At 47.4% G+C, this 71757-nt stretch overlaps 2 protein-coding genes and 3 long non-coding RNA genes across 6 annotated transcripts; 2 read left to right on the top strand and 3 right to left on the bottom strand.

Annotated features, from left to right (window-relative positions):
• Positions 1–24114: 24114 nt before the first annotated feature.
• Positions 24115–29811, bottom strand: LOC123143981 (uncharacterized). The gene is made up of 7 exons (XR_006471178.1): positions 29536–29811; positions 29322–29427; positions 28228–28311; positions 28093–28132; positions 27915–28009; positions 25037–25160; positions 24115–24920 (listed from the first exon to the last, which is right to left on the bottom strand). It is a non-coding gene; the product is annotated as an uncharacterized lncRNA (long non-coding RNA).
• Positions 29812–35010: 5199 nt separating this feature from the next.
• LOC123141299 (uncharacterized) lies at positions 35011–37107 on the bottom strand. 2 transcript variants are annotated; one of them, XM_044560476.1, is made up of 2 exons: positions 36606–37107; positions 35011–36490 (listed from the first exon to the last, which is right to left on the bottom strand). In XM_044560476.1, exon 2 carries the CDS (start codon positions 36487–36489, stop codon positions 35431–35433), a length of 1059 nt encoding a protein of 352 aa, XP_044416411.1. In that variant the 5' UTR covers position 36490; positions 36606–37107; the 3' UTR covers positions 35011–35430. The 2 variants fall into 2 exon arrangements, with proteins under 2 accessions (XP_044416411.1, XP_044416409.1); XM_044560474.1 differs by having other exon boundaries at positions 35011–36497; positions 36606–37106.
• Positions 37108–41945: 4838 nt separating this feature from the next.
• LOC123143980 (uncharacterized) lies at positions 41946–44527 on the top strand. The gene is made up of 2 exons (XR_006471177.1): positions 41946–43212; positions 44146–44527. It is a non-coding gene; the product is annotated as an uncharacterized lncRNA (long non-coding RNA).
• A 325-nt stretch (positions 44528–44852) lies between these two features.
• Positions 44853–46279, top strand: LOC123143979 (uncharacterized). The gene is made up of 3 exons (XR_006471176.1): positions 44853–44938; positions 45387–45907; positions 46016–46279. It is a non-coding gene; the product is annotated as an uncharacterized lncRNA (long non-coding RNA).
• A 1043-nt stretch (positions 46280–47322) lies between these two features.
• Positions 47323–51025, bottom strand: LOC123143978 (uncharacterized). The gene is made up of 10 exons (XM_044562982.1): positions 50795–51025; positions 49918–50013; positions 49736–49840; positions 49555–49656; positions 49401–49476; positions 49224–49329; positions 49067–49135; positions 48853–48918; positions 48701–48766; positions 47323–48618 (listed from the first exon to the last, which is right to left on the bottom strand). The coding sequence occupies exons 5-10, from the start codon at positions 49462–49464 to the stop codon at positions 47682–47684; spliced, it is 1308 nt and encodes a 435-aa protein (XP_044418917.1). The 5' UTR covers positions 49465–49476; positions 49555–49656; positions 49736–49840; positions 49918–50013; positions 50795–51025; the 3' UTR covers positions 47323–47681.
• Between the last annotated feature and the right edge of the window lie 20732 nt (positions 51026–71757).

The raw sequence follows: 71757 nt of genomic DNA, 5'->3' as shown, positions 1-71757 counted from the left end.
TCCTCCACACCAATAAATCATACATATTTAGAGAGCAATTTTTATTGCTTGCACCGATGACAACTTACTTGAAGGATCTTACTCAATCCATAGGTAGATATGGTGGACTCTCATGGCAAAACTGGGTTTAAGGGTTTTTGGAAGCACAAGTAGTATCTCTACTTGGTGCAAAGAATTTGGCTAGCATGAGGGGGAAAGGCAAGCTCAACATGTTGGATGATCCATTACAATATACTTTATCTCAGATATAAGAAAACATAACCCATTACGTTGTCTTCCTTGTCCAACATCAACTCCTTAGCATGTCATATTTTAATGAGTGCTCCCAATCATAAAAGATGTCCAAGATAGTGTATTTATATGTGAAACCTCTCTTTCTTTATTACTTCCTATTAAATGCAATGATGACCAAAACTGTGTTTGTCAACTCTCAACAACTTTTAATCACCATACTCTTTCTATGTGAAGTCATTACTCTCAATAAGATCAATATGATCTCTTTGTTTCTTTTTATTCTTTTCTCTTTTCTTTTATTCACTCAAGATCATAGCAAGATAATCAAGCCCTTGACTCAACACTAATCTTTATTATATAGCTCATGGACTCGATTACAAAGAGGGATCATAAAGCAAAACTCAAAACTAGATCATGCCATAAACTTTATTCTACTAGATCAAGATACTACTAATATGATCGAACTAAGAAAAAGGTAAAGAAAGGAGTGTGATGATGATACGATACCGGGGCACCTCCCCCAAGCTTGGCAGTTGCCAAGGGGAGTGCCCATACCCATGTGATTATGTCTCCTTTGCTGGTGAAGGGATTGTTGATGATGTAGGCTTGTCGTCCATCTTCCAAGGCATAGGCTCACCATCATAGAAGGATGATCGAGTCTCCGGGATCCTTAAATCTGCAGCCAAACTCATCCTCTTGAATCTATATTCATACTCACAGTTTTGGTTTTGCAGGTCATAGATTTGGGCTTGGAGGTGCTCGATTTTCTCGTGGAGCTTGAAGATGGCCTCCCCTATGTCCTTGGCATCCAGCTTGTGGTTGTTGGTGAACTCCATGATCATTATGTGATTGGAGTCAAGTCCACGCTCCACCATCTCCTGGCACTTGAAAACTTGTTGCTCCATTGCTTCAAGCCTTGTCTCCACGCTTCCGGTCCTCCGTGGTCCCTCAACATCGCGGATTTGCAGCAACCCATCATGCATTTCAATGGTTTGAGGGTGTTGCAGCACCTCCGCGAGGTAGGGGTTGATGACCTTCTCAAAGAACTTGTCCTTGGGGGCGCTTGGAGACGTCATGATGATCTAGATCTGTCAGAAAAATAGCTCGAAACAAGAACAGAGGATATTTGCGTGATAGGGGAGTCAAAACCTTCGAGAGATTATATAATGAATTTTTACCGACTAAAATACGTATCGTGCAAGAAAACGGAGTCCGGAGAGCGCACGAGGTGCCCACGAGGCAGGTGGGCGCGCCAAGGGGGTAGGGCGTGCCCTCCACCCTCGTGGAGCCCTCGTGTCCTTCCCGGACTGCTTCTTATTTTTCTATTTTTCTAAATATTCCAAAACGGAGAAAAATTGCCTTTAGAACTGTTTTGGAGTCGGTTTACTTACCGTACCACATACCTATTCCTTTTCAGAGTCTGAAACGTTCCGGAAAGTGTCCCTTATGTATTCCTCCGGGGTCACGGTTTCAATAACATTGGTTTCAACATTTATGGGATTACCTGGGATATAATGTTTGATTCTTTGACCGTTCACCACCTTCGGATTTGTGCCTTCGAAGTTGTTGATTTTTATGGCACCGGAATGATAGACCTCCTCGATAATGTAAGGACCTTCCCATTTAGAGAGGAGTTTTCCTGCAAAAAATCTTAAATGAGAGTTGTATAGCAATACATAATCACCTACATTAAACTCACGCTTTTGTATCGTTTTGTCATGCCATCTTTTAACTTTTTCTTTAAACAACTTGGCATTCTCATAAGCTTGGGTTCTCCATTCATCAAGTGAGCTAATGTCAAATAACCTCTTCTCACCGGCAAGTTTGAAATCATAATTGAGCTCTTTAATAGCCCAATAAGCCTTATGTTCTAGTTCAAGAGGTAAGTGACACTTTACCATAAACCATTTTATAAGGAAACATACCCATAGGATTTTTATATGCAGTTATATAGGCCCATAATGCATCATCAAGTTTCTTGGACCAATTCTTTCTAGATCTATTAACAGTCTTTTGCAAAGTTAATTTGAGCTCTCTGTTGCTCAATTCTACTTGACCACTAGACTGCGGGTGATAAGGAGATGCAATTCTATGATTAACATCATACTTAGCAAGCATTTTACGGAAAGCACCATGAATAAAATGTGAACCACCATCAGTCATTAAATACCTAGGGACTCCAAACCTCGGAAAAATAACTTCTTTGAGCATTTTAATAGAAGTGTTATGATCAGCACTACTAGTTGGGATAGCTTCTACCCACTTAGTAACGTAATCAACAGCAACTAAAATATGTGTGTATCCATTAGAGGCAGGAAAAGGTCCCAGATAATCAAAGCCCCAAACATCAAATGGTTCAATAACAAGTGAATAATTCATAGGCATTTCTTGACGTCTACTAATATTACCAATTCTTTGACATTCATCACAAGATAAAACAAACTTACGGGCATCCTTGAAGAGAGTAGGCCAATAAAAACCGGATTGTAATACCTTATGTGCAGTTCTATCTCCAGCGTGGTGTCCTCCATAAGCCTCGGAGTGACACTTGCGTAGGATCTGTTCCTGTTCATGCTCAGGTACACAACGTCTAATAACACCATCTACTCCTTTATAAAGATGCGGGTCATCCCAAAAGTAATATCTCAAATCATAGAAAAACTTTTTCTTTTGCTGGTAAGTGAAACTAGGTGGTACAAATTTAGCAACAATGTAATTAGCATAATCAGCATACCATGGAGCAGTACGAGAAGCATTTATGACATTTAATTGTTCATCAGGAAAGCTATCATCAATCGGTAGTGGGTCATCAAGAACATTTTCTAACCTATACAAGTTGTCTGCAACGGGGTTCTCAGCTCCCTTTCTATCAATAATATGCAAATCAAATTCTTGTAACAAGAGAACCCATCTAATAAGTCTGGGTTTAGCATCTTTCTTTTCTATAAGATATTTAATAGCAGCATGATCAGTGTGAATAGTTACTTTAGAATCAACAATATAAGGTCTACACTTATCACAAGCAAATACAACTGCTAAGAATTCTTTTTTAGTAGTAGCATAATTTCTCTGAGCATTGTCTAGAGTTTTACTAGCATATTGAATAACATTTAATTTCTTATCAACTCTTTGCCCTAGAACAGCACCTACAGCATAATCACTAGCATCACACATAATTTCAAAGGGTAAATTCCAATCAGGTGGCTGAACAATAGGTGCATAGATCAATGCTTTCTTAAGTATTTCGAATGCTTCTACACAATCATCATCAATGACAAATGGTATATCCTTTTGTAATAAATTAGTCAGAGGCCAAGAAATTTTGAGAAGTCCTTATTGAACCTCTTATAAAACCCGGCATGACCAAGGAAACTTCTTATACCTTTGATGTCCTTGGGACATGGCATCTTTTCAATAGCATCAACCTTGGCTTATCAACCTCAATACCTCTTTCAGAAACTTTAGGCCCCAAGACAATACCTTCATTAACCATAAAGTGGAACTTTTCCCAATTCAAGACAAGATTAGTTTCTTCACATCTCTGCAAAACTCGATCAAGGTTGCTCAAGCAATCATCAAAAGAGGATCCATAAACGGAGAAATCATCCATGAAAACCTCACAAATCTTTTCACAAAAGTCAGAGAATATAGCCATCATGCATCTTTGAAAGGTAGTGGGTGCATTACATAAACCAAAACATCTATAAGCAAAAGTGTCGAAAGGGCAAGTAAAAGTGGTCTTTGATTGATCATTGGCTGACACAGGTATTTGAGAGAAACCAGAATAACCATCTAGAAAGCAAAAATGTGTATGTTTGGATAATCTTTCTAGCATTTGATCAATAAAAGGTAAGGGGTAATGATCCATTTTAGTAGCCTTATTTAATTTGCGGAAGTCAATTACCATCCTATAACCTGTAATAATTCTTTGCAGAATCAATTCATCTTTATCATTAGGAACGACAGTGATACCTCCCTTCTTAGGGACACAATGGACAGGACTTACCCACTGACTATCAACAACGGGATAAATTATACCTGCCTCAAGGAGCTTTAGTATTTCCTTTCTTACCACTTCTTTCATCTTAGGATTCAGTCGTCGTTGATGATCACGAACTGGTTTGGCATCTTTCTCCAAATTTATCTTATGTTGACATAGAGTGGGACTAATGCCTTTAAGATCATCAAGAGTATATCCAATACCAGCACGGTGCTTCTTCAGAGTTTTCAATAATCTCTCTTCTTCATGCTCTGAAAGGTTAGCACTAATATAACAGGATATATCTTTTTCTCATCAAGATAAGCATATTTAAGAGTATCAGGTAACGGTTTAAGCTCAAACACGGGATCACCCTTGGGTGGAGGAGGATCCCCTAGGATTTCAACAGGAAAATTGTGTTTCAGGATAGGTTCCTGTTTAAAGAATACTTCATCAATTTCCCTTGTTTCATTCATAAACATATCATTTTCATGGTCTAGCAAATATTGTTCTAAAGGATCACTAGGAGGTACGGCAATAGAAGCAAGACCAATAATTTCATCCTTACTAGGCAATTCCTCTTCACGGTGTTGTCTACTAAATTTAGAGAAATTAAACTCATGAGACATATCACCCAAGCCAATAGTAACGACATCCTTTTCGCAGTCTATCCTAGCATGAACTGTGTTCAAGAAGGGTCTACCAAAAATAATGGGACAAAAGCTATCTTGTGGGGAACCAAGAACAAGAAAATCAGCAGGATATTTAGTTTTCCCACACAAGACTTCAACATCTCTAACAATTCCCATTGGTGAAGTAGTATCTCTATTGGCAAGTTTAATTGTGACATCAATATCTTCTAACTCAATAGGTGCAATATCGTGCATAATTTCTTTGTATAAGTCAATAGGTATTGCACTAGCACTGGCACCCATATCACATAAGCCATGATAACAATGATCTCCTATTTTAATAGAAATAACAGGCATGCCTACCACAGGTCTATGTTTATCTTTAGCACAAGGTTTGGCAATTCTAGCAGTTTCATCTCGGAAATGAATAACATGCCCATCAATATTATCAGACAAGAGATCTTTAACAATAGCAATATTAGGTTCAACTTTAACTTGCTCAGGAGGTGTATAAGTTCTAATATTGCTTTTGCGAACCACAGTTGAAGCTTTAGCATGATCTTTTATCCTAACAGGAAAAGGTGGTTTCTCAACATAAATAGTAGGAACAATAGGATCATTATAAGTGATAGTCTTTTCTTCAACTTTAATAGGTGCAGCTACTTTTACTTCTATGGGAGGATGATATTTAAACCACTTCTCCTTAGGGAGATCAACATGAGTAGCAAAGGATTCACAGAAAGAAGCTACTATCTCAGAGTCAAGTCCATATTTAGTGCTAAACTTACGGAAAACATCGGTATCCATAAAAGATTTAACACAATCAAACTTAGGTGTCATACCTGACTCCTTACCTTCATCGAGATCCCAATCTTCAGAGTTGTGTTTAATTCTTTCTAATAGGTTGCATTTGAATTCAATAGTCTTCATCATAAAAGAGCCAGCACAAGAAGTATCGAGCATGGTGTGATTGTTATCAGAAAGCCGAGCATAAAAACTTTGAATAATTATTTCTCTCGGGAGCTCATGATTGGGGCATGAATATAACATTGATTTAAGCCTCCCCCAAGCTTGAGCGATGCTTTCTCCTTCACGAGGCCAAAAATTATATATATAATTGCGATCACGATGAACAAGATGCATAGGATAAAACTTCTGATGAAATTCCAATTTCAATCGTTTGTAGTTCCATGATCCCATATCATCACATAGCCTATACCATGTCAATGCGTCTCCCTTCAAAGATAAAGGGATGACCTTCTTCTTAATAACATCATCGGGCACACCTGCAAGCTTAAATAATCCACAAACTTCATCCACATATATTAGGTGCTCATCATGATGCTTTGTTCTGTCTCCTGCAAAAGGATTAGCTAGCAGTTTTTCTAACATACCCGAAGGAATTTCAAAGTAGACATTTTCATTTTCAGTAGGTTCAGTAGGTCGAGGAGCAACTCTTTGCTCTACTGGTCGGGGTGAAGATACCCCAAACAAGCCCCTCAGAGGATTACTTTCCATAGTAACAAGTGACAGTAAATTTCAGCACACTATATAAATTTTTCCTTACCAAATTCCACCTACCAAAGGCGCTTCACTCCCCGGCAATGGCGTCAGAAAAGAGTCTTGATGACCCACAAGTATAGGGGATCTATCGTAGTCCTTTCGATAAGTAAGAGTGTCGAACCCAACGAGGAGCAGAAGGAAATGATAAGCGGTTTTCAGCAAGGTATTCTCTGCAAGCACTGAAATTATAGGTAACAGATAGTTTTGTGATAGGATAATTTGTAACGAGCAACGAGTAACAAAAGTAAATAAAGTGCAGCAAGGTGGCCCAATCCTTTTTGTAGCAAAGGACAAGCCTGGACAAACTCTTATATAGAGAAAAGCGCTCCCGAGGACACATGGGAATTATCGTCAAACCAATTTTCATCACGTTCATATGATTCGCATTCGGTACTTTGATAATTTGATATGTGGGTGGACCGGTGCTTGGGTGCTGTCCTTACTTGGACAAGCATCCCACTTATGATTAACCCCTATTGCAAGCATCCACAACTACAAAAGAAGTATTAAGGTAAACCTAACCATAGCTGAAACATGTGGATCCAAATCAGCCCCTTACGAAGCAACGCATAAACTAGGGTTTAAGCTTCTGTCACTCTAGCAACCCATCATCTACTTATTACTTCCCAATGCCTTCCTCTAGGCCCAAATAATGGTGAAGTGTCATGTAGTCGACGTTCACATAACACCACTAGAGGAGAGACAACATACATCTCATCAAAATATCGAACGAATACCAAATTCACATGACTACTAATAGCAAGACTTCTCCTATGTCCTCAGGAACAAACGTAACTACTCACAAAGCATATTCATGTTCATAATCAGAGGAGTATTAATATGCATAAAGGATCTGAACATATGATCTTCCACCAAATAAACCAACTAGCATCAACTACAAGGAGTAATCAACACTACTAGCAACCTACAGGTACCAATCCCAGACTTAGAGACAAGAATTGGATACAAGAGATGAACTAGGGTTTGAGAGGAGATGGTGCTGGTGAAGATGTTGATGGAGATTGGCCCCCTCCCGATGAGAGGAGCGTTGGTGATGACGATGGCGATGATTTCCCCCTCCCGGAGGGAAGTGTCCCCGGCAGAACATCTCTGCCGGAGCCCTAGATTGGTTCCGCCAAGGTTCCGCCTCGTGGCGGCGGAGTCTCATCCCAAAAGCTTGCTTATGATTTTTCTTCGGACGAAATACTTCATATAGCAGAAGATGGGCACCGGAGGGCCAACAGGGGGCCCACGAGGCAGGGGGCGCGCCCAGGGGGTAGGGCGCGCCCCCCACCCTCGTGACCAGGGTGTGGGCCCCCTCAGGTATTTCTTCCGCTCAGTATTTTTTATTATTTCCAAAAATAACTTTCGTGGAGTTTCAGGACTTTTGGAGTTGTGCAGAATAGGTCTCTAATATTTGCTCCTTTTCCAGCCCAGAATTCCAGCTATCGGCATTCTCCCTCCTTATGTAAACCTTGTAAAATAAGAGAGAATAGGCATAAGTATTGTAACATAATGTGTAATAACAACCCATAATTCAATAAATATCGATATAAAAGCATGATGCAAAATGGACGTATCACCCCTTCAACCAGGTACGAGCCGTCCCCTACAGCATCATGGTGAAGTACTTAGCGTATGCAGCCTCACTAACATCCAGCATCTCCATATCCATCTCATAACTCTCCACCCAAGCCTCAGGGGGCTGATCTGCTGTGTAGTTAGGCACCTTACGAGGGCCCTTGAAATCCTTGGGCAGACGCTCGTTTCATAGAGCCGCCGTTAGACACGGTACACCGAAAGCTCTAGAAGTTACACCTGCCTCAATTGAAGCCGTCGGGTAAACTGGCGCGTGCTGATGAGCCGCCAGCTGAGTCGCCAGCTCGATCGGCCTCCCGACGCGCTCTGCCCTGGTCCACCAAATCCTGTGCATCAGCACCATTGCGCACCGGGTCATGTCCATGAGGTAGGTTACGGCGCTGCTCCGTACTCGAGAATGCTGGCGAGTCAATGTGTCTATTGTAGCTCTGGCTCGGACGAGGGGTCGAATGAATCCGGTCACGACTATAGGAATAAGCCTGCTGCTGCACCAAAGCTGTTTGAAGAAGTTCCCTGGCTCTTCGGGTTTCAACCGCCGTCGGAATCTCGCCCTCGACTGGCAGAGCCACCAATCGCGTAGCTGCAGCAATCATATTGTCTAAAGGGGTGGAGTAATGACCCGGCGGCGTCACCACATGCTGAGGCGAGGTGTTATTCATATGCGGAGAGCCTGTCACGCGTGGCTGACCCGGCGTTCCACCCCCTCGTGCTTCAGCCGTCTGGTTCACCACCGGCGGGTTACTGGCCCCCGCCCCAGGTGTGTTGAAGAGGTCCCTTGACTCATAAACCGAGGGCAGACGACTCCGGTGCTTTCTCCTCAAGACTTCATTTGAAGCGTTCTGATCCACCATAAGCTAGTATGAATCTGCTTGAATCCGCTGTGCTTGGGCGTTCAAAACGGCCTGTTCTGCAGCCATCCTGGCATTTTCCGCTGCCAAGTCTGCCTTAGCTTGCGCTATCTCATCACGCAATTTAGCCACTTCCACCTTATGTTGTTCCTGGTTGTCTGGGGTTACATCAACCTCCATCAGAGTCGCTAGAGCTTCTAACAGATCTGTCAAAACTTGAGCCGGCGGGCGAGCTGACCCGCCAGCGCCTGCCTCCGTCACCGCCGCTGCACTAGAAGTCATAGCCGCCGCGGCTGTCGAACCAAGAACCGTCTGGGTGCCAGCCATGAAGATCACCACCCTGTTCGGCGGCTCACGGGGGTCCGAAATACTGTCGCCATCGGAACAGCCCCCAAGCCATCCGTCTTGTAGCTGATACATTGAGTTGGTCTCCCCCGTGGACGATTCATCATCAGAGTAGATGGGCGTCTCACCGCCAGACACAGAGCCTTCCAACTCAGCCCCATGGGTGAACCAACGAAGACACGCTTCACGGCGGGTTGAACTCAGGCGGGTCGTGCACACTAAGCCGTCTCGATGATGTCGGTGCAGATGTCCGGCTCAGGGCCCAGTTCGCCGATCTTGCCGATGAAGACATGGATTCCACCGAAGGGGACCCGATACCCGTACTCAATTGAGCCTACCTCGGGGCCCCGGCCTGCATCGTTGATGTAGAGCTTGCCGCGACGACTCTTGGTCATCTGGCCCACAGCGTATCCCTTGATCCCCTCGAAGCTGCCCTTCAAGAACTCAAAACCACCGTGCGCATGCCCCACGGTGGGCACCAACTGTCGTGGAAGTGTCACGGCAGATGTCCTCATGGAAGGACTTAGTTGTGGAACCATTGCGATGGGGTTAGCTTAAAGGGGTTAAACGGGACAAAGGACACGAGGAGTTTATACTGGTTCGGCCCCTTGCGGTGAAGGTAAAAGCCTAATCCAGTTTGAGGTAGTATTGCTAGGGTTTCGATTACCAGGGAGCGAATACGCTTTGCCCAGCTTTCGATCTGTTGTTTCTTACCCTAAGCCGCTGCCGGGTCGTCCCCTTATATACATGGGTTTACGCCCTGCGGCCTATAGAGTCCCGGCCGGCTCATACAAACGTGTCCGGCTCGGTGACTTATCTTACATGCCTTATAATACAAGTTACATATACATGGCGGTTTATACTCATGGGCCTTAAGCCGCCTCTCGGTTTAGGCCCTTTAACAGGCCTACTTCATGAACCGCCACCTTCACATACTCATGGGCTTTGTCTAGATGAACCGCCATTGGGATAACCCGGCCCCTCCTGGGCGGGTCATATCCAATAGTCATATCCCCAACACTTTCCTCGGAACTGCACCAGCTTACCGCTCCCCCATTCAGAACATATATGTATCCAGTTTGAGACTTAGAGTCATCTAGATCGGTGTCAAAGCTTGCATCGACGTAACCCTTTACGACGAGCTCTTGATCACCTCCATAAACAGGAAACATTTCCTTAGTCTTTTTCAGGTACTTAAGGACATTCTTGACCGTTGTCCAGTGTTCCATTCCTGGATTACTTTGAAACCTTCCAGCCATACTTATGGCAAGGCTGACATCTGGTCGTGTGCACATCATCGCATACATAATAGAGCATATGGTTGAAGCATAGGGGATGACACTCATGTTTTCTCTATCCTCTGCAGTCGCTGGGCATTGAGTCTGACTCAACTTCACACCTTGCAAAATAGGCAAGAACCCCTTCTTGGACTGATCCATTTTGAACTTCTTCAAAATCTTATCAAGGTATGTGCTTTGTGAAAGTCCTATCAAGCGTCTCGATATATCTCTATAGATCTTGATGCCTAGTATGAAAGCAGCTTTTCCTAGGTCCTTCATTGAAAAACTCTTGTTCAATATTCATTCATGTTTTCCAAAATTTCTATATTATTTCTAATCAGCAATATGCCATCCACATATAACACTAGAAACTCTATAGAGCTCCCACTTACTTTCTTGTAAATACAAGCTTCTCCGTAAACTTGTATAAACCCAAACGCTTTGATCACCTCACCAAAGCGAAGATTCCAACTCCGAGATGCTTGGTTTGCATACTTCGTCAGCATTCTCTGGACCGACAAGACCTTCCAGTTGTATCATATACAACTCTTCCTTCAGGAAACCGTTAAGGAACTCTGTTTTGACATCCATCTGCCAAATTTCATAATCGAAAAATGCAGGTATTGCTAACATGATTCTGACGGACTTAAGCATCGCTATGGGTGAGAAAGTCTCATCGTAGTCAACTCCTTGAACTTGTGAAAACCCCTTTGCCACAAGTTGAGCTTTGTAGATGGTGACATTACCGTCCACGTCCGTCTCCTTCTTGAAGATCCATTTATTCTGAATGGCCTTTCGCCCTTCAGGTAATACTTCCAAAGTCCATACTTTGTTTTCATACATGGATCCCATCTCCGATTTCATGGCCTTTAACCATTTGTCAGAATCCGGGCCCACCATCGCTTCTCCATAGCTCGTAGGTTCATCGTGGTCCAACAACATGACCTCTAAGACAAGGTTACTGTACCACTCAAGAGGAGTGCATACCTTGTCGACCTACGAGGTTCGATGGTAACTTGATCCGAAGCTTCATGATCACTATCATTAGCTTCCTCTTCAACTGTCGTAGGTGCCACAGAAACATCTTTCTGCATTGTTGAAAGGATCGAGAAGAGGTGTCTAGAGGGGGGTGAATAGACTCTAATCAAGAAAAGTTGCCGTTTTTAATTTCTCTTAAGTTGATGTGGAGTTTTGGCACAAGTTTAAACATTCACAATACATATCAAGCAAGCATGCAAGGATACAAGAGTATATGAGCAGCGGAAAGTAAAGCATGCAAGTTGCAAGAATGTAAAGGGAAGGGATTGGAGTGTGCAAACGCAATTTGGAGACACGGAGATTTTTATCTGTGGTTCCGATAGGTGGTGCTATCGTACATCCACGTTGATGGAGACTTCAACCCACGAAGGGTAACGGTTGCGCGAGTCCACGGAGGCTCCACCCACGAAGGGTCCACGAAGAAGCAACCTTGTCTATCCCACCATGGCCGTCGCCCACGAAGGACTTGCCTCACTAGGGTAGATCTTCATGAAGTAGGTGATCTCCTTGCCCTTACAAACTCCTTGGTTCAACTCCACAATCTTGTCGGAGGCTCCCAAGTGACACCTAGCCAATCTAGGAGACACCACTCTCCAAGAAGTAACAAATGGTGTGTTGATGATGAACTCCTTGCTCTTGTGCTTCAAATGATAGTCTCCCCAACACTCAACTCTCTCTCATAGGATTGGATTTGGTAGAAAGAAGATTTGAGTGGAAAGCAACTTGGGGAAGGCTAGAGATCAAGATTTATGTGGTTGGAATGGAATATCTTGACCTCAACACAAGTGTAGGTGGTTCTCTCTCAGAAAATATGTATTGGAAGTGTAGGCATGTTCTGATGGCTCTCTCCACGAATGAAGAGTGGGTGGAGGGGTATATATAGCCTCCACACAAAATCTAACCGTTACACACAAATCACCAAACTCGATGGGACCGATTCAGAGAACTCGGTCAGACTAATTTGGTTCATAATGTGACCGTTAGGTGTTTCGGCAGGACCGACATGTCAACTCGGTGGGACCGATATCATTAGGGTTAGGGCATAACGTAATCTCGGTGAGACCGATTACACAAACTCGGTGGGACCGATTTTGGTAATAGTCAAACAAAGAGTTGGTCAGGCAAACTCGGTGGGACCGATTCGCTCATCTCGGTTAGACCGAAACGTTACGAAGGGGTGACAGAGAGTTTGCATTGCAATCACGGTGCGACCGATTGCAAATTTCGGTGAGACCGAAATTATTGCAATAGGCAACAGAGAGTTTGCAATCCCATCTCGGTGAGACCAAGATCCCTATCAGTGAGACCGATTTGATTAGGGTTTCTGGCAGTGGCTATGTCAAGATAACTCGGTGGCGCCGGATAGAAAGAATCGGTGGGTCCGAGTTTGACTTTTAGGTTTGGGACATATATGGATATGAGAAAGTGGTTGAGGGCTTTGGAGCATATCACTAAGCACTTTGAAGCAAGCCATTAAGCAACACCTCATCCCTTCTTAATAGTATTGGCTTTCCTATGGACTCAGTGTGATCTTGGATCACTAAAATAGAAAATGTAGAGTCCTGAGCTTTGAGCTTGAGCCAATCCTTTGTCTTTTGGCACTTGAAGGGGTTCCACATCCTCTTGTCCACGCCACTCCATTGTTGAACTTATCTGAAACATACTAGGTAGAAACATTAGTCCAACAAGAGATATGTTGACATTAATTACCAAAATCACCTAGGGAGCACTTGTGCTTTCAGTTGTGTTACTCTTAGGTTGACGTGAAGGTTTAATAACCTCATCAAGTTATATCTTCCTCCCAGTCAATTCTTTCGAGAGAAACTCTTTCTCGAGAAAGGACCCGTTCTTAGCGACAAACACTTTGCCTTCGGATATGAGATAGAAGGTATACCCAACCGTCTCTTTTGGGTATCCTATGAAGACGCATTTGTCCGCTTTGGGTTCGAGCTTTTCTGGCTGAAGCCTTTTGACATAAGCATCGCAACCCCAAACCTTAAGAAACGACAGCTTAGGTTTGTTGCCAAACCAAAGTTCATAAGGTGTCGTATCTACAGACTTAGATGGTGCCCTATTTAAAGTGAATGCAACTGTCTCTAACGCATAACCCCAAAATGATAGTGGCAAATCGGCAAGAGACATCATAGAGCACACCATATCCAATAATGTACGATTATGACGTTTGGACACACCATTACGCCGTGGTGTTCCAGGTGGCATCAATTGTGAAACAATTTCACATTGTCTTAAGTGATTGCCAAACTCATAACTTAGATACTCTCCCCCTCGACCAGATCATAGGCATTTGATCTTCTTGTTACGATGATTCTCAACTTCACTCTGAAATTGCTTGAACTTTTCAAACGTTCCATACTTATGTTTCATTAAGTAAACATACCCATATCTACTCAAATCATCGGTGAAGGTGAGAAAGTAATGGTATCCACCACGCGCGTCAACACTCATCGGACCGCACACATCAGTATGTATGATTTCCAATAAGTCATTTGCCCGTTCCATAGTTCCAAAAAATGGGGTTTTAGTCATCTTTCCCACGAGGCATGGTTCGCATGTGTCAAGTGATTCAAAATCAAGTGACTCCAAAAGTCCATCAGCATGGAGTTTCTTCATGCACTTTACACCAATATGATCTAAGCGGCAGTGCCACAAGAAAGTTGTACTATCATTATCAACTCTACATCTCTTGGCATCAATGTTATGAACATGTGTATCATCACTATCAAGATTCAATAAGAATAAACCCCCCACAATGGGTGCATGACCATAAAATCTATACCTACTAATAAAGGGGTTATTGATTCTTACCCCCGTAATTTCGTCCTTTTTCGTCTGTCCACCTCACCTTTTTTTGATATTTTCTCTACCCGAGGTGGTACTAATCTTTATACCTAGCCATACGTCAAAAACATCACGTTCGTGGAAGGGTTCCTACCGACTTGGTCCTGCGGTATGTCCTTCAGCCCAACTTTAGTGCAACTGAGAAGGAAATTCGACTTGGGCCTGCAGGCTGTCCTTCGGCCCAGCTTTAGTGCAACGCGAGAAGGAAAAAAATACACGCTTGAAGGAGACGTGAGAAGGAAAAAGAAATACACGCTTGAAGGAGGAATCGAACTCACAACATTCCATCCAGTACGGTAGACGCCAGCCAACTGAACTAGACTAAGTTGATTAGGAGCGGTTGGTTTTCTTATCAAATAGTACCACCTCGCCCTTTTAAAAGCACAAGCATCAAGCTATATACGTGTTCAAATTACCTGTCATCAATCCTTTGAACGTTGACTGGGAGAGCGGCTCGAAAGAGTTGGGACAAGCCGGCTCAGAAATTCGTGATTGGAGGATGAGGAGTGGGTGCCCAGAAAAAAAGAAACGAAGGATTGTGTACACCAGAAATATGGTGGGCAATCGAACGGGGCAAGAAAGGAATCAGTAATCCTAAGTGGCGGGCAATTAAACAGGAATCCTAAGGCCTTGTACAATGGGAGGTGCTTAGAGAGATGCTTAGTAAAATAAACCAAGTTCTTTTTAAGCACCGGTGCTTATTTCTACAGGGCAGACGCTTAATTAAGCGTCTACCCTCTACAAATAAGCACCGGTGCTTAGAGAAAAACTGGTTTATTTCTCTAAGCTCCTACCCAAGCACCTTGCATTGTACAGGGCCTAAGAGACACACTGCTGCATGCTTGCTGCATAATTAATATTAAAAAACAAGTAACTTGCTGCTATTGATTTTGTGTGCCTTTACAATTATTACCTTAATGCATGGCTTCTATTTTATGTTACTAAAACATACTCGCAATCTCTTTCTCCACACTATCAACGACCACGACAGGTATGTGCTCTCCTTTCGTTTTCAGCTCTGCTCTCGACAATTGCCACAAGCTCAAATCCCGCTTTTTATGGGTCCAAAAATTCTTTTTCAAAACAATCCATCTTTTCTGACTTATCGGTTATCCCGCCTGAGCAGACAACATACACGACGAAACATCACATTCTAATGGAAGGTTGTATTAATTAATGCGAAGAAGCTCACTGCCTGGAGTATAGGAGATGTTGATAACAGACTTGGACGAGGAGATAACAGACTTGGACGAGGAGATGAGGATGGACGGAAATAAGTCGAGGCATGAGATAGGTAACAATATCTCCTGTTGCAACGCACGGGCATTTGTGCTAGTATATTACCCATATAAATAGAACAACCATTATTCTCTGTTTTAAATGAGTAACCGTCTCGCATTAAACAAGATTCAACTATAATGTTCATGCTCAACGCAGGCACTAAATAACAATTATTCAGGTTTATCACTAATCCCGATGTAATCGAAGAGCGAGCGTGCTGACGGTGATCACATCAACCTTGGAACCATTTCCCACGCACATCGTCACTTTAGCCTTCGCCAGCCTCGTCTATTCCGTAGTTCTTATTCAGAGTTGCAAATGTGAGCAACGGCAGCGGTATCAAATACCCAGGCACTACAACGAGGGCTGGTAAGGTACACATCAATAACATGTATATCACATATACCTTTGTTGATGTTGGCCCCCTTATTGTCGGCCAGATACTTGGGGCCATTCCGCTTCTAGTGGCCAGTTTCCTTGCAATAGAAGCATTCAGTTTCCTGCTTGGGTCCAGCCTTGGGTTTCTACACGGGAGGAGCAACTGCTTTGCCACTCTTCTTGAAGTTACCCTTCTTTCCCTTGCTCTTATTGAAACAAGTGGTTTGATTGACCATCAGCACTTGATGATCCTTCTGGATGTCTGACTCTGCGACTTTCAGCATCGGGTATAGCTCGGAGACTGACTTGTTCATCCCTTGCATGTTATAGTTCAACACAAAGCTCTTGTAGCTAGGTGGTAGCGATTGAACAACCTTGTTAGTGACCGCCTCAGGCAGGAGCTCAACTCCCAACTCATCCAGATGGTTGTAATACCCAGACATTATGAGTATGTGCTCACTGACAGAGCCGTTTTCCTCCATCTTACAAGCATAGAACTTATCGGGGGTCTCATATCTCTCGATCCGGGCATTTTTCTCAAAAATAAACTTCAACTCCCGAAACATCTCATATGCTCCATGACGTTCAAAATGCATTTGAAGTCCCGGTTCTAAACCATACAACATGGCGCACTGAACTATTGAGTAGTCATCAGCACACGACTGCCAGGCGTTCACAACATCCACAGTCGCTGGAGGGGGTGGCGCACCAAGCGGTGCATCAAGGACATAAGACTTTTGGGCAGCCGTGAGGATAATCCTCAAATTACGGGCCCAGTCCACAAAGTTGCTTCCATCATCTTTCAGCTTAGCTTTCTCTAGGAACGTATTGAAATTCAAGGAAGCTACTGCGCGAGCCATTGATCTACAACATAATTTGCAAAGGTAACTTAGACTATTGTTCAACATAATGAGTTCAATTAATCATATTGCTTATGAACTCCCACTCAAATTGACATCCCTCCGGTCATTCGAGTGTAACATGATCCAAATTCACCAACCCAAGTCTGATCATCACGTGAGATGAGGTGGTTTCAATGGTGAACATCTCCATGTTGATCATATCTACTATATGGCTCATGTTCGACCTTTCGGTCTATTGTGTTCCGACGCCATGTCTGTACATGTTAGGCTCGTCAAGTTTAACTCAAATGTTCCGCATGTGCAAAACTGGCTTGCACCCATTGTATGTGAACGTAGAGTCTATCACACCCGATCATCACGTGGTGCTTCGAAATGACGAACTTCCACAATGGTGCACACTGCACATTTGGGGGGAACACAATTTTATCTTGAAATTTTAGTGAGGGATCACCTTATAATGCTACCGTCGTCCTAAGCAAAATAAGAGGCATAAAAGGATTAACATCACATGCAAATCATAAGTGACATGCTATGGCCATCATCTTGTGCTTTTGATCTCCATGCCCAAAGCACCGGCATGATCTCCATCGTCACCGGCATGACATCACGATCTCCATCATCGTGTCGCCATCGGGGTTGTCACGCCAACCATGCTTCTACTACTATTACTACCGTTTAGCGATAAAGTAAAGCATTACATAGCGCTTAATGATAGGCACGTAAGTCAAACAATAATTAAAGACAACCCTATGGCTCCTGCCAGTTGCCATATTCATCGACATGCAAGTCATGATAAACTATACAAAACATGATCATCTTATACGTCAAATATATCTCATCATGTCTTTGGACATATCATATCACAACATACCCTGCAAAAACAGGTTAGACGTCCTCTACTTTGCTGTTGCATGTTTTACATGGCTGCTAAGGGTAACTAGCAAGAACAGTTCTTACTTAACGCAAAGCCACAACAGTGATGTGCAAGTTGCTATTTAACATTCTACAAGGACCGCCTTTGTCGAATCCGATTCAACTAAGGTGGGAGAGACAGACACGCGCCAGCCATCTTTATGCAACAAGCTAGTTGCATGTCAGTCGATGGAATCGGTCTCATGTACGTGGACATGTAAAGTTCGTCCGGGCCGATTCATCCCACAATACCGCTGAATCAAGAAAAGACTACGAAAGGGAGCAATATGAATATCAACGCCCACAAACTCCTTTTTGTTCTACTCGTGATGTCATCTACGCATAGACCTAGCTCATGATGCCACTATTGGGAAATGTTGCATGGGAAACAAAAAAATTCCTATGCTCACCAAGATCAATCTAGGAGATGCACATCTACGAGAGGAGAGATTGGATCTACATACCCTTGTAGATCGCTAAGCGGAAGCGTTAAGAAATGCGTTTGATGTAGTCGAACGTCTTCGCGATCCAATCAAGATTCATCCACGAACTCCTGATCCAGTGCCGAACAGATGGCACCTCCGTGTTCAACACATGAACGGCTTGATGACGCCTTCACCTCCTCGATCCAGCGAGCGATGGTGAAGTAGTAGTTCGAGTTCCCGGCAGCACGACGGCGTGGCGGCGGTGGTGGTGGAGCAATCTCGGCAGAGCTTCGCTAAGCAACGCGGAGAAAGAGAGGAACTACGAGGGAGAGGAAGGGCAGCGTCGTGGCGTAGTTGGGTGCAGCTGCCCTCCCTCTACCCCTCTATATATAGGGGGAAGGGAGGAGGAGGGGCACCCTAGGGTTTCCCCTAGGGGGTGGCCAGCACAGATGGGGGCGTCCCTAGGGAAACACTAGGGTGGCTTGCCCCCCAAGCCAGGTGGGGCGCCTGCCCTAGGTGGGCTCCCCACCCTTGGCCGCATGGGATGGGATGAGGGGGTGCGGCCAGCCCCTTATGGGCTGGTTTGCCCCCTCCCTTGGCCCACTAGGCTCCCCCAACAGTTGCTGGGGGCCCCCGAAACTCTTTTCGGTCCTCCAGGTCATAACTTGGTACCCCCGGAACACTTCCGGACTCCGATACCCTTCGTCCTATATATCAATCTTCATCTCCGGACCATTCCTAAGTTCCTCGTCATGTCCGGGATCTCATACAGGACTCCGAACAACCTTCGGTCACCACCATAACAACTCAACTATACTTATATCGTCACCAAACGTTAAGTGTGTAGACCCTGCGGGTTCGAGAACTATGCAGAGATGACCGAGACACCTTTATGGTCAATAACCAATAGCGGCACCTGGATGTCCATATTGGTTCCTACATATTCTACGGAGATCTTTATCGATCGAACCTCGATGTCAAGGATTCAGATAATCCCGTATGCAGTTCCCTTTGTCCATCGGTATGTTAATTGCCTGAGATTTGTTCGTCGGTATCACCATACCTAGTTCAATATCGTTACCGACAAGTCTCTTTACTCATTTCATAATACAAGATCCCGTGTCTAACTCATTAGTCACATTGCTTGCAAGCTCATTGTGATGTTGTATTATTGAGTGGGCCCTGAGATACCTCTCCGTCATACGGAGCGACAAATCTCAGTCTTGATCCATGCCAACTCAACAGTCGCCCTCGGAGATACCTGTAGAGCACCTTTATAGTCACCCAGTTACGTTGTGACGTTTGATACACACAAGGTATTCCTTCGGTGTCAGTGAGTTGCATGATCTCATGGTCATAGGAACAGAGACTTGACATGCAGAAAATGATAGCAATAAACTTGATACGATAATATGCTATGCTTATAGTTTGGGTCTTGTCCATCACATCATTCTCCTAATGATGTGATCTCGTTATCAAAGGACAACTCATGTCTATGATTAGGAAACCATAGCCATCTTTGATCAACGAACTAGTCCGGTAGAGGCTTAGTAGGGACATGTTGTTGTCTACGTATCCACACATGTATTTGAGTTTCCAATCAATACAATTATATCATGGATAATAAACGATTATTTTAAACAAGGAAATATAATAATAACCACTTTATTATTGCCTTTAGGGCATATTTCTAATAGGAAGCCGATGCCGACGCCCACGACGAAGAACAGCTCATGGTCCTCGCCGCTCTGGCCGGCCTGTTCGCGGGCAATGCACAACATGATCATTGAGAGAGAGCAGGAAGAGTCAGTGTTTGACACTGAACCATATTACAGGCATGGTCCTCTTGCCCAAGTTGATCACCAGCTACCGGCAACCTAGACTACCTTCCTCAATATGCGTCAGGAGATCCGAGACCCATAGGTGCATCAAGAACTGCAGCACGATCTGATGGAGCACCTATGGAGGCTCAAGGGCAACGCCTAACTCGACGTGTGATGAAATATGAGTTTTTATTTGTGTTCAAATTATGAGTTTGACTTGTCGAACTATTTGATTTGTATTGATTTCTGCGATGAACTATGTGATAAAAAATAGTTCGTGTTGAATTTGTGCCGAAGCACACCGAAATTGGGCCATAATTGGGCCAATTTACACCGAAAGTGGGCCGAAATCAACGTCTGGGGGGCGATCTCGGGTCGGCAACTGGGAATCATACCACCCCACGCCGATTTTATCGCCGGTTGGCCCCCAGGCGGCGCTATTTCACGCCCCTGGGGGCCGAACGAGGTAGAACAAGGACACACGTTAAGCCCAGGCTTACAACATGGGCCCACACACTCGTCACAGCGCCGATCAACCAGAAGGCTCTCTTTCCACGGGCTTAGAGTTTTAGGTGACTAGTAGATAGATAGATAGATTTGCAACAAGTGATGTAGCTCGCGAGTTTGGAGCTTTGTGTGGACTAATACCGCGGTGCCCGACCATGCAAAGTGGGCACCACACCGAACAAAAGAGATGTCTCGATGGCGCTCAATAAAACAACCATTTGACAACAATGCACCACGTACCAACTGTTAGTCGATCATCACTCAGAGCAAACGCTCGAGGACGAAGGTCGCGGCTTCGTTGGCGATTCCTCAAGTTCCTTTTAATGAAGTACATGGGCTTGATCACGAGGCATTGTCATCAGTCGTACGAAAGTGCTCTCTCCTTTTTAATTATTATATTATACTATGTCATATTCTTTTTTGCTTATGTGTCATGCTACATGTAAATGATGGAACACTGGGAAGGCCTAATTAGCCTCGGTAAAGTCAGCGAATCTCAACCCCGTCCACTCGTACTACCGCGCGTAATGAGTCAAAGGGACGGACCAAGAAGTGAGTGTTTTATTTCCAACAATGTCCAAGCGCCTTAATCGCAGGGCTACAATCTTCCTCCGTTTTTTTTACTCCGCGTATTAAATTTATGTCAACTACAAAGATTGTGACAGTATAGAAAAGCAATGAGCTCGTACAACTTTGCTGCCCCCTCAAAATCGCCAAGTATAGAGAAGCAATGAGCTCGTACAACTTTGCTGCCCCCTTGAAATCGCCAAAATTAGCGTAGCAGTTAGCTAAGTATTAGATGCTACTGGCCATTAGATGCTACCGTGATACGGGCTCCTGGGCTGTTGAATCTCATCCTAGACTTTTTAAATTACGCGTAGATACAATAGCTTCTCAGTTGTCGTCGGATCTAAAATCCAACGGCTCCCAGATGCTCATATCACGATAGCATCTAAGAGTTGGCAGCACCTGATATTTTTCCATAACGCTGTAGGCCTTAGTGCAGCCAGATTCCTCGGATGTTTGCTTTGATAGCGCTAGAACCTTGTAGTACCAGCTCATTGCTTCTCTGTTCTGTCCCAACCTTTGTAGTGACGCGTCTCATAAGATAATAAATATTAAGGGAAATGAGGCATCACACTGTGATTTTGTTTACCAACAATTAAGATTAGTTTAAGCTGTCTCTAGATGAAGCACATAGCAGAAATCTGAACAAACAAACACACATGGAAAAGGCATACAAATGCTCAAAGGAGACAGGCAAATTGTAATGTTTTCCAATGTTATATAAAACCGGTTGGCCAAATTTTAGCATGGTTCCTCTTACCTTCTCTTCACATGAGAGGTAAGAGTACATAATATATTTGAGTCTTTGATTTGATTAAGTAGTGGTCTGATTAAGGGAATTCGTTTCTGAGTCTCAGCTGATCCCGAAATCATATCCATCCGCTGGCATGTGGAATCGTGGTTGTCGTTGTATTTCTCGCGGTATAGCTGCTGTATCGATTGTCGGTTTAGAAAAACGTGTGGGTGCCCTAATTGCGGTGAACGGTAGCGCAGAAGCGGAACAGCAAATGCGGCCACGGCTCAGTCATTTATCCTGTGCCACCCTGAGCCGGCGCGCCTCCTCAAGTATTGCATGCGCGTGCCGTCCGAGTCGTGCGCAAGGCCTCCGGGGGACGAAGTCACGCAGGACGCAGCTGGGCATCGTGGATGGCCCACGCTGTAACCAGCCGTGGCGATTAGGTAAGATCTTTTCAGTTAGCAATTCATGCATGTAGCCGAGTATAAAAAAAAGGAGAAAACAGAAAACGTCGCAGGCAGTTGAGCGGCACAAAATCTTTCTGTGTTCGTGAGCTAATCGCCAGTGTCTGTCTTCCTGTTCGTGAACGAGTTGCTGATTGCCAACGACAATGTGCTCCGTCATCGCCGCGGGCAGACCTCATCGCCGTACCACTTGTGGCTTCTTCCACCACGGAAGGTGCCATCCCAGAGGTGCACGTCTTTGTGTTTGAAATCTCTACTGCTGGCTACCAAGGCAGCAGCTGGTCAATCGGTCTTATATAATTGCCGAGTGGATCGGAACCCTGCACTAGCTCCTCTCAAACAGAAAACTGCACTAACGATTCGAATTTTCAATCCCATAGCGCACAAACACACCCACGAGCAGCGGCAGGGTGTGGTATCATCTGCAGCACCCCGTGTAGTTATCAACCAATGTGAGTTGTAGATGGTGTACACAAATAAGGAAATCTCCCAAACATTTGCATAGACACTGAACTTCTTATCACAAGCACACCCAAGAAACTAATCAGCAAGGGCAACCAAGTTCACTCATGGCGTGTTTGGTTGCCGTGCGCTACAGTACCTGCGTTGCATACCCTTCTCCACTCAACCCGGCTCTAGAAAAACAGCCTCATATGCGACATCTGCGAGTTGTTTAGTTGCCTGCATATGGACTTCCTGCATTAGGAGATCAACTTTGGCACGTTGTTTGGTTGCCTACATTGTCTCGGCGCATGCAACTACACGTTGTTTGGTTGCCCGCATGGGGTATGATTAAGAGCTAGCACTTGCACTTAGCACACAGGGTTAAGAGCTAGCAGAGGAAGGGGGAGAAGAAATGCAGTGTGCGCTGGACCATGGCGACTGCGGTGGATAGTGGCCGTGGCGTCGTGTTCGACATGACGAGCATGGAGTCGTGGACGAGCGACCCCGTCGGCGGCACGGCGAGCGACACCGTCGGCGAACTAGTTGCGGTGCTCGCGCAAAGACAGTGGACAGAGGAGGAGAATACAGTGCTAGCGCCGTGGTATCGTCAGTGCAGTGGACGAGAGAGGAGGCCGAGATGATCGACGCTGGAAACGACTCCAGTGTAGTAGGGCGAGAGAGAGAAGGCGAAGATGATTGACCCCGTCGACGGCGTGGCGAACTGCAGTGTGCGCGGAGGCAGATGACACAAGAAAGCAGTGTGCGCGCCATTGCAGCGTCAGTGCAGTAGGAGGACGACAGAGAGTAGGCCGAGATGAGCGACGCCGGAAACGACTCCAGTGTAGTAGCACGCGGGCAAGGAGATCAAGGGGAAGGGCTTCGGCGTCGAGAGGGACGAATAGAAAGGCTCGGAGCAGAGGACAGAGGAGCTCGACATGGCGGCATCAGTGCAGTAGACTGCTGTTCAAAGAGAGATGATGCTACGACCGTCGAAACAAAAACTTAGAACACAAATGTTGTGAGGAACTGCGAGATTAGGGGAACTGCGAGATTAGACTGCTGGTCAAAGGAAATTTCAAATGATCGATCGTGCGCGACGAATCTGACAAAATTCGTCCAGAATAGCTCCAAACAGGAACACGAGATTAAGAAAACCGACGAAACTACGAACCGATCGCCTGAATGGAACCGTAGCATCGATGTGCATCTTTTTTGTGTAGAGCTTACCACGAATCGAAGCATCGTTGTGTAGATTAGAAGAGCATGGAAGAGAGAAGATTAGAGAGGAGCTTAGTGGAGGTTCGTGCAGGGGCCGCTAGCTCCGCTTCCGCTCGGTCTGGCTCCAGAGAAACTGCGGACCTTCGCCTTTTTCTTAAAAAGCGTGCGATGCAGACCCAATAGTGTATGCAGACAACAAACACGTCCTCAATGTTACAGTTTCTCACATCCCGAACTGGAGGAACAAGCGTGGAACAAAGCTCAATGAAACACCAGAAAATCTTCATAATACAACATACAGAAAATAAAATCTAGTTGTCACATTTGATTCTCTGGACCACCAAGTGGGCGTGCACGTGTTCCGGCGCTGTCCTTCCAGTCCACAGTTCTTGCATCTTCCTGGATTTCCCGGTCAGGGCAAAGTCGTTCTCTTGTGACGTTCACGGCGACATATACTGCCGAACCTCGTCTCAGTCCCTCGTACAGTGCTTTCTCCCGGCTGTTCCTTGGCCTGCCGACCCCTCTCTGCTTCTCTATCCAAGCTAACCCTCCAAGCGCATTGACACTCACAGGCAGGCCTGCACTGCATTCATGGTCTGCAACCCCATTTGCCATGAATGCAACTTCTCCATTACCAAGCAGTCCTCCTGCTAGCATATTTCCCTGGCGGTCCTCAAAGCAAACCATCCCTCTTCTCAACGAATGGCGCTCCGCTGACCAACAATGCCTTCAGCCCAGCTGACCATCCTTCACGCTTCCACGGTCGCGTCGCCCATCCGAACAACGTTCATAGATTGCAAGTAAAGAGTCGAATGCCTGCATGTAAAAGACTTATTAACCGATTGGTCTTTCTGGTCGCATCCTTCATCCACCCCTTCACGATGTGTTTTGCAGGAATCTCCTCAAGGTGAAGTACATCCATCACCTGCATTTACAATAACCACCGTCAGTCAGGCTAACGAGTGGACCTGGCACTTGGAGATGAACCCAAAAACTTGGGCTAAAAGTGAGAGAACAAACGATATGCAGCAGGAATTTTACCCTTAGGACATGACAACTCAACATGCCCATGTGCTTCAATTGCCCGCACTCACACTCGAACTCTGACCCATTTGCTAGCCTGATGCTCTATTGAGAGATTGGTTCTCACAATCACAACAACACCCTGTTAATGGAATAATACATTACTAGATATGAACAACGCATAATAAGCATCATAGATATTCTTGAACAGGAATTATACTCACAATCATTGTCCTCTTCTCTTCGTAGCCAAGAAACAGTACATTCAACTATTTTTAATTTTTCACACAAGTACTTAAACGGATTTATGTATGCACCGAGCAACCGCAAACAATCTCCTGCATTGATTTGGTCCTCTTGGTGTTCAATCTGCTTTTGTCATACCTTATCCTGAACCCAATCTCCCATGAGTACGAATTGTAGAAGTCATACGCCACACCAAGAGAGTCCAAACTAAGTCCTTGTTCAGACTGAAGAATACTTTTCATTGATTCCTCTGCATACTTGTGAATTGACTGCTCTAAGGCACTCATCCTAGATGGACACGGCGCTCTGTCTGGCGGCGCACTCCCTAGATGTAACCTGATTTTGCAGGCAAGAACAATCTATATTGGCCTACACTTGATGAAACAAACCTCGAATTAGCCACTGGCCTAGCCTTTCCATATTGCATGAACAAGCATTTCCATTTTGGTTGTTCTGCAATCGTATGTGCAACTAACATAGCAGTGGAGGACACAGATCAACATTCAGAAAAATAGTCGCAGCTGCCCGGGATATGCTTCAGATCGTACCTTTTTGTCCAGCCCGGAGCCTCAGGATTGACCCGGTACGTGGACTGCGTTGACCGTGTCGGAGAAGATTGCCGTCACTGGCGACCGTCGCTCTCCGGGTTGCCCGTGCTAGCACCGCCAACATGCTGCCGGTACCAGGAGCCGGCATTCGAGTCAGCCGGCTCAGGGGACTGTTGCCATCGCGCCACGGGAGCACCGCTAGAGGGACCGGATCTAGACGCTCCAAGGTGTCCACAAACTCTTCCCGAGAGGAAAGCTGCAAGTCACGGCCATGGGCACACGGCCGAGCCAGCGTCAGCCACCCGCTCTGTCTGGGACACGGGGGAGGACGTGAAAATTGGGAGATCCAGAAAGGAGCATGGTTGACTCACCGGTCGACGGCGTCCAGTAGGGAACTGCAGCCCTGCATCTCCAGCCGTGCCCCCAACAGACCCCCCGGGCCCCTTTTTGGGCACCGGCTCCCAAAAAACGGCCCAGTCACGCCCCCAGGAGCCCATTTTTCGCCGGTCAGTGCCGAAACTGGCGCTGGCGGACCTAGGCCGAACCCGGCGCGCTGCGGGGCACCCGGGGCGATCATTTTTGGCGTGAAAGAACGGCGGGCCCGCCGAGTCAGCGACCCGCGCCTCGTCGTCCTCACATCGCCTCGGCTTCCCGCGGGGAATCAATGCCAAGGCTGCCGCCGGTCAGCCTTCCATTGATTCCTTACAGGCGGCGCAGCGCACGCTCCACGCCGTCCTCGAGCACCTCGAGGGCGGCAACGAGCCGCCGCTGACGTACCCGGCCGCCCCGGTCCCCCGCCGGAGTGGCGGCGGCCAATGGATGCCGAGGAGGACCGGCTCCTCTTCCTCCTCCCACTCCTCCGGGTCACCGGCGCTCTTCAGCGTCAAGGCTGAGCCCGCGGAAACGCCGCTCCGCCGGCGCACCTGCAGCGCCGGCATCGTCATCAACGAGGGCGGGCGTGCCTCCTCGGCTCCTCCCTGCCTCGTCAAGCCGAAGACGGAGCCGGGGCTCGCCGCCGTGAAGACGGAGCCGGAGCTCGACGACAAGGCGGCCATGAAGTGGGCGCGGCTGGAGATGGACCGCCAGCGCCGCGCCCTGGCAGAGATCGGCGCGCGCCGCCTGGGCGCGAAGAAGGGGGCGTCATCGTGCTTGAGGATAGCGACGACGACGCGCCACCCCCGGCCAAACCTATCCGCCAGGGCGACCCCGGGCAGGGGTCCAGCAGCGTGAAGGAGAAGGACGACGGCGGCGACCACGCCGCGCTCAGCGAATTTTTTATCTAGTAAAATTTAAGTTTTCTATGTAAAACGCCGAAATTTATGTCCTGTTTGCCGAATCTTTGTAATGTTTGCCGAATTTTAGCCGAATTTCTTTTCAAAACTATTTAAAAAGGGTGACTGGGGGCGACCCTGGGGGCGGCGGCTGGGAACCCGATCGCCCCCAGGCCGATTTTTTGCGCCGGTTCGCCCCCAGGCAGCGATTTTTCGAGCCCCCTAGGGGACCAACGGCTGGAGATGCTCTTAGCCATCTGCACCATTGGCCACTGGGGAATGGGAACAGCTGACCGTGGCGGCGGCAGGTTTCGATTGCGTCCTGTTCCAAGGCTCGGCCTAGAAGTAAACGTTCTGGTCCACGGACCAGGAAAATCCCTGCACGGAGGGCCGTCCACCCATACGTTCTGGGCCCATTAAATCACACTGTTCGCTACGTATACGCGTCGTATCCTCCTTTTTTGCTGCATTGGTGTAGACGGGCCAGCCCGATTTCTGCGAATCCCCAGACACAACCAAACGCTAGCGATTTCGGGAGCAGCTGTGCTCGAGCACCGGATCGCTGCGTCCGTTGTTTGGTTCACTACCATGTTGAAGCACAATTAGTTTGTTGTGACAAATTAAAGCCAAGAAACAACATTATTGTCAGCATTTCTACAATTAATTATAAGTCTTAACAGGTTTAATATCGGACAAATAAGTGAAATTAAGAAGAGCGCTGCTGCAGCGCTACAACGGTAGGCTGCTAGAGCATCACAGTTATTTCTCATACCAAATAAACCAAAAATTCTTTAAAAGAGAGTTGAACAGCAGGGTGAAGCAGTTCCATACCTTTAATTCAGAGTCAAGTCATCTACTCCAACATAAACAAGTTTTCGGTGTCCTCCTTTCTTTTTCCCAAACGTAAAATTTGCAATATCTTCAACCTGTGGGATGACAGGACATAAGCATTGCCGCCGATAGAGAAATTGGGGGAAGTTTGAATAGGCTCACTAACAGATCCACTAACCTTTTGAGTCTGTGGCAGAAAAGAGAACAGTTTACCTATTCTGCATAACAATTCCAGGACAAAATACAGCAATCCCAGCAGAAAGTTAAAGGCTGCACTTTGCATATGAAATGAAATTGCCAGATGATGACATACCTGAGGGAGGCGTTTAAATATTTGTTTCATGTCCTCCTTGAAATTTTGCTCAAGTATGTGGTCAACTTCATCAATTATAAGGCACTGCAACATACGATAAGTTATGTCAGAAAAATTAGGGTAGATAGAGAGGTCAGTTATGACATTCATTGCCTTCAACAGCAATTTTCATGTAATTCAATGTCATTTTCCTGCTAAATAGTGACCCATGGCACATGTACATGCAAGCAAAGGTTTGGAGTTCCAATGGGCTGACAAGCACAGTTGGCAAAATATGCCATTTGCCAAGGTATGAGTGGGCAACAAGGTCGATTCCATCCCTGCCCAACAATATATTTACAATGCAATTATACGTTCCTTTCATTAGAAAACAGAATTTAGTATTGGTGATGGCTATGGAAAAAAACTTTTATTTATATCCACTGTGTACATCCATCATATTCCGCAACAATCCCCCTCTATTCCCTTCTAACACACTGGACTTGCCAATGCAACTACTCCCTCTGTCCCAAAATCAGTGCATTTCTAGGTTTGTCCTTAGCCATCCATTAAGTTTGGCCAAATTTAGATTCATGGAAAAAAGTATCATTAGAATCATCACAAAATATGTTTCATATTCTACCTATTTGATGCTATAAATGTTGATACTCTTTTCTGTACACTTGGTCAGAGTTAAAATAGTAAACCTAGGATAGTGTTAGAACTGCGGTTAATCTGGGACAGAGGCAGTAATAACCAACGAAGATGAAAACATGTAACACAAAGCTAATAATAACTTTGTAAAAATAGAAACCATTAGCTTTCACGATTTTGCATGTACTTGGAATAATATAGGCTGAGATTTCATACATAAGCTAATTCAGTATTAACAGGTAGACACTTTCAGTCATGGACAAGAAAAGGATAGACTGTAGACGCACACAAAGAATTCGCTTATAAAATAATCAGGTCACTGATTATGCAAATAGAGTAGAGAAGTATGAAATTGCTGGTTGCATTTGTTATTTAGTGTGGTAACTTAAACATGCGCACTACTTCAACAGAAAAATTTCCTTGAAGCTTTGAAAAAATGATAGGGGCCAGAATGTCTTTACCTTTAGCCCTTTGTAGTTGAAACCACTGGTACTTTTCAGATGGTCCAGAAGCCTGCCCGGCGTTGCAACTAATAGATTGACCCCTTTCACAAGCTGGTTGGCCTCACTTCTCATGTTAGTGCCACCAATTACATATCCAAGAGTTTGACAACAAGTTCAGGGACGGGGCAAGATCTTAAATAAAACGACCAAAGAATGAGAGGAATGACCGCACCTCTGCAACTCGCCGCCTTGAGCTAGGGCCTCCGTCAGAACCTTGATGCCATCCCCTTCCTCCCCTCCTCTGCAACCATCATGGCGGCATGGTGGAACGTGAAGACCAGAAGGTTTGGGGGAGAAGCGGATCTGAGAATGCCTTGTCCAGTGGCCAGCCCGGAGGAGCTTGAATGGGCTGATAGGGAGGCGGCGGCGGCCCCAACCCTAGCTATGCACGATGGGGTCTGCTTCGTGAGGAAGGGGTGACGAGCAAAACTTGTCCAGGTAACACCTCACTCAGCGAGCACCCTTCTCTTTTTTTTTTCTCTCCGATCGACACAGTGCCCCTGATGACGTGTCTATCGCGCCTTATTGTGTTTGATTACGAAATACGCAGATCTGAAAGTAATGAATTCATTGCAACTTTGATACTTTTTTTTGTCTTTGTTGTACAGCATGACAACCCCGAGTGGCAGGTTTTACCCTCACAAAAGGATATGCTTATGGGTGAGTAACTGTGAGCATCATGCCATAATCACATCTTATAATTTCCTTTGTATTAAATCAGGGTTTGAATTACCATATGACTTTGTTGTTGCAGTTCATCCAGAATCGTGGAATCCAGAGTGGTCTGTAGCAAGGTATGCACGCACTAATCTGGTCAGTGAGTATAATGTGTTTTCTCTTCCCCGCAGAATATATTTCTTCATTGAGTTCCTTAATACATTTTTGGGGGTATCTAAACCAATACATGCCGTTTCAGCTCCTAAATTTGAATGTGGATTTGCGACCATCAGATGTTTCCTGTTTCAATTTAAAGTACTTGAGTTTATGGTCTTCAGTTACTTACCGTCAAATCATTCTTCAGTAGCAAGTCTTGTCATCCTATAGGAAGATTCATGAACCGTGATTTTCTGTTGCTTGGGAGTGAACAAAACTTTATATGCAACTATAAGAGGGTGGAACTTGCAAGAACATCAAAGCGTACCTTCACTTTTCGAGCGATACAAATGATCTTTCATTATCAAGTTGTGCGTGTATTTTGCCATAGAGAATTCTTACTATTTTTCATCACTGGTCTGACTCTCTGACATATCTTTGTGATGCAGTACTAACAGCACTCCTATCATTTATGGTAAGTTACTTTTTCATCAGCTACAATTAGCAAAAAGAACATGTTACTAGGAGATGAACCACTATTCAAGCCTAGAAATTTGTACTCTTAACAACTTACTAAGCACTAAACTGCTTCTGCAAGCAATTCTTCAGAGTGTTCAGATAACCAACACTGGCATTTCACTTAAGCAGTACTATGATCGATTTTTCCGATCTACTGATAAATCTTACTTAATTTGCATGCTAGTCACCTAAATCAGTAATCTGGTGCTTAAGTGACAACGATTTGTTTGTTGCAGCCTACTATTTTCTATCCCTTATAACTATTTGGTTGTTTCACCAAAAACAATCATCCAAGCATTTTAGTCCACAAACTAAACAAGCAGAGCATTCATAGAGGATATAGAAAATCTCAGAGACTTGATGAGTGTTTATTATGGTTCAGGCAATAGAAAAATGAAAAATTCACTGTTTGCATATTCATTTCTTGAAGCCCAAGGTCACACATTTTTGGAACTTGCTTGGTCTAGAAACAACGATCGGAAGTCATAACCGACCGAAGCTTGCAAGTGCCAATAATGAATTAATAATTGTACACAAGCAACCAAACTCACAAGCATCCCCTGGCAATAGAGATGCAAGTGGGATCCCGCCAAAGTCACACTTCTAGTTCATTTTGCGATTTCTAGTATTCCCTCCGACCCATATTACTTGTCACGGATTCAGGGAGTACAAAATTTGAGCTAGAAAACACAGAATGAATTAGAAGTGGGATTTTGGTGGGATCCCACATTCCCACTTGGCACCTTACCTGGCAAGTCCTTGTAGACAAAGTGGCACTGTAGTGTCATGTTCAGATAGTAAACAGGCAAACCGTATATAAGAGAAAAGGAACAAATCGCATATATAAAGGCCAAATTTATACTACTCCCGGGACAACTAGAACCAAGCATTTCTCCCTCCATGTACACACATCAGTGCATTCTTTTTACTTCTCACTTGCAAAGAGAATAACAGAAATTACCATAGCACTTCAATGAAAACCAGCATAATACATCAGGTAAACTCACAGGCTTACCTGTGCGACTTGAGAAACAAAATGACCAGGCAGACTAAAAGTTCTAGGAAGTTGAAACGTCACTCTTCAATGGCTAGAAGTTTGCTATACATATTTGTCTAGCTCAGTGTCATCATCATGTGAAAGATCTTCTGGTTTGCTCATTTTCCTTTAGTATGGCCATTGCCCTGATTGTGCAATATATCTAAATGAATTTGTAAGTTTTCTAATTGCGTGAAAGCTGTGGCAAGTGCAAACTGATCATTGTGACATGCACGGGCAAGGACACAATGTTGACATGTCATCTTTTTTGCTTACTATAAGCTTATGTTACCATCATATGTTATATTCGTGTTTTTTATTCTTATAATATATAGCTGCCTTATCGACTTGCCAAGCTGCGCTTACTGTACCAGTGTTTTCTTGATCTATTGAAGATGTGTGATACAGGTGGCTTTGCCTAGCTTCAACAAGTCGTCCATGGCATCCGCCATCCGGTGGAAATGCTGATCCGGTACTGCAGCACACCAGTGTTCCCAAGCCGCCAATGTCGGATAACCTCATCACCGACATCTCCAGCCTAGCCTGTCCCTCATTGAGGCCCTCACTGGGATGTGTGCATGAGGAGAGAAACATGCATAACACTAGCTCTGTACGATGCAGAATAAAGACTGCAAAAAAGAAGAGTGTCACAGTTTCAATACAAAATTATTCCGTGAAGTAGCTGAATGTAAAATGCATATATATAACTGAGGCCGCAACCAAGTGTGCGAGTATACCTGAAACTTTGATCTGAATAATAGCTTGACAGTGCCAGGACACTTGCTTTGTCCGATGCAGAGTTAATAGTGCAAAAAGAAAGATCAGGGTGGCAACCATCACAACATGGTTGGACTCCTATTGGTCAACAATTCAGCCAAAACATCTTTCTCGATCCAACTTTTAATTTATCACCAAAAGCATCGAAGATTGCAAGCAGAAGAGGATCAGTTCAGAAGAGAAGTCTGAAGTCCCGGCATCTAACAGAAAATGTTTTGCTACTGGACATGGAAGAATAAATCATCAAAAGACTCAAATTATCACAAAATTGACAACTTCTATCTCCTTGTTATCATCTCTTGGTCAGTTTTTATTTGGCCAGAATGCTTTTGTAGTAACTAAACAAAGATTGGTATTGATCTTCAAAGGATCTTTAGAAACACACAATGACCAATGAAACCAAAAAGAGAACACACCATGATATAGAGCATGAACTTTAATACTCCCTCCAATCCATAATAAGTATCGCAGTTTTGAATTAAGGTTGAACTAATCTTAGTTCAAAACTGCGACACTTATTTTGGATCGGAGGGAGTAGCACATACTGCAACAGAATATACGTACATGTCAAATCTTGTGATTAGTAACCATGACCTGGAATCGGTACAGGGCTAGTGCTATTTTCAGAACCAACTTCCCATATTTCAATTTGCTAGATTCTCAAGTTCAAAGCAAATTGAACCTAAAATAATTTCTGTAACCATGTTTGGTTTCTGTTCACATTGTCCATCTGCCTCTACTTGTGGCCATAAGCCATTGATAATCTACATTGCCAAGTACAATTCATGATTTTCTTACAATGTAGTAGCATCGGAAAAAAAAATCAGCTTTGAGGTTTGGTTTATATAATGACACGACTTGTGTGCAGACAATGCGTATTTACCTAGAAATAAAAATTGCTCCCAAATACATGTTTCTAAACTAAGTGATGACTGATGAGTGACTCATGCTTTTCAGTCTCATAACCTCCTGCTTATCAACAACAAAGGCACACAAATCTTTTACAGAGATACAACATACTCCCTCCGTCCCAAAATTCTTGTCTTAGATTTGTCTAGATGCGGATGTATCTAATACTAAAACGTGACTTATACATCTGTATCTAGACAAGTCTAAGACAAGAATTTTGGGACGGAGGGAGTATTACTGTACTTCCACAGGGTTACAATGGCCAGTTCAAAATATACCAACATGAGTACCTCTGAAGTGCATTTTTTTATCATCTTTTAAAATTTTCTCATGGCATTTTACTGAATAACGTCACCAGATGGATTTTGTATAGAAAAAATACAATATAGTGTTTGTATAGGCTGTGATTTTATTTTCTTTCTTTAGGTATCTACTTATAAATTTATGTTACTCTGTAATTTACCAAAAATTCCCCATAAATAAACCAGGTATTTGTAATTAAAAGGGCCCAAACATGAAAAAATGCCAGGTATTTGATGCATCAGCATTTGCCAATTGCTTTTTTTTAGATGATTGGCCAACAAATTCACATCCTAGAATAGAATGTAGCAATGCAATAAAGGCAATGGTGTTGGTATCTATCTTAATTACTGCAGAACCTTTCACTGAATATATCTAGCTTACAACGCATCCTATAAATAAACCAAAGCATACTGCATATATATATATATATATATATATATATATATATATATATATATCAAAAAAGAAAAACAGATATAAGAAAATTGTTAAAGGTTGAGATCAACTTCTGAACCACTGTACTGTTGATCAACATTTGTGAACACGCTGGAAAACATCCTGGCAATAAAATGACCCATCTATCTAATAGCCTAGCCACTTTGGTGAACATGTGATGCACAATTAACGAACATGGAACAACAGCAGAACAAGTAACTTATCACAAAATGTGTAGTGTAAAAAGTAGCTGCTAAATCATGTTTTGCACTAGCATAACAATTAGTTAAGGCTTTCTTTGGCAACTGATTGTAAATCAGTAATAATGCATAAAAGCAACTAAACATGGGATGATTTAGTTGCCAAGAAATAAATTCTTTGCATTTTAACAGAATGTAAATTGTAAATAAGTAGACGCGGCATTAGCCATGTCATGTAAATATTATTTTATTGGCATTCTTCACACAAGCATCCTAATGAGTTTACATATTGATCAATGGCTAGCTTCTCCATAAAGTGACTCCGAAACCTGATTGTGTTCTTTTATGAAACACAAATCTGAATCCTAAAGATGTTCGAAATTTAACCTATTCTTGGACTTATGGACAGGAGAATGTACGTATTACCATGTCAAGGAAAGGAAGCGGCCATGAATTAACATTCTCCAGTCCATATAATAAATTAGCAAATGTTTGCAAATTATGAGCAATTCACACTGCGCTTAGTTAACTTTACTTGAAGTTACAATGGGACGAGAGCCCCCTGAGGGGGCTTTTTCCCCCAAAAAAAGCAAGAGAGAACTGCAGAGATATTATTTCTTTTCTGTGGTGACAGATAAGATGAGAATATGTCAGCTATATTTAGATTCCAACTCACATCTATATTTATTATTACAGAAATTAACATAAAGTTGCTGAAACTCGGTTTCTGCATTTGCAGAATTAACAATTAAGAGCTCCAAAAGGTTCCACACAATAAACGGTTTGCTTTTTATTAATTCAAATCATACTCCCTCTCTTTTCTAAAGGCCATTTCATAATTTGGGCTTAACTTTGATCATCAATTTGAGCAACAAAATTATATGTTATATGCCCGTACTTTGCGTGGAGTATAACATATATTTGTTGCTCAAATCGATGGTCAAAGTTGGACCCAATTTACAAAGTGGCCTTGTATATAGAAAAATGGAGGGAGTAATTTACAGATGGGATGATGAACATAGCTGACATACAGCTAAATAAATAAAAACAGCATGAGCAGTTTCCTTTGCTGTAGCTACATCCAGAACGCCACGGGGGAGAACGTCGAGAGTTGCTTAGACACACGACAAGAGGTAGTGTCCCTGTCTTTGATTCGCAGATTTCCCTCACTATCGTACCTGAGACGAAACGTGGTCATGTTGAGCACGCAGCCACGAGAGTCACCAAAAGCATCCTGGAACTCTAAACCATCGGCCGCCACGCAATCAACAAGGAAAAATCTGGAGTTGCCCATGTAGGTGAGAGTAGGCCCTCGCCCTCTAGCCAGCTGATGGTATGGGTTCCACATCCTGTGCTCCTTGGCCATCTTCCAGTTGGGCTGCTGCAATGTGCTGCTGCTATTGCTGAGGGAGGGAACTTGGCAGGAGCAGATGTAGCCATCTGGGTGTAGCCCAACCCATGCATCTAGGTCGGCGTCGAAGAAGCCTTCAAGCACGAAAGGGAACATCCATTCCCCATGGCGCCTCCACTCACTGGTCTTGGTGTCAAAGGAGAAGGTGCCACGGTTGATTTCGTTGATGTACGAAGACACAAACATGGTGTGTCCGTCCGGGTGAAGGGCGTAGGATTCGATCTTTTCATCCTTAGCGAAGGGTGCCGGCATGCTTTTCCAGGACCAGTCAGTGCTTGGGCACAAAGTGTTCATGTCATCCTTGGTGGCGGTCAGGACTTGAAAGGAGTGAGGCCGCCTCATGAAGTAGTAGGCAAACGCAAACAGCACGTCACCGGCGGTGAAAAAGTAGTTGGCCGCATCAAGGAGTGAATCAGGGAGGGGATTGCCCATGGCCAGAGCGTCAGTTTCCGTGTCGAAGACCACGGTTGCAGTATATTGGTTGCTAGTAGCTATGATGTTGCCGCCCAGTGCTGCAAAGTCCATGGGAAGGTCACGCGCAGGTGACACTAGCCGGACGACAGGGGGGTTGCTTACGTCAGGGCTGTCGGCGTCAAGCTTGCGGATGGTGAAGCCCCTGTGCCAGTCATCTAGAACCAGATAGAGGCTCTTCTCGTGCTTGTTGCCGCTGCGGTCATGGCAGTTGGCCTGACCCTCCTCGCCCTGGCGTCGTCGCTTAGACATCCTACAAACTGGACACAAAAGATGGGATTTTTTGCTGTTGTTATAATAATCAGCGCAATCGATCGATCTGATATTGTGGGCGTCGGGGCGGATCTAGATATATATAGAGCTCATACCTCGAAACCAAGTCGCGGACGGGAAGGAGACAGGCGGCGGAGTTGGTTCGGAATCGGAGTTGGTTCCGGGAAGACGGGAGCACGAGTCTGTTTCCGAGTTGGAGTTGGAGTTGGTTCCGGGAAGGAGACAGGCGGCGGCGGAGAACGGACCAGAGGGGGTGGGGTGGGGGCGAGGAACTAGCGGGTCGAGACGGGAGAGGCGGCAGCGGCGGGGCGCTGTGGCTAGGGCTGCGGCGGGGCGCTGTGGCTCTTGTATTTAGCGATTGTAAGGAGGTCGGGCACAAATCAAATCATACTGTAGAAGATAGATAGTGAGCCTGAGGCGAGGCAATCTGCTGAATGCTGATCGCGTGCCACTGACCACTGTGTTGTGGCTGTGGGCCTCGCTGTCGCTGTTGTTGCCGATCGAGGGAGTCAGAGAGGGATAGGTTGAGGAAGAAGATGAACTTGCGAGAGCTTTGTGCTGCCACAACGCGCAGCGTTTTCTGTTCTGTTATTCCACATCTTATGCATCGTACAGGACTCCACTAACCACCTCCCGGCCTGGCAGCTGTGATCCGCAAGTGTCGCTCCATCCAGCGACTGGATGGATCAGAGACCAAGACCAGGAGGTGGGAATATCCTACGGAGAGGCGCAGCTCTCCACTACGTGCATGACTATGCATGCGTTATTACAAAAAACAGAAAGTAAACAATGCTACATGCATGAGATTATCTAGGCTAACATTTCACCCCCTTAATCTCACTGCACTACGCCGATCATCCCCAGCCTCTGCCGCATCTCTATGAAATGGACGCGCCCGAGCGCTTTGGTCAGTGCATCGGCGAGCTGATCTTGAGTCCCAACATGATCTATCTCCATTTGCTTCTGCTCCATACAATCTCGCACGAAGTGAAACTTAACATCGATATGTTTGCTTCGATCATGATGAACTGGGTTCTTGCTCAGAGCTATGGCTGATTTGTTGTCCACCAGTAACTTGAACTGCGCCGGTGAGGCATCTGTGATATCCTCCAGTAATCGGCTCAGCCACAGTCCCTGACAAGTGGCAGCTGCTATTGCAACGTATTCAGCTTCGCAAGAAGAGAGAGCCACAATCTTTTGCTTCTGAGAGCTCCAGGTTGCCAGATTCTTACCAAGGAAGAAGACATGCCCGGATGTGCTCTTGCGATCGCCAGTATCTCCAGCGTGGTCGCTGTCACTGAATCCAAGAAGTTCAGCAGTTCCATGGCCCCTCCTGTAGTTGCACCCATAATGCATAGTGCCTTTGATGTACCTTAGGATCTGCTTAACTGCTGCCCAGTGATGAGTGCTTGGTTTCTCCATGAATCTACTGACTATACCCACTGAATGTGCAATATCTGGTCTTGTGTTCACTAGGTAGCGCAGACTTCCAATTATCCTGCGATACAGAGTGGCATCAAACAGATCACCATCGTCCTCTTTCTTCAGTTTGAGGCGACAGTCCATTGGCGTGTGACAACTGTTGCAGTTGCTCATATCTGCCATTTCCAAGATCTTGCCAGCGTAACTCTTCTGACTGAGTGTGATTCCACCGCTGTTTTGCTGCACTTCAATGCCCAGATAGTAACTCAACTGTCCAAGATCGCTCATCTTAAAGAGCTGCTGCATCTGATCTTTGAAGGAGATTATATCTGCTGCATTTGTCCCTGTGATGATCAGATCATCGACATACACTCCTACCAGCAGGAAAGACTGCGAGTTGCCCCGTCTGTACACTGCATGCTCTAGAGCACTTCGTGTGAAGCCAAGAGAGGAGAGAGTCTCATCCAGCTTAGCATACCATGCGCGTGGCGCCTGATGCAGTCCATACAATGCTTTGTGCAGACGCAGTACACTTCCCTCTTGGCCAGGAACCTCGTATCCCGGAGGCTGTGCAACATAAACCTCCTCACTGAGATCACCGTTCAGGAATGCTGATTTCACGTCCATGTGATGGACCTCCCAGCCAGAGTGCGCGGCGAGCGCGAGCAGTAGCCTGACAGTTTCCATACGAGCCACAGGAGCAAAGACTTCTTCAAAATCCACCCCCTGGCGCTGAACGTATCCCTTTGCGACGAGGCGAGCTTTGTGCTTGACAACATTCCCCGCCGGATCGCGCTTGACACGATACACCCATTTCAGTCCGATCGCTTTGTGCTCAGGCGGGAGCTGAGCGAGCTCCCATGTACCATTGTCGATGATGGACTGCATCTCGACATCCATGGCGTCCTTCCATGCCTTGCTTCCTAGTGCCTCGTCCACGTCGCGCGGCTCCTCGGCACTGAACAGACAGCGCACGAGCAGACAACGCTCAAACTGTTCGCGCACAGCCTGATCTTCAGTCTCCTCCAGCACACTTGTGATGCTCCGGTAGCGAACCGGCTGTCCAGTTGGCAGATCATGCCTGGAGTCGTGCGACTGGGGCGTGGCCGAGCGATCTTCGACAGCTGTAGCGGGTGTAGCCAGAGCGGACTGTGGTGTCCCTGGTGCTCTCGAAGCAGGCGTGTTCATCCCAGCAGGAGAGGCCGCAGGTGCAGGCGTTGAGGTCGTTGGAGAGCTTTGCGGTGTTGAGGCACACGCAGGAGACCCGGCGTCTATCTCATGCACTCCGCTGGCAGTGGTATACACTACAGTGAAAGTGGTCGGCGCAGCGCGGTTTTCTGCCACGCCCGGAGCGCGCCATGTCCATGGCCTGCTTTCTTCAAACACCACGTCCCGAGTCACCTGCACCTTCTTTGTTGCTGGGTTGTACACACGGTAGGCCTTGGAACCTTCCTCGTACCCGATGAAAACCATCGCCGTCGAACGATCACTGAGCTTGGTGACACCGGGGCCGACGTTCTTGACGTGAACCGTGCACCCGAACGTGCGCAGATGATGCACGCTGGGCTTACGGCCGTGCCACGCCTCATAAGGCGTGACACCTTCTAGACTGCGCGTGGGCGCGCGGTTCAGCACATACACGGCGGTCCTCACCGCCTCCGCCCAGAAGTACGTCGGCATGTCCATGCTCTTCAACATGCACCTGGCCATTTCCACGACCGTCTGGTTCCGCCGCTCTACCACTCCATTTTGTTGTGGTGAGTATGGAGCAGTGGTGAAGTGCTTGACACCGATCTCTTCACGATAGGCCCTGAATTCGCCGGAATTGAACTCGCCACCGCGATTAGACCTGAACGCGCGCAACCTGCAGTTTCCCTCTGCCTCCGCAAGAGTTTGCACCTTTCTAAACCTTGCAAAGGCCTCATCTTTGGACTTGAGCAGCTCCAGCCACATGTACCGACTATAGTCGTCCACGATCAGCAAAAAGTACTTGCTTCCTCCTGGTGTGGTCGGCTCGATCGGCCCACAAAGATCAGTGTGCACGAGCTCCAGCCCGCGCTCTGCACGGTACGCGGCGACTTGCGGGAACGGCGTGCGATGTTGCTTTTCGAGGGCGCACCCATCACAATACTCTTCGACGTGGTCGATCACTGGCATGCCCCTCACCATCTGCTTCGATGACATAGTGCGGAGAGCGCGGAAGTGCAAATGCCCCATGCGCGCGTGCCAACGCCAGGTTGCGTCGTCTCCCAACGCCAGCAAGCACTTGGGCGTGTCGATCTCCAGCGCTCCAGTGTACAGGCGATTTCCAGAGCGACGGATGTATGCCAGTGTTCGCCGCCCTGGGTCCTGGATGGTCATCACGCCATCTTGGATGTTGACGATGCAGCCCGCTTCGTCTAGCTGTCCAACTGAGACAATGTTCGTGCGCAGGCTCGGGATGTGAAAAACACCAGTGAGCACGCGCTGCCCTCCGCCCTGACAGCGAAAGACCACCGAGCCGCGTCCGCGTATGGCCACCACAGAGCCGTCGCCGAACTTCACCGTGCCATGCACAGTTTCGTCAAGTGACGCAAAGACTCCCTTGTCGCCCGTCATGTGGCTACTGGCGCCGGTGTCGAAGTACCATACTCCGTCCGGCGAGGGCACTGGCATAACCTTTTCTTCGTTGAGGAAGACCTCCTGCGGCGCGGCGATCTGTGGCGTGGAAACAGTGGTGACCACGGCCATGTACAGACCTGGGTCGTGCTCCGCGCCGCCTTGCACCAGATTTGCCTGCTCCTGGGTGCCTTTCTGCTGCTGTTCACGGAGCCACGTCCGGCACTCCTTCTTCCAGTGCCCCGGGATGCCGCAGTGATGGCATTTCCCTTTCTTTTTCTTGCCGCCTGAGCCGCCCGATCCGCCTGCACCCTGGTTTCCCGACGCAGGCTTGCCGCCGCCCGCGCCTTTGTGTTTAGCGGGCGACTTGTTCTTGCCGCTGCCTGCGCTGAATGACGACCCGCCGCCACCGCTTTGTTTTTCTCTGGCCACCCACTCCTCGTGCGTGAGCATGAGGCGCCCGGTGGACTGCGTGGCGTCGTCGAGGTCATAGTGATCCTCGCAAGCCGAGAAGCGCCCGACGAGTTCCTCGATGGTCATGGTCTTCAGGTCGATCAGAGATTCGATCGCCATGGCCATCGGTCGATACTTCCGCGGCACCACACGGAGAAATTTCTGAACGGCCTTGTGCTCGGTGATGGGATCGCCGTATAGCTCCAGATCCGCGACGAGGGCGGCGAGACGCAGCCCGAAATCTTCGACGGACTCTCCGTCTTTGAACCGGAGATCCTCGAATTCTCGCCGGCGCACCTGTGCCTTGGCTTCGCGGGCGCGCTCACTGCCCATCCGCATCGTCCGGATCGTCTCCCACGCCGTCTTCGCCGTGTCCTTGGCGGCCAGTACGCGCAGCATCTCCGGCGGAACGCCGGTGAGAATGATCTGCAGCGCGCGCCGGTCGTCGTTTTCATCGGCGACGTCGTCGGTCACCGCGGACCAGACCCGGGCGACCTGGAGCTTCACCTGCATCACAAGCGCCCACTCCATGTAGTTAGTGCGCGTGAGCATCATGGACGCCCCCGCCTCCTCGCGCACGACGCGCTCTACCACCCGATACTCGCCGCTGCCGCTGCCGGTGAGGCGCGCGAGCGGCGCTTTGGGTGAAGGCGTCTTCGTCGGCGACCTTGCGCCGCCCTTGTTCTTCCCGTCCGACTCGTCGCCAGACATGACCATGGCGGATCAAACACCGCCGCTGCTCCGAGGAACAGACACCCGAGGCTCTGATGCCAAATGTTGTTGCCGATCGAGCGAGTCAGAGAGGGATAGGTTGAGGAAGAAGATGAACTCGCGAGAGCTTTGTGCTGCCACAACACGCAGCGTTTTCTGTTCTGTTATTCCACATCTTATGCATCGTACAGGACTCCACTAACCACCTCCCGGCCTGGCAGCTGCGATCCGCAAGTGTCGCTCCATCCAGCGACTGGATCGAACAGAGACCAAGACCAGGAGGTGGGAATATTCTACGGAGAGGCGCAGCTCTCCACTACGTGCATGACTATGCATGCGTTATTACAAAAAACAGAAAATAAACAATGCTACTGCATGAGATTATCTAGGCTAACACTCGCTGGCGCTTATTGCACTTTCACCCCTTGAGAACCGCGAAAATAACCCGCACTCCGACCTTATGCCCCACCGCACGTCCGCACGTCATCTCCGGCGAAACCCACGGCCTCCCTCTGATCCACGCCGCCGCCGCCCCCCGTGGATCAACCACCACACAACCCACGACCCCCTCCCCAGATCCAGGCGGAGCTGCTGCGCTCGTTGGAGGAAGCCGGCGCCGCACAGAGACTCGCGGACCGGACGGCGAGCTTGGCCATTCCCATGGCGCACCGGCCGCCCCCAAGGTCGTCGGCCACCTTGACAAGTCACACACACCGTCCACCTCGACAAATCTCAGCGCGCCGCCCCACTACCCTCCGCAGCCTAGCTCCACCGACCGCACCTGCACGAGCGAGCACCGTTTGTCCTCAGGGAGCTCGACGTCCTCGATCCGCCGCCCTGCTCCCTTCGGCAGAGCTGGGATAGGGTTCTTCCCGGGCTCAGGCTCCCTCCATGTGCCTGTGCCACTAGGCTTGCTTTTATTTTAAGCACACAAACTAAGCTTGCGAGTAGTCTTTCAAGTTGAACTGCCCACGCCGTTCGACTCTGATTTGTTAATTGCTTAAGTAGTTAGTTATTAATCCCTTGCTAGATATGTCTGTACATGTATGAGTTTTGTTGGCTTCAATTGAAGATATAATGATTTCCTCTTGAAAGGAATGTGTGAGAGACTTGATTATTTAGGATTTGTTTCAATCCCTTTCTGGTCTGGTGTTGTTTTGGGTATTTTGATAGCGATACACTAAATTTTTATTCAGGAACATAATGCTTTACTACCCTGTCTGATCAGAGTGAAACATAAGTTGGAAATTAAGTGGGAATACTTTGCTTTTCTGTTGAGATTGAATATCCACATTATCCCTATCAATCGAAGTGTGCAGTTTTATTCCTGTTTTTATTTCATTTTCATTCAATTTTTCCTGTCCAGTTTGTCTCAAGGTTGGGTATTATATAAGGTAGCTACACTCTTGGCTTCTAGTTTGCTATAATCTAATGTTCGGAAGACTGTCTTTATGTAGGTGACGTAACTTCCATGGAAGAATACCCCATGGGGAAGAGTTGATGTTTGTCAGGAGCAAGGTACATGATATCTATCTATGTATTAGTAGGGCCTCACTAGTCAATCTCTAAATGGATTTGCACTGCAGGATGGTTATTCTTCCTTTTACTGTTAAGAAAATTTACTATAGTTTTTTCTGTTCTTCCATTTTATCGCTGCCTGTTCCCTGTGGTTGCATATGGAGTTGTTCCCATGAAATTGTGTCTAGGATTGGTCAAACAGGGGAGTCATTACCTACTAATGTCAGATACTAGATTTACAAGATTTGCTGGAGGCGAGCAAATCCACTTCAAATCAATGCTTATAAGATGTTTTACCTAAAAAATTGGGCCGTTGTTTAGTGTATGGTCCATATCAGATAAATATAGTGGAGAGTTTAGTTTATGTTAGCAGATAGGTGTTGTATTACTATGCTCAAGGTAATTACCTAAATTCCTACTCCCTCCGTCCTTTAAAGAGTGTACTTCCAACTTTCTTGGAAAGTCAAACTTTTTTATGTTTGACTATATTTATACAATAATACACCAACATTTATGCCATCAAATTAGTAGCATTAGATTCATGATAAAATATATTTTCATAATATACCTATTTGGTTTCACAAATATAGATATATTTTTGCACAAACTCGGTCAAACTTTGAGATAGTTTGACCCTCCAACAAAGTTGGAAGTACACTCTTTTAAGGACGGAGGGAGTAGACATTGTAAGGTAAAACAAGTTCTCAATTTCATCCAAGGAATTTTCATATGGAATATTGCATTGGCTTGATACATCCGTAATAAATAGTTGTGTACATTGTTTAATTTGAGCTTTTTTTACCTTTACCTTGGAAATATTGCAAATCCCAACATAGTGTGTTGCTGCATGCACCTATGATTACCGGTATGAACTGATTTTAACTAGTTTATCTTTTTCCTAATTTATATGATAATGATATTCCATTACTGTAGTTGTTGAAGGGAGATTGGGCTCTTTAGGCAGCTTAGATACAGCAGCATCTACAGCTGGCACTTCAGGTGCTTACATGCATTCTAAGGAGGGCAACCGAAGTGGGGGCAGTGGTGGCCAGGATGCTTCCTCTTGGCATCATCTAATTAGAAAACCTCAGCTTGACTCCATGCCGTGGAAAAGGAGTAGACATGATATGTCTTCTGACAGTCAGGCACTTATGGAAAAGATCATTGATCACGGTCTTCTGACATCTTATGGAAACTGCTGAGTATGACGAGGAAAAGTCCCATGAGGATACTTCAAAGATGGCACCTTCAGTTAATGCTCAGAAGCTAGATGCAAACCAGTTAGCTGCAAAGATTCTTCACCTTCGAATGAAAGGCAAGCATGAAGAAGCTGAACAACTTTCGTTAAGTGTTGCAAAACTATTGTTGCTCTGACTATATTCACAGTATCATTTCCCCCATGTAATTTCAAAATGATAAAATTTACAACATAATAATGATTCAGTGATTCACACATATTCATTAGAACTCTAGGAACTGTGTAGCCTACCTAGTGTACTCATATAGTTAATATGTAAACTATAGGAACTGCATCAGTCCCTACTGGCAATAAAAAATGGATTGTGTGTATGACCAACTCAGTTTAGGATTCAACGGCACAAATTTGCAAGCTCATGTGACTTTAACTGATAGTTGTTCTTTCTTAGAGAAAAAGGGAGGCTGTGCTGGAGGATGGAGACATCTCTGTTGATGAACCTAGGCATGAAAAGGGAAGGATCTCAATCCGGTTAGTCTATCTTATGCCGGAATACATTTGCATTACCTATTAGTAGTTTTTCTATGACTGTCCAGTATGTATGTTAAGTTGGGCTTTCTTTTGTTTGTAAGTCCTGCAGTTGAAACAAATTCAGTCTCTTTGCTGATTAAAATGCTATTACATTTAAAGTCCTGTTGCTTTGTGTATTTGTATATGTTGGTTTTGCATATATAAACCAGTGCGGGCGATAATTGGTGCAGAAGTGAAGCAAACCCATGTTTATGAGCCATGTGACATACCCTTAGTTTAGTCGTTCTGAATAGTACATAACTGATACTATATCCCTCTTCTTTGAAAAACAGCTCCTGTACTGCTGTGTGCAAATTTTGTAATATTGATTATTAAACACTAGACGGAAGTTCCTATAATTTGTCTGCCTGCTTAACATACTATACTATTGCCTTTTTTGTAACTGCAGGCATACGATAAAGCTGATTTCAGCTGAACGCGAGGAAGGAGAAGAAGATGCTGATCTGCATGCTGCAAATAAAATTATTCATAGCAAGCATTACAACATCCTGCAAATAAAATAGCTAGAGAATAAGAGGATTAGGTTTTGGCAGGATGCGAGGTGCCAACTTATTAAGCACGAGAGTCGTAAGATCCCGGTTATAGAAGAAGAGTAGGCCAATCCCAATCTTAGGCTGCAACAAACAAGGAAATTCCTGTCATCAAATCGGCCTGATCCCCAAAAGGAAATCGCAATCCAAAATCCCTCGGAGTATGAGTTGGGTGATGCTCCCAGAAGGAAGAGTGAAAGCGCGCATGAGGAGAAGGAAAGATGGACATATCTTAACTCAGAAAGAGCGGTGTTTGTATTGTTTTGAGAACCCATCCTGGCCAAAGCATCTGGTTGTGGCACTAGGGAACTTGACTTACCTGATGCTTCCACAGTTTGAGCCTATTGTTCCTGGTCACTGCGTTATTCTTCCGTTGCAGGTATTTTGTGTTGTGCTTTCATAATAAGCGAGGTACAGCTGCTCTGAATTGCAAGAATGTTTTACTTGAACTATTAGTGATTCTTTGAATTGACTTCCATGGTTGCAGCATGAGTCTGTAACAAGAGCAGTTGATATCAGTGTTTGGGAGGAGATTCACAACTTGAAAAGGTGTAGCCTGAAGATGTTTGCGCTGCAGGGCCAGAATGTGATTTTCATGGAGACTGCATGTGCTTGGCCAAGCAAAGCTTGCACCAGCACTTGTGTAGAAACTAAAAGTAGATGGCATTTTTGTGAAAGAACCCTAGGATATTGTAGGATTTTCAAAATGGCCCAGTTGTACTTGACTATAAAATGGTTATCGTTCAGAATACCCACACCGTGTTGCTGCTACTCCACTTGGTAATTTGCTGCTGTCGTCTGTCTGTTAGTTTGTACTGTGTCATGTCAGTATATATTTATTTGGCGTGTTGTTAAGTTGTACTGCGTCTGTCCGACTTGGATTTATATTTATTTGGCGTGTTGTTAAGTTTCGCCCTGTGTTTTTTCGATGGGAGAGGCCATGGTTTGCATGCGCACCACCAAAGCAGCAGCAATGTACTCCATCGGTTAGTGCTTCAACCCGGCGACTCCGATTTGGGCGCGTTTCACGTCCTTCTGGCCTACAACTCTCTGTAGAACCATCTCTGTCCATTTGCAAGCACCAAGTCTGTAACTAATTAGCTCCAAAATGCTACCAGTAACAGGCCATAAATAAACACATAAATGTATTTCGGTGTGTATTGTAGTATTTACTACAGACCAACTTCCAGCGGCATATTTGGATCTTCCGGGCGCCCATAATTTCAAATTTTTGACAAAAAAATCAAACATCACAGAAAAATCTAATTCTTTTTACAGAAAATCAAGAACGCTAATATGAGCATACTGTCAGAATTTGAGCGAATTCTGGGCAGATATGGACACTCAAACTGATATTTTAACTTCTGTCTAGAAATTTGTCAGATTTTGGCCAACAAAACGAACTTCTCAGAAAAATAAGAAAAATTTACAGAAAATAAAAAAAAACAGTAATATGAGTCTACTGTTAGGATTTGAGCCAATTCTAGCCACATATGGACCCTCCACCTGATATTTTAACTTCTGTCAAGAAACTTGTCGGACCATTTACACAATTTCGGCAGCACATTGATATGTTCCATATGCATGCAAGCACAATTTAACACAGATTAACAAGGAATATTTGAAACTGTTCATACATACGTTCACAAGCACAATACAACAGAGGTCCATGGCAAATACTTCAGATAACAAGTATCAAAAGCAAGCTTAGTTGAATCAGGTGCTAGCCAACCAAGCTAATGAAAAAGGCTTCTTTTTGCACCATAGGTAGGCTCACTACTGGAGGTGGAGGTATAACAGGCACAAATGGAACAGGGGATTCCTCTTGGCTTTTCCTTTTAGATATAGTGGAAAGAATATGGTCTAGGCACATGCTAGAGAGTGTCTAGCTGACATAGAAAAATAAGCAAAGGAAGAAGGAAACATGGCATTCAGGGAGGAGAGGCGAGAAACACATTCTCTACAAGTATTCTCTACAAGTATCAGTCATCTTCTCTACAAGTATCACTCATCTCTATAGCGGTCTGACTCCTTCGTCAAACTTGCACTTTCGCCTTCACACCTTCACACCAGTTGCAGTTTCTTTACGCCGTGTTTTCAGTGTTCTCACTCTGTTCAGTTCCTTCTACACATGCTCACTTTTGCTTGCGGGATCACCTGAGATTCATAAGATGCCCCAACTCAAACAGCTTCCTTTGAAGATCGAAAAGTAGCCTGGGGTACCCCTCGGCTAACAGCACCGGCAGCAGAAAAACCTGATGGATCATTGCAGGGTGAGTAAAACAGTCCCGTACCACCTCCAGTATCCCGGAAAGGTCAGGATCCCTTTTCTTCGGTTTGTAGATCACAGCCTGTCCTATTGCTCCAGAGTTACTGACTTGGCTCCTCAGGTTGTTTAGCTCGGCCATTTTGGGGTGTATATATTTCACCGTATCGTTCAGTAACTTCCATCTGAAGTTTTGCACCCAAGGTATGTACTTTCTCATGATGTTTGAGTTCATTATCTGGACAAACTGAGTAAAATCTTCCTCCTTCAGCCTCATCAAGATGTAGTACATGGCGACAAAGCTACCATAGATATCAACGGGGTGCTGCATGTTTATGTGGTTCTTCAGCACTCTGTCTGACACCTTCCCGACATCAATAATGCAAGCCAGCCACTCGGCGATATCATCTGGCAGTGAGCAGCACTTTTCCTTGAAGTGCGCCTGCACCATCAGCACAAACTGCTTTCTGTTGGCAAGGGCGAGCTTTTCTTCATATTCCACTAACTGAGGCTTATCCATTATCACTTCCCCTGAATTCCTTGACACCCTGAAGCTACTTGCGCTGATTGTGTTCTTTATGCATTGTCCTCCACTATGGATATTTGCCATTTCTGCATAGGAACCTGACAGGGCACCCTTGAATTCATCTGTCCCAATTTTCTTCTCCATGTTGCTTCTGGGTATTTGCACCTGCACCACCATTTCACTTGGCTTGTAGTCTGAGAGCCGCCTCCAGTCGAAATTCAAGCGCCGTTTGCAAAGTGATGCAGCATGCTCTTCTGCTGGAGGGTACGTCTTCATGCATCCTGTGGACAGAGCTTGTCTGTTCATAGCACAGTTAGATACAAATCCAAAAGAGTACACTGGCTTTGCACAAATGCGAGACATGAGAGATGAGACAATACCTTTTGACTATATCTCTCTCCTCTGGAGATCGAATTTTAGCCTTCTTTCCTGTCGATGATGCTTCCCTGTTTTCATATCATAGTCAGGATAAGCTTGCTAGTGGGCATTGCATATGTTCGGCTCAGTCCAAAATTGAGAGATGAGACAATACTTTTTGACTGAATCACTCTGTTCTGGAGATCGTGTTTTAACCTTCTTTGCTGTCGATGGTGCTTCCCTATTTTCATATCATAGTCAGGATAAGCTTGCTCTAGATAGAGTGAGCACTGCATATGTTCGGCTCAGTCCAAAATTTCAAAGTGACAAACATGCCTTAAATTCAGATCACAAATTATTCGATAAAAAAAATCGGCACTATGGTTTACCTGTCACTGTTCATAGCAGTATTGTCCTTTATTGGAGTTCTATATTTCCTTGAGGTTGCTCTCCTAGGCCTGGGGGCATTATATGAAATTAGAGAACATTAAACAAAATTGTAATCCACATATCAGAAATACGAAAAATATGAACAAAAGAAATTACCATGAAACGTAGACGTCAACAGATAGTATTTCCCATTCTTTGACACTATCTTCTAACCACTTCTTATTGACAGTAAACACATCCCTTGCTTTTGATGCATCATAATCTACACAGTAATTACATGTTCACTAACATCCTACTTAATGATAAAATGAACTAAAAGATGGTACTACCGACCTGCCAAGCTGTTGCATATAAAGTAGGAGCCGTTGCTTATACCAACATTTTGTGCGCCCACCATATCAACAAGTCTCTGTAGAATGTTGAAGTTAATATGCTTGCATCAGTGCTTTCATGGGTTGATACAAAAAGCAAAGTTGCATGCGAGTACCTCTAAGTAATGACCTTCATGGCCTGAGAAACCAGTGTGAGAAATGTTGAGATACTGAGCACCTTTGATTCCTCCGAGAGACACTGGGGGCCTGTATAGTATCTATCATCATGCACAAAAGGGTAAATAGCCGATATACATTATCAATCCAATGCATTGAGAATCGAAAAAAAACACGTACGTTATTGATATCGGCAAGAGCTCCGTTCTGCAGTGTATCATCCAGCCATAGCTCATTTATAAGTACAGAACCATTATCGCGAGCTTTCAGACATATGGGATCGGACTATATCCAAACAAAATAAAATTCAGGAAATGAACAGGCGATAATGCATTTATATCGAAATAAAACAGCGTACTCACTTAGCTAAGCTTTTCACTTGATACGATCAGATAGAGGCCTTGCCAAAGAAACAGCTTCTCGATTGATCCACCTTTTCTCTTTATAGCATCTCCATACTGCCCATAAAAAAATAGCAGAGTCAATGCCTAAGGAATTTTATATTTCAGAAACGCCCTTTAGTAAGCATTGATGGACAAAGAACTTTCTGTGTCTACTGAAGCAAACCAAGAATGCCAAACAGTATAGGCTATCACTGATAACTTGATTGATCAAGATAATTTTGAAACAAGTTCCTTCATCGAGAAGGATGTGGTCAATGCAATACTCGTTCCCACAGTGCATTAGCATGCAGGTTCCGCTTGATTCTCATTCAGGAATGGATTTCGGCGCTGCAGCTGCTTGCCGTGCGCGTCTGTTCCATTAAGTTTGGGCCCTGCAAAAGCAGTACTGACGCGTACGGCCGCGATCCTGCTGCTGCTGGTGGACATTCTCATCACCAGCGGTGTGCAAATCAGCTTCGGGTGGAGGCCACTAAAGACATCGCATCAATTAAACGCAAACAGAAAATGTCTTCCCCTCAAATCCCCAGCAGTAATTCCCACAAATACCAATCATGGCTTAGTACTAAAAATTAACTTCCCCAACTAATCGGCAAAACAAGTCGCGTCCGCACAAAACGTACTCGCCGCTAATCACATCCCTTGTCCCGTAATTATCTGCGGGTATGAGCGCGTCCGCTGGAGTGAGCACCGCGAGGGACGGAACCGCTGCCGCCTACTCCTCCTCCTCAACGGGATCGAACTCGGCACGCGTCTCGCATCATGCACCCTTTCCAATCTACTAACTCCGAATGATCGCGACCAGAGGAGAGGGAGTGGATCGGGATTCGGGACTAACCTCGTCTTCCTTCTCCTTGTCGAACCCCACCAGCTTGAATCGGAGCTCGCGGAGGAACCCGCCATCTCCGGTCATCATGGCTAGGGTTAGGGCTCGGACAGATCCGAGGGGATTCTGAAGAGAATTCGGGTTGCGGGATTGAGCTGGGGGAGGATCAGCGCAGCGCGATGTTTAAAATTTCGGGTTGTGGAGGAGTCCGGCACGGATTACCAGAGAGACCCGATGCCGTCAATTATCGATCGCACGGATGCGAGTCGCTAAACATCTCAGTGCACTGCTCCGCCTAGCCCATGTAAGGCCCACAACGAGAGTGAAGCAAGCCCATTGCGGAGAAGAAAAAAGAGTAAACAGAGACGGTAGCCGAAGGATGGCACGGCCTCACTCACCTAATGCCTGCAAGCCCTAAAAAAAAAAAAACTAATGCCGGCTGTTTCTAAAAAGAGAAATCCTAGGAGCAACTCCAACGGGCCGACCCAAACGGACGGCGTTTTTGTCCGCTTTTTGTCCGTTTGGGTCGGCCAGCCGCCTGCCGTCCGTCCTCTTTTAGATTTGGGTCGGCAGTGCGCCCAACGGGCCGACCCATTTCATGACCGCGCACGCTTTAGATCATGCCAGCGGTCATGCCGTCGCCCTGGTTTTGGCGCTCCAGCGCGCGGGAAAGGTTCGCACGCGGGGGAAAAGCGGCCTAGCGCGCGCTGGTTTTGGCGCTCCAGCGCGCGGGAAAGGTTCGCGCGCGCGCCGCGGCCGGCGCTTGTTATAAGAAGGCGCTCCCTCCACACTCCGTCCGCCGCCCACTCGTCTCGCCTCCTCTCACTAGCCTCGCCGCCTCTGCGCCACCATGTCGATGCGCCGCCTGGGCGCTTCGGATTTTCACGGAGTCCGCGAGCGCCGCTCCGGTGCCTTCTCCTCCGAGATCTGGTTTGGTGAGAAACGCCTCATCCTCGGCACCTTCGACACCGCAGAGGAGGCGGCCTGCGCGCACGACGCGGCGGCGTGGCGCCTCCTGAGGCCTCGTCGGGATATGAATTTCCCGACGTGTCGAGCCAGCGGGCGCAGGATCTCGCGCCTCTCACGCGGCTTTTCACCGACGAGGATCTCGTGGATGTCGTGTCCACCGGAGGCGGCAGCGTCGCCTCGCCATCGCCGAGATGGACGTGGAAGCCATGATGGTGTGGCGCGAACACTTCCCGCAGGACATCGTCGACGAGCGCCAGTTCTACAAGCAAAGGAGGATGGAGAGGGACGCGAGGAGGACGGAGCGAGCCGCCTATCGGGAGAACAAGCGTTCGCGGAAGCAGGCCGCTCAATTGAAACTGAAGCTACGAGAAACGTCGGGTTGGGACTTCGAAGATGAGCAGCATGCTGACGCCTACATTCAGACGTCGGAGGAGGACATTACCGAGTCGGAGTCGGAAAGCGACGAGTAGTTGGTCTTTTCTTTTATCTGTGTACGGTAGAACTATCTATGTATCCATTTTTATCGGAAAAATGGCCGGCGGCGTCAGTGACGAAGCAGGCGGGTGAGGGTATGCTGTTTGATGTGGAGAGACCAATGTGCCACCGACCAGTGGGCCCAGTGAGAAAAAAGGGCGAGCGCGCGCATCCGTCTTGTGTCCGCGCCGAAGCAAATCCGGCTCAAAATGGGCCGGGAATGGGTCGGCAGGCGGACGAAAACGGACGCGCATCCGTTTGGGTCGACACGTTAGGCCGACTCTTCTGTCCGCGCCGATCCAAACGGACGGCCGCGGACAGAATGGATCGCTTCATTGAAGTTGCTCTTAATGTCTGCAAGTAGAAAGAGAAAAAATGTTGTGCATATTCAGAAGTTCTTCTCGATATGAACAGAACAATTCAGAAGTTTTTTTTGAAGGCACCGTGAGCTTTATTGATTAGGCAATAATATTATTACAATCATTTGCGACTAAATCCGCCACGCAGGATGGTGATGAGTCACGTAACAGATGACTAGAACCATTTTTTGACCTAAGAGCATTTACAGCCGAGCAAATCCGGATCATCAAACGCTGCGGAGGACGCGTCGGCGGACATTGACCGGTCACGCCTCATATAATGCATTTCACATCCGTGTACCTCATATCCGACACCCTATATTCACACTACGCATGCATCGCGATGAACTACTCTACATGATGAAACAACGTACGACGAAATCAGCATCTGGACAACTAAATGCACATAAACCGACTATACATCATCCAAAAGAACATCAGAGTTCATCGCCAGACAAGTTCTTAATTTAAACAACTAATAAACAAAAATAAACGAAGGAGGAGCATCTTCATCACTTCTTCGTCGGGCCTTTGCTTTTCCGATCGCCGGCGCAGCTGTAGGCGCCCGCGGCTGATGGAGGATCTTGGTCGTCGTCGTCGGAGGTGGAGCTATGGGTGTTGCCGTCATCGGTCGAGGAGTCAGAGACGACGCTTAGCCCATTCATCCGGCAGATGGCCCTGTCCTGCTACCGGTTCAACTTGGCCACCCGAGCCGCTTCCACCGCCGCCTACGTTGCCTCACGCTTCGGCTGCTCAATGGCAAGCCAGAGCGCCTTCACGTCCTTCTAGAGTGCTTGTGCGGGACGGTGGAGCGAGCACTAGCACCGACCGCTACCTGCGCGGAGCAGCGGCTGGCGGAGGTCGAGCGAACTGCGTTGCCCTGGCGGAGCTACGCACGGGCCGAGAGTGGCCGGCTATAGTGCTCACACTGCGTCGGCGCGGGAGCGGCGACGGTGCATACCCGGTGCTGTCCCCTGAAAGTGCATGTGGCACTTAATTACATTTTGGTGTGATGGCTGTCGGCGTTCTGGGAACGGGGGTCCCCAGACTTGCCTGCCTGCGGCCCACGGCGTGGCTGTGTCAGCGGGCCGTACGGCCCATCTTCATCGACAAGGCATCCAAGACCCTCGCGAGGGCCCAAGCCTCGCGAGGAGGATGCAAGACCTCCCTCAGGAGTGGCCTGGCCAGGCAGGCTCACGAGGAGCGGAGATATCAAGGCGGGCAAACCTCACGAGGCTCTCGTGACGTGAGCCATGACCGATCGAGAGCAGGCGGGCGCCAGCGCGTGCAGCGTCCTTGTTTCCTCTTTGGTGCTAAGGAGGGCCAGGCAGGCGAGGACTACTGAGGCATCAGACAAAGGTTGCCTTATCGGTGCAACGAGACCCAAGACCAGAAGGACGGCAGGATGGAGGTCATCGTGGAGCCCAAGACGGCGTCACCACCAGAGCCTTTCGTAGGCGAAGACTACTTTTGTCAGGATAGCTTGTACTAGCTGTCCCCCTTCAAATTTGCCCGCCGTTGTTGGCTCCTTTCCCGCTCAATATTTGGGAAGAGGACCAGGGCCTATATAAGTAGAACCAGCCACCCACAGTAGGGACATCTCAACTTGATCTGATCCGATCGAGAGTTTGGACCCGCCAGTTCACCTAGCACAAGAACACCTCAACCTCAGGAGGCTGTTCTTCCCCTTGTACTGTTCATCATCAGCCCAAGAGGCAATCCACCACCACCACACTGGAGTAGGGTATTACACCACAACGGTGGCCCGAACCAGTATAAATCTCGTGTCTTTCTGTGTTGCGAGTTCGTCGAGTTCGTCCGTGAGATCTTAGCGAGCTAGGGCGTAGATCGGTAGGAGGGAAAGACTTCGCGCGCACCCCAGAGTTCGAACCTTAAGGGTTTGCCGGAATCCCACATCCGACATTTGGCACGCCAGGTAGGGGTGCGCCGTAGCTTCCCTTCCATCAATTCGTCACTCCGTCGCTCTGTCGTCTCATGGCGGACGCTCGCCGTGCCCGAGCTGAGCGCCGGGCTGCCCTCACCGCCCCGTTGCTCAGACGGCTCCCGTCGGCGGGCCACCTCGTCGTTCTCCGTCTCCCGCCGCCAACGCCGCCACCGGCCCGGCGGGGAATGAGCCGCAAGCATCCTCGCTGCATCCATCGGTGCGGCAGGACGGCCGCACCGCCACTCCGTCGCTGACCCCGGCCGGTTCTTCGTCTCACGCACGCCGCACTCCATGGAGGCGCAGGCCGCACTCCTCTCCGCAAACGAGCTCCTGCACTACCGCCCGGTGGATGACCTCTACGAGGAGTGGCTCGACCGCGTCGCCGAGCTCGTCCGTGCCGCAGGGGGCTCCCCGACGCCGTCCCCCTCTCTGCCTCACCCTCCGCCAGCCACAGGCGACGTGGCTCATGGCGCGCCTCCACCACCTTTGCCCCAAGATTGTGCCTTGGCGCCAAGGCGCGCGGCCCCACGGCGTGATCCGCCACGTCCGGCGCCCGCGCGCGAAGAGAGAAGCTGCCAAGAAATCCCTTGGCCGCGAGAAGCTGCACCTGTGCTCCCTACGCCGCCTCGTCAAGACCGCGCGCCGCCTGCAGCGGCGCCGCGCAGACCTCATCAAGACCAAGCTCCACCGCCGACGCAGGCCCCGGCAACCACGGCCAGCTGCCGCGCTTTCACCCCCGAGCTACGTAGCATCGCCTGGCCAGGCAAGTTCAAGTCGGATCTGCCTCCTCGCTACGATGGCACTGCCGACCCCGCGGAGTTCCTGCAGCTCTACGAGCTGAGCATCGAAGCGGCCAACAGCGATGAGAAAGTCATGGCGAACTGGTTTCCCATGGCTCTCAAGGATGCAGCCCGCTCCTGGCTCCTGAACCTGCAGCACGGCTCGATCTCCTCCTGGGGCGAGAAGCACGACCGCTTCGTCGCCAACTTCCAGGGCACTCGCAACCGCCCACCGGCCGCGGGTGACCTGCGCCGCATCAAGCAACAACCAGGAGAGACCCTCCAGAAGTACATCCAGCGCTTCAACAACACTCGCCTCAAGATCCCCAAGGTCAGGGACGAGGCCATCATCTCCGCGTTCTCAGACGGCGTCCGTGACGTCAAGATGAAGGAAGAGCTTGCTATCCATGAGGAGCTGTGCACATCTCAGGAGCTGTTGAACCTGGCGACCAAGTGCGGAAGAGCTGAGGAGGGGCGCCTCTCTCTCCTCGAGCTGCCAGCCGCGGGCACAGAGGAGAAGAAGGCCAAGGCCAAGGACGTGAAGCGCAAGGAAGCGGCAGTGCTAGCCGCGGAGCCCGACACCAAGCGGGGCAGAGATCAGCCCGAGTCATCCAAGAATAGCCGACCGTTCTGCGCCTTCCACAATCTGAACACCCACAACACCAGTGACTGTCAAGAGCTCAGAGCCATTCGCGAGGGACGTTTCGGTCGACGCCCCAAGCGCAGTGACCGGGGCTACGGCCGTGGAGGAGGACGTGGAGGCGGACGCTGGGACGACCGTGGCCCACGCCAGGAGTGGCGTGACAGGCCTCGTGAGGACCGCTGGCAGGACCATCCTCGTGAGGGCGCCTAGAGGGACCAGCTCGTGAGGATCGCCCCCAGGGCAACGCCAGTCTTCCCCCGTTGCCGCCACCAAGAAGGAACGACGATCACCATCAGGACGAGGGGGCTGGGGGCTTCCAGGAGCCGCGTGCAATCGCCTGCATCTTGGGCGGCGCGCAAGCCCCAGCTTCTCAACGCATCTTCAAACAGTTCGCTCGCGAAGTGAACGCGGTGCTCCCCAAGCTCGAGGCCACGCACCCGCTCAAGTGGTCCCAATGCGCCGTCACTTTCAACTCGGCAGATCAGCTCAAGTACGCAGCCACCGCTGGCGCCCTCCCGATGCTGTGCTCCCCAGTCATCAGCAATGTGCAAGTTACCAAGACCCTCATCGACGGCGGCGCAGGGCTCAACGTCCTGTCCGTCGACACGTTCGACAACCTCCAAGTGCCATATGAGCAGCTTCATCCTACCAAGCCTTTCTCAGGAGTGACCGACGGTTCCACCACACCGATAGGGCAGGTCCGCCTGCCTGTCACCTTCGGAGAGCGCAAGAACTATCGCACCGAGCTCATAGACTTCGACGTCGCGCACATCCGCCTGCCATACAACGCCATCCTCGAGTATCCAGCCCTGGCCAAGTTCATGGCAGTCACCCACCATGGCTACAACGTCCTCAAGATGCCAGGAAGCGGCGGAATCATCACGGTCCCATGTGAAGAAAGAGATGCGGTGTGCTCCCTCGAGCGCGCCTTCCAAGCTGCAGCAATCAACGACCCCGACAGCAGAAGTGAGGGCCCTCCGGAGGCCATCCCCAAGAAGAAGCAGTTGCGCCGTGTCGAGCCTCAGGAGGGTGGCATCACAGCTGGAGCCTCGTCAGGATCAGCGCTCGCTCCAGGGGCGCCTCCCTCTGTCACATAGGAAGGCGCGCCCGGCGCCCTCCTTGGGCAGGGCTCGGGGGCTCTCTTCTGGAGGGCCTCAGACCTTGCCAACCTCACGAGGGAGGCGCTTGGGCACCACTTGGAGGCGTGCTTCGCGGCACGTTTCCCTCAGGAGAACACAGGGCAAGGAGTGCCCACCACTCAGGAGTTCAATACCAAGACCACTCAGGAACTCCAAGACGCAAGAGCCATGCGCGGCGACAGTCGCTCACGAGGCGCAGCTCCCCATCCAGGCGAGGAGGCTGGGCTGTGTGTCTGCATCGATGTCCCAGGGCTCAACAGGGCCGCATCTCAGGAGCGTTTCTGGCCTTCGCGTGTGGGCCGTTGCGAGGGCCCACCACACAACTACGTTCGCATGCCCTTCGGCTTGCCGAGCGTGGCGTCGTCCCATCAGCGCAACATGCGGCGTGTCCTGGCGGCTCAGGAGGCCAGGTACCACGCCGTCCTGGAAGAGATGGAGACGGTCTTCAGGAAACCTCCCGAGCCCCCAGAGCCTCCTGAGGCTCAGGGCCCCGGTGGCTCGTGAAGAGTCATTCCTTCGACGCACGCCTTCAGCTGAACCAACTCTGCTTCGTCTACAGAACCAGGTGACACTTTCCAAGCTTGTTTAGCTGGGAGCGCCCCTCGGGCTGCATTATTCCCAGGCCGCATGGGTCCGTCCCTATGGCATGTATCCCTTTTGCTTATGTCTTTAGCTTACCTTGCTGGGGGCGCCCCTCGGGCGGCATCATCCCCAAGCCGCTCGGGCCGGACCCAGTGCCATGTATCTTCCTGCATTTACCCAAGCTGATTTGCCTTCCCTACTTAACCTGCCTACGGTTATCACCTGCTCGATCGCCACCCGCTGCGGGTCCACTCACCCCATGCAATTCGCTTGCGCGTTAAAAGGGGGGCTCCTGAGCATCGCGACTCAGGAGCTCTTACTGGCTCTCTAGCCCTCACCCCCTTGCCTTGACCACGACATCGCGACCTGGCATACCAGCGGCGGCTGAGCTCGCTCGAGGGCCGGGACCTGAGGACGTAGAGTGCTTGCACCTAACCGCCTTGCAGGAACATATAGTCACCAAGACTCAAGACCAGGCGCAACCCGGCTTGAGGTAGGGCCTCGCGAGTCCCGCGCTGGCTCACGAGTGCCCAGATACACCTAGCAGCCCTGCCGTGCAAGCCATGTGTCAGGGCGGGGCTGTACACGCCCCGGGGGCTCCTCCCGGAGGGCCCCCCCCATCCCACGCACAAGTGGAAGCACCATGCTCCGCGCTGGCTGTCGACACTGCCGAGGAGCGGCTATGCCCGTGCACAAGCGGAAGCACTATGCTCCGCGCTGGTGATAAACAACTGAGGGCGGCCTCCGTGGTCGTACCAACCTCAGGGAGCCCAGAGCTCAGCGTCCAGCCTCACCGCAATGCCTCCCCTCGGGAGAGCTGCGCGAGGGGGCTGGGCACGGGGGCTGCACGCGGGTCACGCCCAAGCGCACGCCACCCAACCAGGTCTCCCGGACCTGGGCGTCGCGCGCCCCTCCCGAGGCCTCGGCGAGGGCAGGTATGGAAATTGTTTGCACGTCAAGGGGGACTCCTGAGCATCGCGACTCAGGAGCCGAACTGGTCATGTAGCCCCTCACTCCTTGGTCCGTCCTGGTCTCCGGTCGGCCCAATGGCGGTTGAGGTATGCGTGGGGCCGGGCTCTGCCGACGTAGACCATTAATCTATCCTCGTGTACTCTCCCTATAAGCTGTTTGCGCGTCAAGGGGGACTCCTGAGCATCGCGACTCAGGAGCCTAACTGGTCACGTAGCCCCTCACTCCTTGGTCCGTCCTGGTCTCCGGTCGGCCCAATGGCGGTTGAGGTATGCGCAGGGCCGGGCTCTGCCGACACAGAACACAAAGCGGATAGGAAGAAATCACAAAATCTCGAAGCAAATATTACAAACATATTGTCCTCACAATATCAAATGAAAAGTCTAAACGCATCCACGAGGCCTGATGCATGGTGCAGGAACAAAACAGGAAACTAGCTGCAGGTCACCCCTGGACACCGCCGTCGCCTGCAGAAGGTGCCCCATCCCGGGCAGCGACGCCTTCACCTGCACCACCAGCCGCAGGGGTCGGCGGCATCGCCAGACAATGGCGAGGAGGCAAAGCCGCGGAACTTCCCCAGCAAGACCTCCACCTGACCTTGCACGGCTGCGGCGGCGGCTTCGCAGTCATCCTCAACCACAGGCTCCAGCAGCTCCTCAAGGCAAGCGTTGGGGTTGTGAAGGTGCAAGTGGCTGAAAACGCAGGTCAATGCAGCTGAAGACAGGACGCGAGCCTCTGCCTCCGCCATAGGACCGACGCCGTCAACGACTTCCTCGAGCGCCTTCACCAAGAGAGGAAGCAGTCGGGCGGGGCCGTCCTCATCGGTGGCCAGCGACTTCTCCAGACCGTGCTCGTAGAGCGTCTTCAGTGCCTTGCGAGGTCTCTTCTCGAGATCGGCAAAGGCCGTGCAGTCTTCGGCCAGGACTCGCGCCTTGGCATCAAGATTGGGCTCCCTCGCCTCCACCTTCCGCTCCAACTCTTCCAACCGGTTGCGCTCGGCGACCTGCGCCTTTCCCAAGTCCGCCAGCTCAGCATCACGGTTCTTGACGGCGTCCTCCCGGGCATTCACGTCCTCCTCCTTTGCCAGGAGGCCGCGTGCTTCTTCGGCGTGCTTGTCGCGCAGGCTCTACAACTCGTCCTCCAGCACTTGGCAGCGGTCACGGGCGGCCTTGGCGTCTTTCAGCTCCATCTCACGATCGACGGCAGCGTCGGCGGCACTTAGCTTCTCCTTCTCGGAAGCCGCAGCAGCCTGGCTCAGCGTCGCGTGAACCGCCAGGTCGGAGTGAAGCCAGCCAGAGGCCAGCTCCAGGCGTCCGGCCACCAGGCGTGGGTCCGCGCCCAGGAGATCCGCCTGCAACTGGATCATTTCTGAAAGAGCACATTCTAGAACAGCAGCAGGAGCAGAAGAACCAGGGAGTGGAGGTGCAGCAGTGGGAGGAGCCGACATCGTCGCCAGGACCTGGGAGATAGCGGGTTCCGGAGCAGCTGGGACCTCATCAACCACGCCAGACGCCGGCACTTCCTGAGCCAACGGGGCCATGGGGGCTGATTCCACACGGCGATGTTCCTCTTGGCCTCGCGAGGACGACCGGGTTGGGGAGGTATGGGCGTTGCTGCCTCCTTTCTCTGCGGAGGAAGGCACGGCTGTCGTACCCTCCTTCCTCTTCTTCGCTGAAGACGCCGGCCTAATCGACCGAGGGCGAGCATCAGGAAATAACAAGTACAAATAGGGACAAGGCGAAGCTTAAGACACTTACCGGTCCACCGCGACATACTTCCGCTTGAAGCCTGACAACATTGGGACCTGAGGAACAGGCGTGCGGGCTCCGGCAGCGGCAGGCGGTGCGGAGGCAGGGCCGGAGCCAGCCCCAGGAGGTGTCGGGACGGAGGCGGCATCGCGAGGCACCAGCGATTACCTACCCCTCGTCGGGATGAGGGGCTGCTCCCTCTCCTCCTGGCGGGTGTCGGCCTCGGCATCGTCAGGAAGGGCGCGGAGGATCTCGGCCTTGCTCATAGGGGAAGTCTCCCCCACCTCTTCAAGAGTCTTCTCCGAGTCCACCTCCTCTTCCTCCTTCCCACGGGACTCGTCAGAGGACACCTACACCGGCTTCGGTGCCGCGGGGGCTCCTGGGAGCGCCGGCGGCACCAGCCCGCGCGCGTCAAAGGTCGGCCTAGAGGCGACGAACTCCTCCCGGTCCCTGCGTTGGAACAGGGGAACGAAGGCGCTTGGCGGGTACTCCTGGTTGTCCCCAACTATGAGACGCAGGACAGCGGCCAATTCGTCGTCAGGCAGGGCCCCCGGCCTCAAGCGGGTCTTATTTCCCTCTTCTTCAAGTTCCCACAGGGGGCGCGCGCGCGCCTGGAGCGGGGCAACTCGCAGCGTCAAGAACTCCCTCAGGAGCATGACCCCCGTCACCTTGGCTGCCTTCGCATTGCCCGGCTTCAAGTCGGTCATCATCTGCCCCAACACTAACGATGCCCACTCATCAGCAAGCTCCGCCTTGGGCCACCCCCCGTTGGAAGAGGGCGCCACCATTGGCAACACCAGACGCGGATCGGCGCGCTGGGCGTCCATCATGACCCATTTGGATCGAATGTTGTCGGCCCTCTTCCCGGTGCTCGAGATCGAGTTGGCCTTGCCGGATGCGACGAAATTAGCGCATCCGTAGATGTGCCCTTCGTTGACACGGAGGAAGAAGAAATGGCGCAGGAGCGCCACGGATGGCATCATGCCCAGGTACGCCTCACAGTAGTAGGCGAAGATGGACAAGAGGAGGACAGAGTTGGGACGGAGATGCAACGCCTGCAGCCCGTAGTGGTTGAGGACTTCATAAAAGAAATCAGAGAAGGGAGGAACCAACCCGACGGCAACACTGCTCGAGAAGAAGGGGAAGAAGGTGCTCAGGCTCCGGCACATCGGAGGCAAGCCGGAGCTCGGTCTCTCCCCACTCGTTGCTCTCACCCGCCGTCAGCAGGCGCACGGAGGCGAGGCTCTTCTCCGTGACGGTAGGCGCCTCAAGGGCCGGCTCATACCAAGCCGGTGCTGAGGAAGTCCCGACTTTGCGCGGCGCCATGGATCGCAGATGCAGGATGAGATTGGAGCGGATCTGGAGGTAGCGGTGGCGAGGAGCGAGAAAGGGGATCTGGAGCGAGGCGAGGAAGAAGCAATGAAGGCAAGTACTGCCTGCACCAGCCTTTTGTCAGGTCAAGCAGTTGCCGAGGTAGCATGGGGAAGTGGAGACGCCCACGTCCAATCAACCGCCACGCGTCAACCGAGGCTGTAGGCTTTTGGGGCCCGCGGCGCTCCGTACTTGACCCTTGGCTTCACCGCGAAGCCAAGCCCGAGTGCACCTTGGGCCCGGGGGCTACTGTCGGCGTTCTGGGAACGGGGGTCCCCAGACTTGCCTGCCCGCGGCCCACGGCGTGGCTGAGTCAGCGGGCCGTACGACCCATCTTCATCGACAAGGCATCCAAGACCTTCGCGAGGGGCCAAGCCTCGCGAGGCGGACGACGCAAGACTTCCTCAGGAGTGGCCTAGCCAGGTAGGCTCACGAGGAGCAGAGATATCAAGGCAGGGCAAACCTCACGAGGCTCTCGTGACGTGAGCCATGACGATCGAGACCAGGCGGGCGCCGACGTGTGTGCTACCTCTTGAGCACTGCGTTGGTTTTCCCTTGAAGAGGAAAGGGTGATGCAGCAAAGTAGCGTAAGTATTTCCCTCAGTTTTTGAGAACCAAGGTATCAATCCAGTAGGAGGCCACGCAATATGATATAAACCCCATCTTGTTATCCTCGATGGCAACAATACAATACGTGCCTTGCTGCCTCTACTGTCACTGGGAAAGGACACCGCAAGATTGAACCCAAAGCTAAGCACTTCTCCCATTGCAAGAAAGATCAATCTAGTAGGCCAAACCAAACTGATAATTCGAAGAGACTTGCAAAGATAACCAATCATACATAAAAGAATTCAGAGAAGATTCAAATATTGTTCATAGATAAACTTGATCATAAACCCACAATTCATCGGTCTCAACAAACACACCGCAAAAGAAGATTACATCAAATAGATCTCCACAAGAGAGGGGGGAACATTGTATTGAGATCCAAAAAGAGAGAAGAAGCCATCTAGCTAATAACTATGGACGTAAAGGTCTGAGGTAAACTACTCACACATCACCGGAGAGGCTATGGTGTTGATGTAGAAGCCCTCTGTGATCGTGCCCCCTCCGGCGGAGCTCCGGAAAAGGCCCCAAGATGGGATCTCACGGGTACAGAAGGTTGCGGCGGTGGAATTAGGTTTTTGGCTCCGTATCTGGTAGTTTGGGGGTACGTAGGTATATATAGGAGGAAGAAGTACGTCGGTGGAGCAACATGGGGCCCATGAGGGTCGAGGGCGCGCCCAGGGGGTAGGCGCGCCCCCCTACCTCGTGCCCTCCTGGTTGATGTCTTGACGTAGGGTCCAAGTCCTTTGGATCACGTTCGTTCCGAAAATCACGTTCCCGAAGGTTTCATTCCGTTTGGACTCCGTTTGATATTCTTTTTCTGCGAAACTCTGAAATAGGCAAAAAACAGCAATTCTGGGCTGGGCCTCCGGTTAATAGGTTAGTCCCAAAAATAATATAAAAGTGTATAATAAAGCCCATTAATGTCCAAAACAGAATGTAATATAGCATGGAACAATAAAAAATTATAGATGCGTTGGAGACGTATCAAGCATCCCCAAGCTTAATTCCTGCTCGTCCTCGAGTAGGTAAATGATAAAAACAGATTTTTTTATGTGGAATGCTACTTGGCATAATTTCAATGTAATTCTCTTAATTGTGGTATGAATATTCAGACCCGAAAGATTCAAGGCAAAAGTTTAATATTGACATAAAAATAATAATACTTCAAGCATACTAACTAAGCAATTATGTCTTCTCAAAATAACATGGCCAAAGAAAGTTATCCCTACAAAATCATATAGTCTGGCTATGCTCTATCTTCACCACACAAAATATTTAAATCATGCACAACCTCGATGACAAGCCAAGCAATTGTTTCATACTTTTAGTGTTCTAAAACTTTTTCAATCTTCACGCAATACATGAGCGTGAGCCATGGACATAGCACTATATGTGGAATAGAATGGTGGTTGTAGAGAAGACAAAAAAGGGAGAAGATAGTCTCACATCAACTAGGCGTATCAACGGGCTATGGAGATGCCCATTAATAGATATCAATGCGAGTGAGTAGGGATTGCCATGAAACGGATGCACTTAGAGCTATAAGTATATGCAAGCTCAACAAAAGGAACTAAGTGGGTGTGCATCCAACTCGCTTGCTCACGAAGACCTAGGGCATTTTGAGGAAGCCCATCATTGGAATATACAAGCCAAGTTCTATAATGAAAAATTTCCCACTAGTATATGAAAGTGATATCATAGGAGACTTTCTATCATGAAGATCATGGTGCTACTTTGAAGCACAAGTGTGGTAAAAAAGGATAGTAACATTGTCCCTTCTCTCTTTTTCTCTCATTTTTTTATTTGGGCCTCTTCTTCTCTTTTTTTTGGCCTCTTTTTTTCGTCCGGAGTCTCATCCCGACTTGTGGGGGATAGTCTCCATCATACTTTCCTCACTTGGGACAATGCTCTAAAAAATGATGATCATCACACTTTTATTTACTTACAACTCAACAATTACAACTCAATACTTAGAAAAAAATATGACTCTATGTGAATGCCTCCGGCGGTGTACCGGGATATTCAATGAATCAAGAGTGACATGTATGAAAGAATTATGAACGGTGGCTTTGCCACAAATACGATGTCAACTACATGATCATGCGAAGCAATATGACAATGATGGAGCGTGTCATAATAAACGAAACGATGGTAAGTTGCATGGAAATATATCTCGGAATGGCTATGGAAATGCCATGATAGGTAGGTATGGTGGCTGTTTTGAGGAAGGTATATGGTGGGTGTATGATAACGGCGAAAAGTGCGCGGTATTAGAGAGGCTAGCAATGGTGGAAGGAAGAAAAGTGCGCATAATCCATGGACTCAACATTAGTCATAAAGAACTCATATACTTATTGCAAAAATCTACAAGTTATCAAAGCAAAGTATTACGCGCATGCTCCTAGGGGTATAGATTGGTAGGAAAAGACCATCGCTCATCCCCGACCGCCACTCATAAGGAAGACAATCAATAAATAAATCATGCTCCGACTTCATCACATAACGGTTCACCATACGTGCATGCTACGGGAATCACAAACTTTAACACAAGTATTTCTCAAATTCAAAACTACTCAACTAGCATGACTCTAATATCACCATCTTCATATCTCAAAACAATTATCTAGTATCAAACTTCTCATAATATTCAACACTCTCATAAGATTTTTTTTTACTAATCTTGAATGCCTATCATTGTCAAAGCAAACTACCATGCTGTTTTATAGGACTCTCAAAATAATCTAAGTGAAGCATGAGAGAACAATAGTTTCTATAAAACAAAACCACCACCGTGCTCTAAAAGATATAAGTGAAGCACTAGAGCAAAAACTATATAACTCAAAAGATATAAGTGAAGCACATAGAGTATTGTAATAATTTCCGAATCAAGTGTGTCTCTCTCAAAAGGTGTGTACAGCAAAGATGATTGTGGTAAACTAAAAAGCAAAGACTCAAATAATACAAGACGCTCCAAGAAAAACACATATCATGTGGTGAATAAAAATATAGCTCCAAGTAAAGTTACCGATGGAAGTAGACGAAAGAGGGGATGCCTTCCGGGGCATCCCCAAGCTTTGGCTTTTTGGTGTCCTTAGATTATCTTGGGGTGCCATGGGCATCCCCAAGCTTAGGCTCTTGCCACTCCTTGTTCCATAATCCATCAAATCTTTTACCCAAAACTTGAAAACTTCACAACACAAAACTTAACAGAAAATCTCGTGAGCTCCGTTAGCGAAAGAAAACAAAACACCACTTCAAGGTACTGTAATGAACTCATTCTTTATTTATATTGGTGTTAAACCTACTGTATTCCAACTTCTCTATGGTTTATAAACTATTTTACTAGCCATAGATTCATCAAAATAAGCAAACAACACACGAAAAACAGAATCTGTCAAAAACAGAACATTCTGTAGTAATCTGTAACTAACGCAAACTTCTGGAACTCCAAAAATTCAGCCAAAATAGTAAGACCTAGAAAATTTGTTTATTGATCAGCAGCAATTGGAATCAATATTTTATCACGTTCTGGTGATTTTTAACAATTATTTCCGTGAACAGAAAGTTTCTGCAATTTTCAGCAAGATCAAATAACTATCATCCAAGAAGATCCTATAGGTTAAACTTGGCACAAACACTAATTAAAACATAAAAAATTCCTAAAAAGAAGCAAAAAGCAAAAAAACTAAAAAAAAATTGGGTTTCCTCCCAACAAGTGCTACCGTTTAACGCCCCTAGCTAGGCATAAAAGCAAGGATAGATCTAGGTATTGCCATCTTTTGTAGGCAATCCATAAGTGGCTCTCATAATAGATTCATAAGGTAATTTTATTTTCTTTCTAGGGAAGTGTTCCATGCCTTTCCTTAACGGAAATTGGAATCTAATATTCCCTTCCTTCATATCAATAATTGCACCAATCGTTCTATGGAATGGTCTACCAAGGATAATAGGACATGAAGGATTGCAATCTATATCAAGAACAATAAAATCTACAGACACATAATTCCTATTTGCAATAATAAGAACATCATTAATTCTTCCCGTAGGTTTCTGAATGGTGGAATCCGCAAGGTGCAAGTTTAAAGAGCAATCATCAAAATCACGGAAACCTAACAAATCGCACAAAGTCTTTGGAATCGTGGAAACACTAGCACCCAAATCACACAAAGCATAGCATTCATGATCTTCAATTTTAATTTTAATAGTAGGTTCCCACTCATCATAAAGTTTTCTAGGGATAGAAACTTCCAACTCAATTTTTTCTTCATAAGATTGCATCAAAGCATCAACGATATGTTTAGTAAAAGCTTTATGTTGACTATAAGCATGTGGAGAATTTAGCACGGATTGCAACAAGGAAATACAATCTATCAAAGAGCAATTAATAATTAAATTCCTTGAAATCCAAAATAGTGGGTTCATTAATATCTAAAGTTTTGATCTCTTCAATCCCACTTTTACCAATTTTTGCATCAAGATCTAAAAACTCTGAATTTTTGGAACGCCTTCTAGTAAAGGTGGATCATATTCAGTCCCATCATTATCAAGATTCATATTGCAAAACAAGATTTAATTGGGGACGCATCAATAACTTTTAGATCTTCATCTTTATTTTCATAGGAACTAGAAGAACACGCTTTCACAAAGCAATCTTTCTTAGCACGCATCCTAGCGGTTCTTTCTTTGCACTCATCAATGGAAATTCTCATGGATTTGAGAGACTCATTGATATCATGCTTAGGAGGAATAGATCTAAGTTTCAAAGAATCAACATCAAGAGAAATTCTATCAATGTTCCTAGCCAATTCATCAACTTTAAGCAATTTTCTTCAAGCAAAGCATTGAAATTCTTTTGCGAATTCATAAATTCTTTAACACTAGTCTCAAATTCAGAGGGCATCTTATTAAAATTTCCATAAGAATTGTTGTAGGAATTACCATAATTACTAGAGAAATTACTAGGGTATGGCCTAGGATTAAAGTTTCCTCTATACGCGTTGTTACCAAAATTATTCCTACCAACAAAATTCACATCCATAGATTCTTTTTTATTCTCAATCAAAGTAGATAAAGGCATATCATTAGGATCAGAAGAAACACTCTTAGTAGTAAATAATTTCATAAGTTCATCCATCTTTCCACTTAAAACATTAATTTCTTCTATCGCATGCACTTTTTTATTAGTAGATCTTTCAGTGTGCCATTGAGAATAATTAACCATAATATTATCTAGGAGTTTAGTAGCTTCTCCTAAAGTGATTTCCACAAAAGTGCCTCCCGCGGCCGAATCTAAAAGATTTCTAGAAGCAAAATTCAATCCGGCATAAAAAATTTGTATGATCATCCATAAATTCAAGCCATGTGTAGGACAATTACGTATCATTAATCTCATCCTCTCCCAAGCTTGTGCAACATGTTCATGATCAAGTTGCTTAAAATTCATAATATCGTTTCTAAGAGAGATGATCTTAGCGGGGGGAAAATACTTAGAGATAAAAGCATCTTTGCACTTATTCCAAGAATCAATACTATTTTTAGGCAAAGATGAAAACCAAGCTTTAGCACGATCTCTAAGCGAAAAAGGAAATAGCTTCAGTTTAACAATATCATTATCCACATCTTTCTTCTTTTGCATATCACACAAATCAACGAAGCTACTTAGATGGTGTTGGGGAACGTAGCAATAATTCAAAATTTTCCTACGTGTCACCAAGATCAATCTAGGAGATACTAGCAACGAGAGAGAGGGAGTGCATCTTCATACCCTTGAAGATCGCTAAGCGGAAGCGTTACAAGAACGCGGTTGATGCAGTCGTACTCGCGGCGATTCAAATCGCGGAAGATCCGATCTAGCGTCGAACGGACGGCGCCTCCGTGTTCAACACACGTACATCCCGGGGACGTCTCCTCCTTCTTGATCCAGCAAGGGGAGAGGAGAAGTTGAGGGAGAACTCTAGCAGCACGACGGCGTGGTGGCGATGGAGCTCGTGGTTCTCCGGCAGAGCTTCGCTAAGCACTACGGAGGAGAAGGAGGAGTTGGAGGAGGAGAGGGCTGCGCCAGGCAAGGGGTGCGGCTGCCCTCTCTCTCCCTCACTATATATAGGGGGAAGGGGGTGGAGGAGGCGTCCTAGGGTTCCCTAGGGGAGGGGTGGCGGCCACAGGGGAAACCCTAGATGGGTTTGGGCGCCCCCACCCCTAGGAAACTTGCCCCCCAAGCCAGGAGGGGTGGCTGCCCTAGGGGAGGCGCCCCACCTCTCCACGTTACGTGAGATGGGGTGGGAGGGGCGCACAGCCCCTTAGTGGGCTGATGTGCCCCCTCCCCTTGGCCCATAAGGCCCCCAATGCTTGCCGGGGCCTCCGAAACACCTTTCGGTCACGCTGGTCGTCACCCGGTACTCCCAGAACAATTCCGGACTCCAATACCCTTCGTCCAATATATCGATCTTCACCTCCGGACCACTCTGGAGTTCCTCGTCACGTCCGAGATCTCATCCGGCACTCCGAACAACCTTCGGTAACCACATACTATTTCCCATAACAACTCTAGCGTCACCGTGTGTGTAGACCCTACGGGTTCGGGAACCATGCAGACATGACCGAGACGTTCTCCGGCCAATAACCAACAGCGGGATCTGGATACCCATGTTGGCTCCCACATGTTCCACGATGATCTCATCGGATGAACCACGATGTCGGGGATTCAATCAATCCCGTATACAATTCCCTTTGTCTATTGGTATGTTACTTGCCCGAGATTCGATCGTGGGTATCCCAATATCTCATTCAATCTCGTTACCAGCAAGTCTCTTTACTCGTTCCGTAACGCATGATCCTGTGACTAACTCCTTAGTCACATTGAGCTCATTATGATGATGCATTACCGAGTGGGCCCAGAGATACCTCTCCGTCATACGGAGTGACAAATCCCAGTCTCGATTCGTGCCAACCCAACAGACACTTTCGGAGATACTTGTAGTGCACCTTTATAGTCACCCAGTTACGTTGTGACGTTTGATACACCCAAAGCACTCCTACGGTATCCGGGAGTTGCACAATCTCATGGTCTAAGGAAATGATACTTGACATTAGAAAAGCTCTAGCAAACGAACTACACGATCTTGTGCTATGCTTAGGATTGGGTCTTGTCCATCACATCATTCTCCTAATGATGTGATCCCATTATCAATGACATCCAATGTCCATGGTCATGAAACCATAACCATCTATTGATCAACGATCTAGTGAACTAGAGGCTTACTAGGGACATGTTGTGGTCTATGTATTCACACATGTATTACGGTTTCCAGTTAATACAATTATAGCATGAACAATAGACAATTATCATGAACAAGGAAATACAATAATAACCATTTTGTTATTGCCTCTAGGGCATATTTCCAACAGTCTCCCACTTGCACTAGAGTCAATAATCTAGTTCACATCACTAGGTGATTGTAATGAATCCAACACCCATGGGGTTTGTTCATATCTCGCTTGTGAGAGAGGTTATTAGTCAACGGGTCTGAACCTTTCAGATCCGTGTGTGCTTTACAAATCTCTATGTCATCTTGTAGATGCAGCTACCACGCGCTACTTGGAGCTATTCCAAATAACTGCTCTACTATACGAATCCGGTTTACTACTCAGAGTCATCCGGATTAGTGTCAAAGTTTGCATCGACGTAACCCTTTACGACGAACTCTTTTACCACCTCCATAATCGAGAAAATTCCTTAGTCCACTAGTTACTAAGGATAAGTTTGACCACTGTCATGTGATCCATTCCTGGATCACTCTTGTACCCCTTGACTGACTCATGGCAAGGCACACTTTAGGTGCAGTACACAGCATAGCATACTGTAGAGCCTACGTCTAAAGCATAGGGAACGACCTTCGTCGTTTCTCTCTCTTCTGCCGTGGTCGGGTCTTGAGTCTTACTCAATACTCACACCTTGTAACACAGCCAAGAATTCCTTCTTTGCTGATCTATTTTGAACTCCTTCAAAATCTTGTCACGGTATGTATTCGTTTGAAAGTACTATTAAGCGTTTTTGATCTATCCTTATAGATCTTGATGCTCAATGTTCAAGTAGCTTAATCCAGGTTTTCCATTGAAAAACACTTTTCAAATAACCCCATATGCTTTCCAGAAATTCTACATCATTTCTGATCAACAATATGTTAACAACATATACTCATAAAAAATTCTATAGTGCTCCCACTCACTTTTTTGGAAATACAAGTTTCTCATAAACTTTGTATAAACCCAAAATCTTTGATCATATCATCAAAGCGTACATTCCAACTCCGAGATGCTTACTCCAGTCCTTAGAAGGATTGCTGGAGCTTTGCATACTTGTTAGCATCTTTCAGGATTGACAAAACCTTCTGGTTGTATCACATACAACCTTCCCTCAAGAAAATCGTCGAGGAAATAATGTTTTGACATCCGATCTGCAAGATTTCATAAATAATGCAGTAACTGCTAATATAATTCCAACAGACTCTTAGCATCGCTACGAGTGAGAAAGTCTCATCGTAGTCAACTCCTTGAACTTGTCGGGAAACATCTTAACGACAAGTCGAGCTTTCTTAATGGTGACACTTACCATCATTGTCTGTCTTCCTTTTAAAATCCATCTGCACCCAACAGCCTTACAACCATCAAGTAGTTCTTCCAAAGTCTATACTTTGGTTTTATACATGGATCCTCTCTCGGATTTTATGGCCTCGAGCCATTCGACGGAATCCGGGCCCACCATCATTTTTCCATAGCTCGTAGGTTCATTGTTGTCTAGCAACATGACTTCCAAGACAGGATTATGTACCACTCTGAAGTAGTACGCATCCTTGTCGACCTACGAGGTTTGGTAGTGACTTGATCCGAAGTTTCATGATCACTATCATAAGCTTCCACTTCAATTGGTGTAGGTGCCACGGGAACAACTTCCTGTGCCCTGCTACACACTAGTTGAAGTGACGGTTCAATAACCTCATCAAGTCTCCACCATCCTCCCACTCAATTCTTTCGAGAAAAACTTTTCCTCGAGAAAGGACCCATTTCTAGAAACAATCACTTTTGCTTCGGGATCTGAAATAGGAGGTATACCCAACTGTTTTGGGTATTCTATGAAGATGCATTTATCCGCTTTGGGTTTGAGCTTATCAGCCTGAAATTTTTTCACATAAGCGTCGCAGCCCCAAACTTTTAAGAAACGACAACTTAGGTTTCTCTAAACCATAGTTCATACGGTGTCGTCTCAACGGAATTGCGTGGTGCCCTATTTAAAGTGAATGCGGTTGTCTATAATGCCTAACCCGTAAAGGATAGTGGTAATTCGATAAGAGACATCATGGTATGAACCATATCCAACAGGGTGCAGTTATGA

Source organism: Triticum aestivum, chromosome 6D (assembly GCF_018294505.1).
Source record: "Triticum aestivum cultivar Chinese Spring chromosome 6D, IWGSC CS RefSeq v2.1, whole genome shotgun sequence".
Lineage (NCBI taxonomy): Eukaryota > Viridiplantae > Streptophyta > Magnoliopsida > Poales > Poaceae > Triticum > Triticum aestivum.
This window is presented reverse-complemented; position numbering and strand designations above follow the sequence as displayed.

What these genes read in the sequence shown, in the direction of transcription:
- LOC123141299 (XM_044560476.1), bottom strand. Translation starts at nt 36,489, where the DNA reads ATGTCTAAGCGACGACGCCAGGGCGAGGAGGGTCAGGCCAACTGCCAT.
- LOC123143978 (XM_044562982.1), bottom strand. Translation starts at nt 49,464, where the DNA reads ATGGTGGGCGCACAAAATGTTGGTATAAGCAACGGCTCCTACTTTATA. An exon ending in GTTGACGTCTACGTTTCATG is followed by an intron (nt 49,136 to 49,223) that starts GTAATTTCTTTT and finishes TAATGCCCCCAG; the next exon opens with GCCTAGGAGAGCAACCTCAA. An exon ending in ACTGCTATGAACAGTGACAG is followed by an intron (nt 48,919 to 49,066) that starts GTAAACCATAGT and finishes ATATGAAAATAG; the next exon opens with GGAAGCACCATCGACAGCAA.